The 72,089-nt window shown below is 37.3% G+C and overlaps 1 protein-coding gene across 1 annotated transcript; it reads left to right on the top strand.

Moving 5' to 3' along the window:
- Positions 1-52,445: 52,445 nt before the first annotated feature.
- On the top strand, positions 52,446-64,920 carry LOC108675699. The gene is made up of 2 exons (XM_018163728.2): positions 52,446-52,736; positions 61,568-64,920. Exon 2 carries the CDS (start codon positions 61,638-61,640, stop codon positions 64,401-64,403), a length of 2,766 nt encoding a protein of 921 aa, XP_018019217.1. The 5' UTR covers positions 52,446-52,736; positions 61,568-61,637; the 3' UTR covers positions 64,404-64,920.
- Positions 64,921-72,089: the final 7,169 nt, after the last annotated feature.

Genomic DNA, 72,089 nt, shown 5'->3' with positions numbered 1-72,089 from the left:
GACTTCCTTCTTCACAAACACATTCCTCTTCACAGTCAACAAATGAAATTTCATAACAAATTGTTTAACCGTTTCAGTTCGGGCTGTCTTAAGATCAAGCACAGCCCGCAACATAAAATGCGGTGGCGATTATCTAATTTTCTGTTTTGATTCTGGTTGTTTCGCGTTCCCTTAGCAGCCGTTCGTTTTGGTTATGGTTGTCTTAAGATCCTTTACGAGCAGCTCGTCTTATATTGCATTTAATTAACTCTTGACCTCGGATAATCAACCTTGACCTTGAGTGTGTGTAAATCAGGATGGGGTTCATTAGCCGCGGTTACAGTCGCAGCGGGGGACAAATCGCCTCAAACATACACTCAAAAAAATTAGTGAGGTTTACAATATCGATGCAATTTAGGCTCTTGTGTGGGTCATTCGGATTCAGTTTGACTAGGCTCATCAGTGTTACACGCAGATGGAGAATCTCGATCTTTTTGGACAAAAACACAATTCATTTTTCTCAGTGTAGCAATATTTTTCATTATTAAAACCGTCGTCGGATTATCACTAAGAATTATCTTTCATTTCTTTATATATATCAGATTGTTGATAATGATAGTTTATTTATGTCATATTACCGACTTAATTAAGTATCTTTCATAGGGGACGTAAAATGACAATAAAGTTATAATATTAGGCATATCAGTAGTTTTTCCATTATTTCATTTTAAATGTTTTACAGCGTCACTTTAATCGTTCGTTACTTCTGGAATGTTGTTAATGTGGTATGTTACTCGAGCAATGATAAAGGGTAGACCCGAACAATAAATAAAGGGTAGACCAGCACAATGATAAATGGTAGACCCGAGCAATGATAAAGGGTAGGTCCGAGCAATGATAAAGGAAACACCCGTGCAATGATAAAGGGCAGACCTAAGCAATGATAAAGGGTTGACCCGGACAATGATAAAGGGTAGACCCGAACAATGATAAAGGGTAGACCTGAACAATGATAAAGGGTAGACCCGAACAATGATAAAGGGTTGACCCGAACAATGATAATGGGTAGACCCGAACAATGATAAAGGGTAGACCCGAACAATGATAAAGGGTGGAACCGAACAATGATAGAGGCTAGACCCGAGCAATGACGAAGGGTAGACCCGAACAATGATTATGAGTAGACCTGAACAATGTTAAAGGGTAGACCAAATCAATGATAAAGGATTTTCCCGAGCAATGGTGAAGGCCAGACCCGAGCAATGATAAAGGGTAGACCAGAGTAATGACGAAGGGTAGACCCGAACAATGATTATGAGTAGACCTGAGCAATGATAAAAGCTAGACCCATGCAATGATAAAGGATATTACGGAACAATGATAAAGGCTAGACAATGATAGGGGTATTTTTAGAGTCCTGTTCCCTGGCCAGCGTCAGGAATCTTAGAACAAAAGCTCCTTCTTCCTCGAGTGTTTGGGAGCAGAAAAAAAAAATTAGCCGTGACGTCCCAGCCATTGTCATGGCTGGACTCTTGTAGACTTGGATAATCGGCGAGCTGGGGGACTTAAAACTCTGGTTAATTCGTACTAAATTTGGCTGGGGGACTTGGAACTCTAGTTAATTCGTACGAAATTTGGCTGGGGGACTTGGAACTCTAGTTATTTCGTACGAACTTCGAACTTGGGCTGGGGGACTTGAAACTCTGGTTAATTCGTACGAAATTTGACTGGGGGACTTGAAACTCTAGTTAATTCGTACGAAATTTGGCTGTGGGACTTGAAACTCTAGTTATTTCGTACGAACTTAGGCTGGGGGACTTGACGCTTCATTTACTTTGCTTGAGCCTGAGCAGGAAGACTTGAAGCTCTCTTTAATTTGCACGAATTCGAGCTGGAGGACTTGAAGCTCTCTTTTATTGCCACAAACATGAGCTGGGGGACTTAGGGACGAATTAATCGAATATTATAGCTAGGCACGGATGGCCGACCTTTGTTTTCGCTGACTGCCGATTTTACCCCATTTTTCTCTAATGATTTTGCGTGTATCATTGAATAGTTCTGTTCGCTTAACTCACATTAATAGTCTGCTTAAATTTCCAGTTTATCTAGAATGTGTACTAAAAACGTCGCCAAGAATATTCATTATATAATGATTGAAAAAGCTTCGGAGACCAGCTCCTACGTCAGTTTAAAATTTAAAAGAAAACAAGCGTATTCAAATGTTTCAAAATAATTATTTCGCAGGATAACTTCTATATAATTTTTTAGCGGGGAAATATTTCCAGATTTTTTTCGATAAATTTACTTCTCTGAAAATATTTTTAATGAGTATTTCTCAGAATATTGGCCCCGCATATGATGTAGCACGCAAAAATATTGAATGATACCTGATTTTTACAACGAGAATAAATTGTATTTTCTTGTACTATTTAGATTTTTTAATTCGAAAAATGTTCAGATCAGAATCGCAAATTAATTTGAATTTTTTTTTTGTGAATAAAGTCGACTGAAAAATTCATACATATGAATTATATGCGTACGAGTTTTATTCAAACATAGCGACACACAAGGCAATAAAATGATCGCGATTTTAATGCAATGAAAGAGTATAAAAAAGGAATACAGAATAATAACACTTATTATTGAAAGTATGTCAAAAACACCCATTAATTAACTTAAACACGCAGCAGCAAAGCTTAAAAATAGTAATAAAAAATACACAAAGAATGCGTCATACACGATGTCGCGTTGGCATCTCATCCGCCCTCGCCTGGCATCCACAAACATCCTACTCCTGCAAGTCATCCTTCGCCGCCACCTCCTCCTCTCCTTCAAAGCTCATTAAGATTTTTTGCTGACCGCATCTAATTTCTTCTTTCTTTATTTCCCTTTATTTCTTGCTGCACCTAACGATCGTGCTCGAGAAGCAGGTACTTCGAGGTAATGGTTCTGCCGCTCATCTAACAAAATCGATGAATCATTCTCGATGATTTTCTCAATGATGCTCTCATAAATGATTTTTAAATTCTCGAAGATGGTCTCATGGATGGTTTACCTTGTCTGTCATTTGGTCTCATGGATGGTTTTCAGGTATAAGAGATGGTCTCATGGATGGTTTTCAGGTATCAGATATGGTCTCATGGATGGTTTTCAGGTATCAGAGATGGTCTCATGGATGGTTTTCAGGTATCAGTGATGGTCTCATGGGCCTCATGGATGGTTTTCAGGTATAAGAGATGGTCTCATGGATGGTTTTCAGGTATCAGAGATGGTCTCATGGATGGTTTTCCGGTATCAGAGATGGTCTCATAGATGGTTTTCATGTAACACAGATGGTCTCATGGTTGGTTTTCAGGTATCAGTGATGGTCTCATGAGCCTCATGGATGGTTTTCAGATATCAGAGATGGTCTCATAGATAGTTTTAAAATTCTCATAGATGGGTCGTTTTCTTATACGTCTTTCCGGGGCACTTGATTTCGTTTCGTCGGAGCACCTGGAACTTGCAAACAAACTCGAGAAATCTGTTACTTATACACTTGCGTGATGACTATAATAATTTCAGCTAAGCGGGTTTATCTTTGTTTCAATTAGTCAATAATTATCACAATTAAAGCTTGGTCTCCACAAATCTCGAGAAGTGTGTAGCTTGGTAGCAACTCAATAATTATTATTTAGGTTCATTCAACTCATGAAATGTGTCATTAGACGAAAGCGAAAACGTCTAAACACAAATTCCTAATAATGAAGATATTGTTTAGTAGCAATTAATTATAATTAATGAAGATAATAAACTTGAATGTGCATTGATAGGCCAATAATGACTCGCAGGAAATCACCTGTCGAGGGCACTTCGGGTTCAGCTTGTATGACGTTAGATAGAGGAAACTAATTAAAGGCCCTCACCTCCCTCACTACCCTCACCTCCCTCACTACCCGCATCTCCCTCACTACCCTCACCTCCCTCACTACACTCACCTCCCTCACTACCCTCACCTCCCTCACTACCCTCACCTCCCTCACTACCCTCACCTCCCTCACTACCTTCACCTCCCTCACTACCTCTCCCTCACTACCCTCACCTCCCTCACTCCCCTCACTCCCCTCACTCCCCTCACTCCCCTCACTCCCCTCATTCCCCTCACTCCCCTCACTCCCCTCATTGTCTTCATGGATGAAGTTATCACCAAATTCAGCCTGAGGATGACACTTGATCGTTGCTAGGAGGCCGCTAAGTTCCATGCATTTCTGAGGCCTTAATTGCCATTGAAGCTCAGCGTCATGGCGGCTAATTCGCGAAGTGCTTGACGCGTGGCATCTGTGAATAAATAAAAATAAAAATCAATGCAAAATTTTAGTTTAGGCATGGTCATATCTTCAGCTTTTCATGAATATTGTCAATGAATATATTACCACCAATTAAAATGGACTTTTTTTAAACTTTTGTCGTTGCAGAGTATACCTAAAATAAGTTAATTACATGCGTCTTTCCTTTACGGACACTTATTGAACACGAGAAATGTGTGAATATCGAACATATGTGAATATACTATTTTTATATGATGTGAATTTAGAAACTCTCCATTTGATTAATTAAAGGTCAAGGTAAAGGTTATTTTCATATAAACGGTTTCATGAGGTTGATATACGGTGTTAATTTTATTATTTTATTTCTCAATAGATGCTGAAAAAAGCCAGGAAAACGGGAGCTGGCGAAGCATCAGCAATTCATGCATCCCTTGGGAATTAAATGGTTTTATTGCAATAACTTCATTATTTTAACATTCCATTTAATTTTAATATTTCCTAGTCATTATGTTCAACATTCATACAGGAATAATTCTCTTAAATTCATTTACATTTTTATCTTACTTAATTCCTTCCTCAAATTAGCTGGAATTCAAGGGGAATCGAATAATTATTCCTTCACACTTGTCGTTCAATTTTTTTATCGATGTTCATCATTTAGATATTCTGTTCTTTATTCTATCATCCAATTCGGCATCAAAATGAGCGACAGACCATTAATGAATAAAAATCAGTCTGTTGAATTAATAGAATGTGCTATGCTCTTCAATACAGGGTTTGCATATACATAAAAGAATATCAATATTCGGTCCCTGAATTAATTTAGGTTCATTTTCCCAGTTAGTGAAGAGTTGAAAGTGTTACCAAGATAGCTTTAAGATTACAATCTTTGTGTTTATAATTGTGACTGTTGTAGTTATGATTGTAATCACTCCTCTCTCGAATATCCACGAACATTTTCCTTAGCACCATCTTTTTCAATAATATTGCCGAATATTTTCCTCAGCACTATCTCTGTTAATAATTTCGACGAATATTTTCCTTAGCACCATCTCTGTCAATAATATTGACGAATATTTTCCTTAGCACCATCTCTGTCAATAATATTGACGAATATTTACATTAACACCATCTCTCAATAATATCTACGATATTTTCCTTAGCGCCATCTCCGTGAATAATATCCACGAATATTTTTCTTCATTGAAAGACGTCCAATTAACATTGTTCCCTGAAACTTCATGCATCATAATTGGAACTTGTCAACAAAGTTGTCAACGTGTGTTTGCTGAAGCTGAAGTTGGACGATTGCCTCTGAAGTCGAAATTACTTCATACCATCCACCCAGAGAAATTCGTGAGGCTTTGTCCAACTAGCGATGCATCTTTTGCCCTTGTGTGTCACGCTGACCCAGTTTGGCTTAGAAAAAAGGCGCTTCTGTACTTCATGCAGGGAGTGTGTCACTATTTGGATATGATCCGTTTACTTTTATGAGTGATAGTAGAGCAAGAAAAGCGGATTGCAACCAAGATTTACATTGTATCACCTTTTGTGTTATCTATAAGCGGTTCTCATACGCATATAGTTTCGTACTATGATGAGATTATTGCTACGAATACTCATGTTTCTCCGTACAAGCTTCATAGAGTGACGTGTATAACAAGAAGTCAAGGCAGATATGAAATTCACACTAACATATTTATAATTGTTTTAATATTTCGATGCATTTCCGGTACACTTGATCTGAAACTCGTGAGTAAACGCTCTGTCTGATTTACTGGATGACAATTTGTAAATGCAGGTTATTCATGTATAAATATCCTAATGATATATGAATTTTGTGATAGTTCACGCATTTTATAATTGCTAATGTTAATACTGAATACGTATTTAAAAGGAACGTTGTTAAGCTTACATATATGAAGCTTTTTGCTCGTTTATGACTGGGACGTTGGAATGATTTAGCAATGACTTTACAGATGTTTTATATAACATAGACGGTGACCAATTTTGACTTGAAATTGTGCCAGAATTTGGCAAAGACGTCTCAAAATTTCGGCGAAGTCGTGTCGCTGTCTTGACAGAAGCGTTGAGACAGGTGTTGGTAGTAGCTGCTTCTAGACAGCCACTTGATCGACTGTCTAAACTTTCTCTTGAGAAAACGAACTTTGCGAAAAACTTTAGATGAAGAAAGCATGAAAATGGTGAAAGCAGAGGCTGAAAGGACAAAAAAAAGGTATTGAAGACGGAAGAGGCATGGGAAATGCATAAGAAATATGCAGAGAAAAAGAGTGAAGCTGGAATGCTGGGACGAAAAAAGCATAGCAGAAAGAGGGAGGTGAGAGAGGGAAGAAGAGTAACTGAGGGGAGTGAGTCATTGAAGAGTGTTAAAAATGAAGCGTCAGAGTGAGCGAAGGTGAGTGAAAAGAGTGAGCATGAGTGAGGAGAGTTAGAATGAGCGAGACAGAATGAGGGATAATGGGATAACAGGGAGAAAGAATTAGGCACACTAAATGAGGAAGAGTGAGACACACAGGTCGAGTGAGGTAGATTGAGACACACAGAGTGAGACGCACAGAGTGAGACACACAGAGTGAGACACACAGAGTGAGACACACAGAGTGAGACACACAGAGTGAGACACATATACATTTACTGTTAGAAATATGAAAGTCAATTGTCATTATAATGTGTTCACTGTATAATAAAATACGTTGACATCATCTTCTTCGTTCATGTTCACTGGAGAGGAATTGCCGCAGCTGGTACCCTACACTCACCACAGGCCGCAGAACACTTTCATCTTCCTGCATGTGCATCTTCGTGAGCTGCAGTCACTTTCACAGTTTCAATGAACAACCTACAGCAGTGCCTGTATTGCTGGTGGTAGGTCTGTTATTGTGGGGTTCAGTCGACCCTCTACTAGACTCCATCCCCACTGGTTTGGATATAGTGCAGGCTGACCTATCCAATCCTGTACCTGGTAATAGACTCTCATGCAGTGATACATAGCATCTGCAGCAGTGGGTGGGAGAGTGTGTACCTGGACTGGAGAAGTACTTGTTGACACCTTCTCACAGTACTTGTGGTATCGCAGCTTGTCAAGACCTTCGTTAGGTTACCCTCCATACAAACATACAAGTGCTTCTTCACCTGCGTTTTGTACCTCATCGTTGGTTGCAACTTCAGAAAATACATTAGCTTGCTTCCTAAATATCTGTTCAGACTTTAACTTTCGAAGTGGAACGCCCTTGCCAATACCAAACAGAGGAGATGTAGTGTCACAACCAGCAATGGCATGTACAAATGGCAGTAGCTAGGTACACATTTCTGGCCCTACGGACATCTGGAACCAGTGAATGTCCCAGACTCGGAACTTCTTTCTCTTCTTCTTGTCAGACTGCAGATAGAGTGCCTCCGATTCTGGATTAGTACTAAAGATGAAAAGAATTAACAGGTCGGTGTCTTCTCCTATAACTGTGGTGGAACATTCATTTGCACACTCCATTGCTGTTGTGGCAATGAGAACATCAGCATCACCTTCTGCTTGTTGAACATGACAGCCAGCAGACACCAGTTTCTGGGAAAGCATGTTCACATACTCCTGTTTGTTGGATGCATTCGTCAAGAACTGTTCCTTCTTGGTGGTGAAAAGGGTATAGTGATTAGGGTATAGTTGTTGAAAACTGCTATCATTCATTTCATTTCATTTTAAGCAAGGAGTGATCACAATGTTCCCCATGTCTAAATTTAAATTCATTTTCCGACGGCATTATCTCCTTTACGTGTTTACTTGCACCCACTTAATTTCGCCATATCGAGGTTAATCCGCAGCCTCGAGATTTTCAGCCCGGGCAGCCATTCCAAGCCAGTTCAGCACCAACTATCACCGCATGACAACCTCCTCTACACACTACTGCAACGCGTGTACGGATCGCTCCGTACCTGTGTATTTTGAACTTCGCGTAAGGATGGAGAGCGGCTAGTCCTTCTTCGGTCAACTCCGTCAGCGAGGTGGCACTCCGTGGAGACGCTAGCACCCGACGGCGCGCAGGAGGCCGACTACTTCGCCTGCTGACTCGTCTGTGGACTCTATGAAAGCCTACTGTGGTAGAGGTGGGTCGCAGTGCACGGATTGGAGTGACATGCCGGTCGGCCTTCTACCTTCAGTTTCTTTAGTTGATACACATTGTGATCACTAATGCTTTTTCCACTCGTGCACTCTTTAAAGGTGAATGCCCTACGTTATAGTTATAACCCTCAAATTATTGAACTATATATAGCTTCCAGAACTATGTTCTTGGCATTATTCTTAATTATATAGATTCATCCCAATTTGCTAAAATCTATCATCATAATTTTTAGGCATTCACCCATGTCAACCGCGTGTTGTGCAGCGGCGGCACTCCAGCAATCTCGACGCTGTCGGGAAGTTTGCCGCTGCTTCGGGGTGCGATTGAGGCGACGCAGCTCGAAACCATTACGATCAATATAATTGACTTTAGTTCGTTGTCGTGCGTTTCTTTCAAACCCCCCACTCGTTTGCGTTTTCAAGAATAGTATACCTTTAGGGTATAGTTAACCTTTACTCCAGCTGCACCACGAGACCGTCGTGAGTGTGTTATGTCTTTTGTAGATGGTCCTGCCATGTAGCCATCAAACATAATAGTAGGCGGTTGAAATTCTCATCGTCATTCTCTTCTAGATACACAGCTACTTTCAAGAATGCACTCTCTCGTAAGTTGTCTACTGGTCGACCTTTCAGCTCAGATTTCCCATCAGTGCCAGACTGGTATTGTACAGGAATCTGCTTCCCGGTCCTGAAGTTTATGCTACAGACTTGATGGTAAACAGCATCTGATGCATGCATTTTGGGCATATTCCATTCTGTCTTGAACACTTTGAGCCCAGTCATCTTTGCGCTTTTTACAAACACTCTACACAGTCTCTTTAAAGTTCCCAGTTCTCACTGGAAAGCTTAACACAGTTCTATCATCGTGTGATCTTTTTTTACCTGGACATACCACTGGCTGAGTACAAAACAAGCAGTGTTCTTGAAAGCTGAAGGAAGTACCTTGTGAGCGCAACTGCCGGCTTCGTGTAGATGAGGTACTGGGATTTTCTTTTTCTCTCAGGTATTTGCTGATGTGATGTTTATTGCAGTATTTTTGGCAACGTTCAATATGAACTGACTGTCCAGAGAGTGTTTCAATGTTGTCACCACGTTGTTCACTTGCCAGATTAATGCTAGTACTGCCTTTTTGGCGAAGAGTCACTGTAGGCTGACCAAGCTTTCGCTTACGACATTCAATTTATGCGTGTGCCTCGATCACTTCTGTTTGCATAGTTTTGAAATTAAACTGCACGAATTATTATTGAATTTGTACAAAAGTACACGAACAATTGAGATTATTTTCTACAATTATTTCGAAAATCTTTATGGTTTTAAATTCGTAAGGAAATTATAACCTACTCATTTACGATGCTTTTAACTGCTATAACGGCTGATAAGTACATATTTCTTAATTTTAACGTGAACGAATAAAAAATCCAGTGAAGTGATCGCAATTATGAATTGATTCATCTTAATGTTAAACGCTATCAAATTAATTTCTTAAGCGTTGTGCATTGAACAAAAGTTCCACATTTATATTCAGAGAGTTGCACGGTTGAGTGCACAGGGTGTACTAAGAGCAGATGTACTCTTTGTAATTCCCTGCCTGCCTGAGGTTGCCTGCAGGTATAGCGCTTTTTGCCTTCAGGCAAATCCAAACCCTTTGGTGTGTCCGTTTCCGCGTACAGTCTGTCAATATACAGGAAGGCTAGATATGTACAGTCACAAGGTTTAAATGAAGCCTGAAGATGTACAGTCACAAGGTTTGAAAGGAAGACTCAAGATGTACAGTCACAAAGTTTAAAAGGATGACTGAAGATGTACAGTTGCGAGGTTCGACGAGAGCGTAGAAATGCACACTACAGTCATGAGGTTTAAATGAAGCATTGAAATGAAGAGTCAATAGGTAAGCCTGGAGATGTACAGACGCAAAATATAAAAGAAGGTTAGGGACGTACAGCCGTAGCAAAGGCTGCCTATAAAGAGGTACAGTTTCAAGAGTTACTCATAGGTGAACATATTGAAGCTATTTATAGGCATATATGTAGTTCGTTTTTCGCAGACGACTGTAGCATTGAGCGATAGTTACTTTTAGCCTTTAAAGGAGAGATAGGTGTCGATGTATTGTCTCAAATTGTCGGTATTTATATTATTGTTGTATCCGTGTTACAGTGCACATGTTTGGAAACTTTCCCGTACCTATTACGTTGCGAATGTTCAGAAAATGCTTCACTCCGTACGAGGTACATAGCGATTGTTTTGTAAAATTTCTTATCGCGTTGTATTACTAATGTTTCTAAAAGACTTCGTCTCTCTACGGTACATTACGAACGTTTGTAAAAGACTTCTTCCCTCAAAGGTACATTGTGAATGTCGGTAAAGACTTTTGATTTGGTTGTACGTGGAGGGCACAGAGGGCGTGTCAAATTACTTGTTATGAACCCTTCAATGGGAAAGAAACTCCAGCAATAGCAGGGCAGCATGGATATCAAATCCCCGTAGCCATTGTGCTCTTGAGGAACCCGCTCTTGAACACACATAAAGGATTGGTGAGCGTTGCACGCGAGGTTTTCATTGGACAGATTTGGCATTTCGGGAGACGATTTTCTAAGTTCATAAGAACATTTTCAAGCTATTGATACTTCATAGCGATAAATGAAAGAGTTTACAGAGAGTTCATAGAGAAAGAAACCTTGAAAGGAAACCTTGCTGTTCTATTACCTTGCATTACATTAAGAAAACCTTGCTTCTATTATAGGCGTTGAATCTATATGAAGGTTTGCTTTAACATTATGGCCTCAGAGATTAAAAAATAAATATAACTGGTGATTCTTCCTGATGATGCGTGCATTCTCAATATTAATTCATATGCATACAATCATCTATCTTGTATTCATTGTAGCTATCGTAAAAAACTGATATTTCAGAGAACACTAAAATAATCCGGATTGACTAAAAAATTAGTTAACACACATCTAAACAACGCAACGCTAAACAATCTGAACATTAACCCGGTTAACGAAAGATCCTTAATTATTATTTCGATGAATTTCATCAAGTAATATGCATAATGAAGCGATAAAACTATTTCAGGAAAACATAGATCCAATTATCTGATTAGCAAATGGCTCGCTACTATTACTCTGATTATTGGCATTAATTAACATACAAAAATATAGAAGTATATCATAAAAATGCATTATCAGGTTCAACAATTGACGATATGACGACAATGATCATTTAAAATGATAATGCTTTTTTATTTGCGAGGTTCATCGTTGTTTTCATACATATTAATGCAATTAGTCATAATAATAACTGAACATCGTTAGCATTTGACCGACTATCCCACTAAATGACTGGCAGAAAATTAAGTGAGGCTTTGTCCAAATAGCGATAAAATCTTTGCCCTTACATGGGTCATCCTGACTAACTTTGGATCAGCAAAAGATCTTATCTTTACTACTCGCAAAAAGTGCGACAATATTTGGACAATATGATCCATTCGTTTCCTTGAGTGCGACAATATCGGAACATTTCTCAATTAGGCCTGCGGCTCTATTTCCCTACCGCGGCGTTCGCTATGCAAATACAGCAGCCCTAGATCCACTCCCGCCCCCGTCCTCCATCTTAAATCCAGCCATTAAATCCATTAAATATCGACTGCTTATTGGCTTCGTCAACCATGTCGTCAGGACTGCAAGGTAATTTAGTGAATGGGCAACTCTACAGCAACTCAATAGCATTAACTCAATACCTATTGCTTACTTGCAATACTTTGCTACTTTGCCAAATACATTCCGAGGGAAGCGCGATATGTTGACGAAGAAGTGCATTTTGATGCAAAGGGCAGTGCTTTGATATGAATTGCAGTGATAAGCAGTGCAATGAAATGCAGTGCAGTGGTATGCGGTGCAGTATTGTGCAGTGCAGTGATATGCAGCGCAGTGATATGCAGTACAGTGATATGCAGTGCAGTGATATACAGTGCAATGGAATGCAGTGCAGTGGTATGCGGTGCGGTAGTGTGCAGTGCAGAGGTAAGCAGTGTAGCAATGTGCAGTGCAATGAAATGCAGTCCAGTGGTATGCGATGCGGTTTTGCGCAGTGCAGTGATATGCAGTGCAGTGGTAAGCAGTGAAATGGTATGCAGTGACATAGTATGCAGAGCAGTGCTGTAAAGTGATCTGCAGTGATATACGGCGCAATAATATGCAGTGTATTGCAGTTATATGCAGGTTTGTGATATATAGTGCAGTGGTATGCAATGCTGTGGTTTTCAGTGCAGTGATATGCAGTATACTGATATGCAATGCAGTGGTTTGAAATAGAGTGGTATGCAATGCAGTAGTTTTCAGTGCAGTGGTATGCAGTGCAGTGCTGCGATCCTGTTACAGCTTTAAATCATGTTACGACGCTGGAAATTTAGCATTTTAGTAATATGCAAAAAAAAACTTATTTGTTACTGAGACATAGCAAAAAGTCTCTATTCGATTATTTTACAGAAAAATCCTCTACTACTATTATATATTTTTTGAAAACTCTCAGTCGAACAAAATTCTGGGAATGCCAAATCTAATCACATCTGCGAAAACCTAATCTCATAAATATTTGTAAACTTTGTATTTTTTATTTTTTATTGAGTTTTTATTCGTTCAATAAATTTTCTTGAACTCTTAAATCTAATAACCTGTAACCTGTCATAATCTGCATATTCAGTAAAATGTTGATCTACGAGTAACAACTTTTTTGGAACTTCCCCTTTAATACATTTTTATTGTAAATCTCAATCTAATACAGGGTGACCCAAAAAAACAGTTGGTAAAAGTAAAGGCTTATAACTCGAAAAATATTAAACGCAGACAATGAAATAAAAACCGCATGAAAGAGTAAAACTTCAAGTTTTATTTGGTATCCATGTTACCAGAGTTCTCTATATATTTCATAATTCAAACTCATTATTTTTTAAGATCAAGATTCCCCCTACAATGCAGCTAAATTCTGAGCAACGAGTTTTCATTGTCGAACAATTTTACCTGAAAACTTTACCAATCAAAATAAAAAGAGGTTATTTCTCCAAATACAGACAAAAAGTTAGTCTCAACACAATCAAGAAGTATGGGCCACTGCACACACTTCGGTAATTGCTAGAGATTGGTTAAATTCGCGATTTGGAAACAAAGTTATTTCGCATCTTACAGACTTCCCATAGCCACCTAGGTCCCCTGACCTTTCGCCTTTGGATTTCTTCCTATGGAGTTATGTGAAGGAAAAAGTATTCAGTAGAAGACCAAGCAGCATTGACAATCTGAAGATAGCAATTCGTGTAGCTCTCGCAATTATTGAACAGGATACCTTGTCTGCAGTGACCGCAAATTTTGAAAAAACGTATTGAGCTGTGTACTAAACAGCGGGGAGGTCATTTTGAACATTTATTGTAATCTGAATAAAACTTGAAGTTATCTTCTTTCATGTTGTTTTTGTTTCATCTTTCTACTTCTAATACTTTTCGAGTTATAAGCCTTTACTTTTACCAACTTTTTTTGTCACCCTGTACATTTTAACCACTCAGTATACACTGGTTTAAAGCCAGCTTAATTCGTATGAAATTCAGTGTATGAAATTCATTTAAATGAAGCGAGAAGGTTTATCGACAGAGCGTCAATTGATACGGCATCGCATTGACAGCGTCAGGTCTGGCCGCTATGGATCTCCCCGCTTGCCCATCTGCTGCTTAATTTGAATCGCTAATGAGATAGAAATCCACCCTCTGCGGGATATAGCGATATCCGCAGGCATGACCACGCGGCGAGGGGAGATTTCCTTGGGCAATCGTCTGCGATGTGGGGAAGAAACTTTGAGAAGTAAATAAGGGGAATTTGAAGTTTCGAAAATATGCACTCAGAATAATGATTGAAAGATTGTACGAATAGTGACTGACGTTTTTGGATATATGTGGGCACTCCAACAGTGGATCGTTATTTGGATAACATGACAAATTAATTTTTCTGAGTGTGAGCCTATTTAATGGTAATGTCGCTGGAATATGAGAGAATTTACAATGAGAGTGAGTACTTCAATTAGAGTGAGTACTTTAATTTCCTATGAAATTGTTTAGCTAACCTAGTAAAATTTGTTACACAGTGCAATAAATTTCGCAATAAATAAATTTAGGAATATTTCATGTCAGGCAAATTTTAATTGCGAAACAATGATCAATTGAAACGTTTTTCAAACACGTTTTACCTAATTAAATTTAATATTTGCCAATTTTAACACTTAATAACGCGCATATTTCAGCACCCTTCATACTTTTTTTACACTTTTTTATTTAACGCTCCATTTTCCACAATGGAGCATTGTACGGCAAACCACCTGTTCTGAGTATCACTTTACAGGCGCCATCTTGAGCTTCAATGGCCTCGAAAATCAATACCTCTTCGTAAAGAAATTGAAGAAAATGCTATTTTTCGAATTGGGTTTTCTAACAAACTGCTTTTCTTTTAAATTAAAAAACTATCAAAATTGTTAATCTTGCATTTTCACTGCGTTGATAATGTACTGAAAGCTTCATACAATTAAATTAACGTAGATTTAAAACCGCACATCAATTAAAAATGGTTGGCATTTAATGCGTTGTCGAATTTAGTAATTGGTATGAAAATCCATTGATCTTTTGGGGGGGAGATCATTTCCACGGGCGTTTACCGCCCACTTTATTTCATCGAACGTTTACTGAAAACTTTACTACATCGAACGTTTACCGACAACTCTAATCCACCAAGCATTTACCGACCACTTTAATCCATCGTGTATTAACCGACCACTCTAATCCACCAAGCATTTACCGACCACTCTAATCCATCGTATATTAACCGACCACTCTAATCCTCCAAGCATTTACCGACCACTCTAATCCACCAAGCATGTGCAGATCACCTCAATATCCATACTGCAAAGACCTTCAGTTGGTAACCACAATACTACCAGCATCGCGCCCCGCTCTATTGTGCAGTTCCCAAAAGCTGCTCAGGTTGCAGTTTTGTAATGAGACTCCGATAGCTCAGAAGCACAATGCCAGGCAGGTTCGCTGGAGCTGGGCATAACTGCGGCCTCTTGCCATTGTTCGGCGATGTCGTCAAGTTTGCACGAGGTGAATTCGATCAGGCATAAATTTTGCGAATATTTAAAAGCAAATAAACGCCCAGTAAATTATGCATTTTTTCATCGAAAATGTTCTGCATTTCAGGTCTATCATGAGATAAAAATTTTAAGGAATGATAGTGCATTCAACAGGGAAAATTTAAATCTAGTTTGCGTTTTCTTAGCTTTTAAATTATCGGTGAACCTGCGATATAAGCAGACTAATGAAATATGTACTTGAATGCGAAAATTTAGGCAGGGCTAACTTCTCGATGAATATTATAAGTGAATTCGGGGATACTAACGATGAACTTAATGGCTTGTCGTGGATAAGAAAGAAGCTTGTTAATGCAATCAGAATTAAAGTTTGCGTTTAACATGGAAAAAGTGGTTAAATATAGAACAAAGTCTGTCATCCCATTCAATCGAGGCTTCTGTGAGTTAGCGAATGGTGACGTGTGATACCCGTAGACAAAATATTAAACTGATAATGAATAAAATCAATCGAATATACATATAATGAATAGATAAAATCAAATAATGTAATTAATATAACATTCTTGTAATGTGTTTTCTAAATTTTTACTCTAGTTCAAAAAAATCATTCTCAGGCACAAAAATTTTAATTAATGAAGGAAATTTTTAACCACCTTAATAATGTCAAAATTATTTAGCCTCATACAGAGTTTTACTAGCAAACGCTGCAATGCAACACTCAGGGAAGGTAACTACATTAGTCGCTGCTAACATTAAGTGAAATATAACATCACACTCACCCGAGACATGTAATCTAGGCCCACATATAGTCAGCAATGCATTCCACATCAAATGACTGACTTATAACAGAGCTGTTCCACACCATCACCATCATGCTGTGCATAGCTCATGCTGTGCATAGCTCATGCTGCGCATAGCTCATGCTGTGCATAGCTCATGCTGTGCATAGCTCATGCTGTGCATAGCTCATGCTGTGCTCATACGCAGTTCACCAGTTATCGACCGTCTTCCAGTGGTGATCGACTCGTATACCGTCTTCCTCGCGATGACATCGATCAATCAATGGTGCACTATGGGAAACTCCAAGAAACTTCCAGGGTTTATGGCCCAAAAGTCGCCCTAATGACCGGGAGTGGCATTCTTCTCAGGAATCGTTTGTTCCTTGAGCTCTGCGAAGTATCAGGTCGAGAGAAAGACTTATTCCGACGGGATAAAGCCTTGTATGCTCGTTAAAGGTTCAAGATGCTGGTCGATGAATGCTTTTTGTAGGTAATTAACAGTGGTACATATATGACCGTACTGAAATGCATTAGGAGAGGTTAAAACGAAGAATGATATTTTGAGAAATACAGGAAACTGATTATTGAACGGATATTGTGATTACTGAAGGACGGAGTCACGCATGAAATGGAATGTTGTAGGGATAATATTTAATAAATAAAATTCAATTAATGATTTCATACGTGATGTGCAAAAATATGATGTTATATTTGATGTAATAGACTTTAATTCGAATAATGTGTGTGATTTCAATACAAAACCGATGTAACAGGATTGATCAATTCAAGAAAGCCTGTGATGGAAAAGGATAAAGGCTAGGTCTGAGTAAATAGAACGAAAACGTTCTATGCCTCCTAAGGAAAAACAAACACTTCGGGCCAAAGGCTGAGTGTGAAACGAACGGAAAAAATACATCGCAAAAAGTAACAGATCTGATTCACAAACTAAATGAAATCATAGACTTTATAATTATCGTCAATTTTCTTACTCCGGTTTTCTTTTAAAAGATCAAGTTTGTAATAGATAACTTTTCGTCCATGCATACCGTATATATACTGCGGGACCTTAGATTGTTCACCTGATAAATTTTCTGTAAACTTTTAATTATAAATTCTTGATCAAATAACGTTTAATAACAGATTCAGATATATTCAAAGGTCTAAAAATAAATTTGTCAACCCCTAATCAGAAAATATATTGAAAATATTTTGTAATTTCAAAAAAATTGAAATTTGGTCTTTCGCTTTCATTAATTTTGAACTTTGTACGTTTTTGCTTGCTTCAACTCAACAAAAAATTTTTGCCTAATTCATAATATATAATGTAATATAATACACATTATATAATAGTTGGCATTACTGAAAAAATTATGCCTTAATTTTCTGACAAACCTTTGGCTAACGCGTGCCTCAATATTTTCCGTCTCAATTAACTTTTATTGAATTTGATATCTTATATATTCTATATCTATTTTATTATAAAAGCGTCACCCTATATTGCTATCAGAAAAATAAATGGGTCTCATTGCTCAATTAGTGAGGCATTTTCGTTGCCACCGCTCGAGCAGAAAGCGGACGTAGCGCTGCGGTGGCCCAAGCTGCGTCAGAGTGACCCACAAAAATTCATTACTGCTTGAACAGACCCACTCATTTCTCTGAGTGATAGGCGAGGAACAAATCGTTCCATTTCTTCCTCTTTTTCGAAAATTCTTTTAATTCAGAATTGTTTGCAGCCTTGCGACAGTAATGCTTCGAAGAATCGATGAGCCAGCGAAATATCGCGCCTAATTTTCGCCGTAAAATTGTATTAATTTTCACCCTCGAATTTCCCTCTCGAGTCGAGAAGTGGAAACTGTGACGCTTAACTCGACTGAGAGAAAAAATATTGAATTAGGGAAGGCAAACTAGGATGAATGAATGATTCGAAAGATCCAAGGAATCCTTTTTCCCAATAAATACGAAATAAGTTAAGTACAAATTGACAAAATGCATACATTTCTACACTCAATAACTAAAAGACGTGAAAACCACGCACAATTCCGAAAGAATTGTGTAATTTATGTACAAAATTGTCTTACAATTGAGTTTTCGCCAATAATTCAGCCCATGATTTAACTAAATCGAAGTAAAGGTTCTGTATTAACAGCGTATTGCATCCACGCTATGTATAAAATCAAAGTGTAAATTACAGCTTAAATAAGCTTAATAATATTCGAATTATTGCCGTGGAATAGCGATAATTGTCCGAAAATCCAATGAAAATTTCACTGCTAAAATCCATCTTTATTCAGCTGGTGTGCTTTGAATGAATATTATTCAGCAATTCAATTCAATTGTTGACTGCGGGCATGAATATATTAAATAATGTTATAAATCTTACGATGAATTTGCAGTCACTTATTCACGTTCATCACGTCTGCTGACGCGAGCATTTCCAGCGCCTGCAACGAGGCTTGAATGTGGGTCGTTTGGACCCATTTGATGGCGGTGATGTAGGGCATGATGATGGCCCGTTTGATGGCGGTGATGTAGGGCATGATGATGGCCCGTTCGATGGCGGTGATGTAGGGCATGATGGGCATGATGATGGCCCGTTTGATGGCGGTGATGTGGGGCATGATGATGGCCCGTTTGATGGCGCTTTTATATTCTATTTTGCTTCTTACATTTTATAATTATTGAAAATGAGTGTCAAATGAGATATATTACCCTAAATCTATTGTATTAATATATTATATATTTTGTGGGACAGATGGCTTTTTGGATTGACGAAGACCTTAAATTTCCTAATTAATTAAAGAACTAGTACGATAAAAAAAACTATCATTTTATCGTTAGAGTTTTTTGTTATCTCCGAAAAAGTACAATGTTCTATTGTTTACTTTTTTAATATTTATGTATATGTTTTAAACATATTTTTCTAACCTATATTTAAAACTTTAAATTTTGCTTAGCTTTAAAGGCCTTTTTCCTTTCAGAAGCCCATTATATCATAGAGGAACATTTGGCTTCTGCATAAGTTTTTGTTCTCGGTTAACATTTTTTATCTCGACATGATTGACCAACCGACACACAGAAAAATGATGGGCCACATTTTCCTCTATCTGCACGCAACACTGATTACCAGGTCAAAGCGGACAAAGATGACCCACAAAAGTGCAAAAATTGCATCGCTATTTGGACAAAGTCTCGCTAATTAGTCTGATTATATATTAACTTTCAAAATAAATGCATGCTTTCTGAATATTCTCATACTTGTATTCTTCATATCAAATCCAGTGTCACTCAAGGTTCTTTGCATCGTAAAATGGCAAATTAAATATTCATGTATAAAGTAACATCTAATATTAAATATATATCTCATTAAGTATGTATGCAAATTTTCCGTGTATTCTTAAAACTTGTATTCCTTCGCGTTAATGCATTGTCTTTCGAGATTCTTTTGCTTTTTAAAACTTGAAGTCATATCTTCTTGCCGGTTTTTGGTCACGGCAGCTGAACTCGACCGTGCAGCTAGCGGCTCAATTCTCTCCGGTCTCTTACAAGAAATTCGTTTCAGGGAACATTGTTGCTGAGAGTTCACTGTAGAAATTCAGCAAAAAGATCAACTCTCGACTAAAAGCAAGACCGTGTATAGGCTTCTATGCCCCATGAACAGTCAACTTAATTGCTGAACTCGTCCCGCCCCACCCGTTCAAACTCCTGCATTGTTTATGACCCGGAAAAACTGCTGCTTTAAAAAAGATTGTAAAGAATGAAAATTATTGACCATAATGAATCGAAATATAGAATGTGCATGAGACTTGTCTTTCATACAATAAACAATAATCGTTTAGGGTATTTTATGTATGTTTAGGGTATTTTTTCTACATGTTAGTTTTTAGAAATTGTATGAAAATGTCATGAGGGTCTTCAAGATTTGAAATAAGTAAAACTTGAGCTGCATTATCATATTAAATAACCCTCTATTAAACCCTTTACTTCTTCATTTATAAACAGATTACGGGTGGCCAGCCTATGGCCGATGATAAGCAATCAACGATGTTATCACTAACAACTTTTGAAACTTGCGATTAATATCTAATTACTTAGGAAAAACATTATATGCGTAATCTCATCTTAGGCTATAAAGGATTAATAAAGTTACGGCACCCGGGAAATGGATTAAAATGCTCTGATTTTCTTCATTATTCAGATAATTAAAAAAAGTGTTTTAGTTAGTCTAGTTCTAATCAATGCCGAACTTTGCTCATAACTGCGAGCGAACGCTGGATTTGAACGATAAAAGTACCTCTGCGAAAAGCTCTGTCTTCGGTCACTTAACTTCTCACCAGCAAAAGTAGAAAAGTTAGTTTCTCTCCTAAACTTCAGTGGACGCATGAACTTGAAAGGACGATTTTCATTCTTTAATCCGAGCGCAAAAGGAAATGTTTAATGGCTTCAAAAGTTCTACAGGAATTCTTAGGATTCGCGTGCTCGATGGAAGATCAAGAAGAGATCAATCCACTGAAGAGAGTGGAAGATCAAGGAGAACTGAACTTGTAACATGACTGTGATGTACATCTATGTACATGTATGATGGACATCTTTGTTCATGTGTGATGTACATCTTTGTTCATGTGAAATGTGCGTTTTGAATAATCTTTGATGAACAATATTGTCCTGCGGCGATGTAAATCTTTGTATACATGGTATAATTGCACATGTGTGATGTACAATTTCGCACTGGTGTGCTCTGCACATCTGTGTGCGTCTGCAATGTAGGCGGTGTCTTTGTAAATCTGCGATGCACCAACTTTTTTTCAAAGATATTATTCATAATAGAAATAAACATGAAAATATACAGTAAATATATGTACATTCTGGAAAAAAACATGTTAAGTTACCCTTCTTGGTTCCCTTCCAGTCTTCGCAGTTGAAGGCAAACGAAGAGTTATCCCATTGATTTAAAAACCCCCTTGGTTTTTAAATCACGTTTTGAATATAAATTTAGGATTAAATTGATAATTCCGGCTTATTCTATTTCCGCTTGAACTTGATATTATAATAATGATTGTTATAGTCTACCCTGGCATCAATGCATTTAAAATCTTTTCTAAAACTCTTTTAATTCCGCCGTCCTGTAAAATATTTTTCTCCTAAATATTTCACACCTCTTTAAAACTACCATCTTTCCCACGGCCATCAAACTTGCGGGTGCGGTTAGATCCCCCAATCCATCTCCCCCCCCCCCAACCAAGCCCAATCCAGCCTCCCCACCCAATCTCATTAAAGTCACCAACCACGAATAAAATGAAACCAAATTGGTCCGAATTTTCTGCAGTCGTTTTTTGGAACACTGAATTTGATTTTTTGTGCGGCTAATGACTTTTTTATACATATTGTTGCAACCATTGGTACAAGCGTTAAAATATATTTAATCAAGGCACTTTAATTAAGTAAATTCTCCAAGATGAGCTCAAGTTAATTAACTTTATTAAAAATATAAAATTAGTTACGGTATAGTATTTTTAAATAAATATGTGGGCGAGTGTTCCTAGGAACCACGAGAAAATGATTATTAAAAGTCGCAAAAAATCAACAGAAAGGAATCTTCAGATGCTGCACACTGAGACAAATGAATGGATCATACTGTCCAAATAGTGACTCACTATCTGCAGGTAGCACTGATACGCTCTTTTGCAGGGCCAAAAGAGGTCAGGATGGCCCTAACGAGGGCAAAAAGTGCATGGCTATAATTTGGACAAAACCTCACCCATTTCTCTGAGTGTAGCGGCTCGGACATCCGGCAACAATGGCTGAATGGCTGAAGCCATGGCAATAGTGTGCAATTTACCGCAATGACCTGCACTCTGACTCATTGGAAATATTGCAAGGTTTGTCAGTGGCCACTGACCGGCCGCTGATAAATCGGCCATGATATTTAACATGGGTTTCGGCTTTTGCCGCGGATACTTGCATCGGAAACTAACAAATTCCTGACATGAGCCTGGCATCGGTATCGGAGGCAAGGCTTTCCACATCCAACGCGATCGGCAATAAACTTTATTGAACGTAGAGGTCAGCCTTATTTATTGGCGCACTTTCTTGTAACAATAGAAGAATTTTTATTGATATAACCAGCCTGACCTAAGCAATTGTACTCGTATGGTTTATCTGTATAGGTTCGTGTTGTGTTGTGTGTGATCCGTCTGTTGCGATGCGACCGAAATTCGTCCTTTATTGATATTCGATTGCAATTAATCTTCAATATTGCTTGTGGTGTCGAACTTATAATCGGGTAAACGTCTGGTTGTGAAAAATGTCTTAGATTAATATATTATAGTGTAAATCCAGAACTGTGTGCATCATTGCGAGCAGTTTACAATAATTATTAACTGAAATTATCTCAATTTGATTAGAGACACTAAGAGGGAAATTTTGTAAGGTACAAGAATGTGGAATCCTGTATCTATTGATTTGCGCTATACGCATTAATGATTATTTATTTTAAGAGATAATTGGAAACGTTACTAATGCGCCATCTCATACAGAATAGAAGTTCAATTCAAAACATTGTTTTATCATGAATACTAATCGGAAATTTACCTGATTTAAAATAGCTCTATCACATAATTGATTGGAAACGATGAATCCCTGGCAATGCACAATTGAGAAAGTTTTTTTATTAAGTCTCTCGCCATTTTTAAACATGTTTCTATTAATAAAAAATTTGATTCTAGCATGAAATTTGTACAAATTTACCATCGGCAAAAAATCAGCCCGCCTTCCATGAATGCACAGACTTTGACAAAGATTACGTGCGTATAACTGGAAAAAAGTGATTAAGTGTTGAATTAGTAACCTTCGAAATTTAGCTTCACAAATGTCGCATTAACCTTCGGCACTTAGCTTCATGAATGTCGCATTAACCTTCAACACTTAGCTTCATGAATGTCGCATTAACCTTCAACACTTAGCTTCATGAATGTCGCATTAACCTTCAACACTTAGCTTCATGAATGTCGCATTAACTTTCAACACTTAGCTTCATGAATGTCGCATTAACTTTCGACAATTAGCTTCATGAATGTCGCATTAACTTTCGACACTTAGCTTCATGAATGTCGCATTAACCTTTGACTCTTGTAACACAAGAAACTTTGAACCTTTGAACCGTCTGGTTATGAGCCTCGACATCGTGCTGATCAATACCCACAAACTTGGGCTCGTTGACGGCGCCTCACCGATGGAACGCTGCGAATTCTTCCAACTCGATTTGCTACGGTGCGCTTCAATGACGCCTTGTGCATGAACAGGCGCATGGATATTTGAACATGCGTTCAAAGGCGCACGGTCGAAAACTAATCCAAAATTCTGAAGTGTTGCTCTTTTCCGGCATTCTTTTCTGTTATTTTTTTAGAGTTCTGAATTCCTTACGAGATTTTCTTCGTTTGGAAAAATCTTTCCACGAGTCTGTAAATTCTGAATCGGTGCATCGCTGTGAATGCAATTAATATAATTGCTGAATCAGATTTCGCAAATTGTATTATTGTGTAAAGAAAGAACATTGAGTCAAAGCTTCGCTTATTTTATAAAAGGTAGACACTTCGTTGCTATAATTTTTATCATTTTTCTTGAAGCGAAGATGGATCGAAGATATTTTCAACGAATCACCTTTAATATTAACTTTCGCATTTAAAAGAATTAATTTACATGTCATCATGACGATATTACCTTCTGAGATTTAATTTAATCACATAATCTCAGCTCCTCATACAACTCCTACCATCAAACAGATTATTGTATCATTCACCACTCAGAGGACCGAATTTAATCATCTTTAGAGGCCCCACGCACACAACACAGGCAAATCAAATCGCACTTCCCCGTCAAAAACTCCTATGGTCGATTGTGACTCGGTCGCGGATTGTCGCTTTCGAAAATAAATCTCAAAATTTCAAAAGGAAATCTCAGAATTTCGAGAAGAAATCTCAAAATAGAAGCCATGCTCGCACCAGAGGTGCTAGGGATCACGAGAGCGTCCATTGTGTGGAGTCTCCAGTCCGCGTGTCAAAGGACTTTGGTGCTACAGTCCTGCAGCCTTTGCGGGATCAAAGCCCACGTCGTAGCACGTCAAAGGATCTGGGCATCACGTCACCATACACCGTTACAGCACGTCACCAATAGTTACGGGACAGCTGTGGAATTATTCGTGCGTGAAGAGAATATGGTAAATAGGAACGAACAATTTACATTATTAGAGATATTTATTATTTGAGGAACGACCACTGGAAGAGTGAAGGAAAATAGATGCTAGAGTGGCAGAAATTAAAATACAAAAAGCAGTGGGAGCAGAAAGGTGGTGAATGGGTTATGCAATGAAGCAGTGGAGAGACATGCTGTGTCTGCAGGTCTGCAGTGGAGAGACATGATGTGTCTGCAGGTCTGCAGTGGCGAGACATGATGTGTCTGCAGGTCTGAAGTGGAGAGACATGCTGTGTCTGCAGGTCTGCAGCGAAGAGACATGCTGTGTCTGCAGGTCTGCAGTGGCGTGATGGAGGCTGCGCTGGAATATTGATGTTCTGGAGGCACGGCAGCGACCAGGAAAGTCTGAAGCTTCACCAGAGCGCCAGACCGAAAGACTGGAAATTGATGTACTGAGCCGTGGCTGTACAGTCTCTGCACTCTACACTGTACAGTAACAGTACAGTTGGTGCGTAGCGGTACAGTCACTGCAGTGTACACTGTACAGTAGCAGTAACTGTTGGTGGATAGCGGTACAGTCACTGCACTGCACGTATACTGCATAATGAAAAATTTTCATTCTACATTGCATAAACACACGTTGTTCATTCCGAGTGCAATTTAAAAGGCTCAAAGGGAACGGAAAAAGTAATAAAATTCGTTAAGTTCCCACTTTAAAGTGTACTAAACTTAGGTGCACTGTTCAAAGTAGGAATTCCTTTATTATCTTACGCAAGAAGAAACTTTACATACTTTATATTATTAACTGCAAAAGGAAAAACTGCTTTTGACTGCTTTTTTTAAAAAATGTAGTCCCATTTAAAAAAAAAAGAAAAGCGATGCCTGGCAACTGTACAAGTCATCTGCTCTGCATGAATGGTTTGTTATGCGGTGCATTCACACACCATATGTTGGGCATCATGTCGTTCCCATGTTGGGCATCATGTTCTTCCCAAGTTAAGAATGCATTGTGGTGTCTATTTTGCCAGAAATGCGACTCCCAGTGATGTGCCGCATTTTTCTAAATATGCCACTACTATGCATATATGCTATCGTTGCTATTTCCGGAATTATTCATTCAATTATTCCTGTATTAAGAATAATGTTAATCCCATTTATGGAATCATGTTATTCCCATGTTAGGTATCTTGCTATTCTTGTATTGGGAATGCCCAAATTTAAACGAAAAAATATCATTTATTTTATCTCTAACGATTGGTGATTCATTAGTTTGTTGTCAGTTTTGAATCAAACGGTCCTATTTCTTCTAAAATTCTTTCATATTTTCGTGTTTTTAAGGCTTCGAAATACTTTAGTAATCATTGAAAGTAAAGGTATATGACAATTAATAGAAGACAGGTTATTAGTTATTGTCTGCCCAGGTTCTAATTTCTAAAAACTTGATACGTTGGATCTCATCATTAACGTGAATAAAATAAATCAAGAGTCATTAATCCCTTTCATAGCGGAACGATCTTTATAACAATCTTAAAGCGTTCTCCATATTTTATATTGAGCAATTTCTTTACTTTCAAATTTCTGGTTAATTTGTAAATTTCAATAAACTAATTATCTACATTTTTAAGAAAAGTTTCCCTAACCATTGTAATAATCATGTTAAACTGAAATCATTTAAAATTTATTCGTGTCATATTTGAGGATATCAAATATTTTATTTTACACGGTTTGCAAGGTTCTCAGACGCTTGGTATTTTGTACTTCAAAAACGTGAGTCGCTTTCACTTTTCCAAGGATTCCACAAAATTTTCAGCGCTGTATTCTTTTTCGACATCAGATTCTGTCAAAATTCAATGTTCAAAATTTCCTAAATGCTAATCAAAATCTCACTCAATGCATATCGAAACTTCGGTAAACTTTTTACTGTGTTGAGAAACTAAACTTAACTAAGGAGGCACTTAACTGAAACTTATTGAAACTGAAACTTATATTTGGTGCACGGCAACCTTTTTCCACCACAGAAACATCGTAGTGGGTTTTGCCAGCTTCCAGAAAACGTGGATTCTTAGCCGGATTAGGGAAGGTCTCCGTGAAGAAAGGCTCTCAAACGGACACCTTTGAACAAAAGCATTTTTCAGGACGCGCTTCGACCATTATTTACGCTGAGGATTTATAACCAATCACCTCAGGGATTCGAAATCCTGGGATGCATTCGGAAAAATAAATGGGTTATGTTGTCCAAATAGTAGCACGCCCTCTGCATGTAGCACTATTCATCTTTGAATCAGGCAAAGCTGGATCAGGATTTAAGTAATAAAATCACTCACCTGTTTGCTTGAATCGCAAGTTAACCAGGAATTTAAAAGCAAAGAAAATACCACAAAAATTCACCACATCTTTATAAGAGAAAACGTTTCGGAGTCCAGCTCCATCGTCAGTTCATGACACAAAATTCTGTTCAGAAAAAGTTCAGTCCTAGAAACACAAATAAATCAATTAGTAAAGTTAAATTAAAGTGTTTTGTTTTTGTGAGTGGAGATAATCATTCGTATTTCACTATTTGAATGTATATTCTAATTTTTCAAAAGGCATCCAGAAAACAATCGCTGGCAATCATATCCAGATGTCCAAAATAAATTTCCACTCACATCAACATATTCTTTTATAAAATACATTCCATATTCACGTTTTATACGTGTTATTTACAGGATGAAATAAATTAAGATTCGAAATTTAGGACGTGTTTCAATAATGAATTGAAAAGAAATATTGAATTAGAAAAATTAATGACGTATAAATCCCCATTTGCGATTACATAAAAATCTTCACGTCTGCCAAAATTCCAACTTCCTCATCCGTTCTTCATTGTTCATTTAAATTTAAATGTCTTTAGCTGCTGTAAAATCCCATACAATTAAGTGAAATTTTTCTGCAGGGCTCCGGGGAGCTTAAAAGCCAGCATTCGTGCAGCTCCAAGATAACGTCTTCTCGGATTCCTGCTTTTCGAATTCCCATTACGGACAAGAATTCGGAATAAGAATGAATCAAGAATGTAAACGGTTTCTCGTACGGCATTCCAAGTCTGATAAAAAAAGCTCTAGTATGTCATGCTCGATACTGCACTCAGAAAAAGGAACAGGTTATATTGTCAAAATAGTGACACTTTATGATGACACGCTCATTTGGGGGGCCAAGCTAGGTCCGGATGACCTGCAAAAATGTAAAAAAGTGCATCGCTGTTATGACAAATCGTGCTGCGTGCAATGCATAAACCCGGATTGCTTAATTTAAAACATCGTAACTCTGACTGCTAATTAATAAAAATTAATTGCACGTGTTTATACGTTCAATGTTTTTCACAATAATTGGTATAATTGCAATGAAAAATTATTGTGTTTAATAATTCCGTTTAATTCCGTTTAATTTTAATTTAATTTTCATGTTGTCGTGCTTTTAGTCTGCTTAACAATAAAAATTTTTAATTCCATCAGAAATTTCAATTCTGAGTTCCCATTATATATTTCAATGCAAATATCGCCTTCATTTTAAATCTATGAAGAGCCGATTCTATAACTTTAAATTTATCATCAACAAATTTTTCCCGTAAATACAAACGCAAATACGCCCCTGTTGATGTTTAGAGTGAAGTCACGCTATAATTTATCTAGTTAAAAGGTAGGCTGGAAGCTCATTAAGCCGTAATTAGGCGGAGAGTTTAGAGTCTTCAAGTAAGTCTCTCAAATGCCGGGAAGTTTGTCAGCAAAGTTACCCTGGATTTGTGCTGAAATGAATTACCCTAGAAAAAGAGAAGCGTTTTGTTCAAGAGACGAAGTGGAAGTTGACACGCTACCTGACAATGAATGAAACTGAACACTTCACTCACCTTTTTTTTCTTTAAAATGTAGGAAAACCATCACGGTTTTCATGCTAAAGTTTTTATAACCAGAACTATCTGGGATTCGCGCATGATGAGTAAAAGATGATGAAATTAAAACAAGTAAAGTGTTTATACTATGAAAGTATCAGTCGTTATTAGTGTGAATGTATAGACAAAACATTGTAAATGAACTCCGGGCACATTATCAATCCACTTCACTTCGTTATGAAAATTTATAATATTCTATGTTATATGTCGGTTGATAAATTCAATTTTACCTTAAGTAAATCAAATGATTTCTTTTTATCAAATTCCCAATCAAAATTAATGAGGCAATTCATCAAATAATTTAATTATTCCAATCTACTTAAGACGAACACATTTCTTACTCACGCTGGGCGAAACAGCCACTAAATAAAATTATTTATTCAAGTTAATCACAGTCGTCTATTGCAACCCGACGCAAACGACGTTTATCACTCAGAGGAAGGAGTGAGACTTTGTCCAAATAACGATGCTCTTTTTACTACAGCGTGGGTCTTCCTGACCAAGTCTTGCCTTGTAAAATAGCGCCTTTATTGTTACGTCCGTTCTCTGCTTGCTCTGTTTGTAAGAAAATGTGTCAATATTTTAACATAATTACTCACTGATTTTCGTGAATATTGAGTGAAGGCACGACTGTTCCTCAGGTTACAAGAAGGCAGCTCGCATGTTTGTTTATGTATCAAGGAAATCTCGACCAAAGAAACGGAAGTGAAGCTACGGGAGATTCCGGCGTTTTGGAGGAACTCGAAACTGAAACCTTGTCACTCTAACGACTTCACTTGAAAGCGCAGCTCTGTGGCCCCGGCCATTATACTTCATTAGCAGCGTAAACACTGCACCTTGTGACGCCTACACTGAGAAAAATAAGTAATACTTTGTCCTAATAGCGATGCAATCTTTACCCCGTGCGATCGTCATCTTGGCCCATTTTGGCTGGGCATAAATAAAAGGTACAAATGCTGCATGAAGAAAATTTGGACAATATGACCGGTCCATTCTTGTGAGTGTATGCCTTTCTCCCACTTATTGTATGCAGGCTATTAAGGCTTCTATGCCTTCAGTTCGTTAATTGCCTTGTGCGTCTTTCACCGTCGACGTGAAGGCCTTCAGTTATAGCTTCTGTATTAACCCTCATAATGTCTTCTCACTTGACTCGGCTCTCAGATACATTCCTGGATTATATTGTTCAAATCATGACACACTTTCGGCACGTGGCACTGATATGACTTATTGCTGACTCAAACTGGGTCAGGATGACTCATTTGGGTAGAATTTCTATTATGAAGCGTCTACATAGTACAGCATAGTCAGTGCTCATGCCGTACGACAATGACTTACAGTTGCTAGCGGGGAAAGTCCCGTTCAAAAATCCCGTTCAAGAGTCCCGTTCAAAAGTCCTGTTCAAAAGTCCAATTCGAAAGTTCCGTTCAAAAGTCCCGTTCAAAAGTGCCGTTCAAAAATCCCGTTCAAAAGTCCTGTTCAAAAGTTCTGTTTCGACTACCGTTTTTAACGGGGGGATATCACTGGTAAAGATTCGATGGCACAACGTAAGATTTTGAGTAAATTTTTAAAAACATCTTTGGCAGTAACTGATAGAATTTATAGCGAAAATAATTATATAAAATCTTCTTTTTATATATAAAATTTTCTTTTTGCGTGTTAAAATTAATTGATATTGAAAATTATACCAAGTTTGTAAAAAAGATGGCTATTGAATCGAAATTTTTACCGCAATGCTCAACAGCTTAAGCAATAAAACGCACAAAAATTAAATTATTTAATTTTACGTACATCAGCAATACATATGAATAACTCCTGGGAAAGAACATGCACAGATCGAGCAAAAGGAATGTTTTGAAGGAGATCTGGGCGCAAATATCAAACATGTTTTTAGTGGCCTGGTCGTGAGTGGAGATGTTTTTGGAGGATCCAATCCTTTAATCCAGATCACTGCCTATCCTTTAATCCTGCTCACTGCATCGCCGGCAGGGGAGATGGATCGAACCCCAGTTCCAGCTTATATTCCTTGAAAACACATTTAATTATTTGACGTTGTATTGCGTGATTTTAAGTGACGGTGAAATGAAATTAATGGATGCGTGAGCCATATGTTATTTGTGTGTCACATGGTAAATGATCAGCCTCATTAAGAAAAATATTCTTCAATGGTAAGAAATTTGTTTGAGGAAATTACCTAACTCTCTCTATTATATTGGATAAATTTGAATATTAGGTAAATACCATGTGTGTCTAATACTCTTTCATTCAAATATTGATACCACTGCAGAAATGATATTCTCTTTCAGTTTACAATTTCACTTGAGGAACAATTTCGGTCCCTTACATTCTACCATATTATTATGCCTACCAAAATATTAATTTATAGCTCCCTTTTCATAATGATAAAGTTTATCATGAACTTTTCCTATTTTAGGCCCATAGTTCCTATAAATATTTAATTTCATATTTCTCAAATCCTTAATATGTGGGGAATTTGAATGAACCACTCCTCGTTCGGCATAGAAATATCGATCAAGGTCCTATAAAAGATCGATGGAATTAATAAGCTTGAAGTTTGTTCAGTCCTACAGCTGTTCGAAGAACACTCCAGCTGAGCCTGTTATATGGAACACGAACTTGTTCTTCTATTTTGTTATTGCAGCTGTTTGTGCTCCTTACATGGATCATGAAAGCTGTTTTTATTTAAGGTTTCGATCCTCAGTTTATTTTCTTTTGAGTGTACGATTCCTGTTGCTTTAATAGGATTAATTTGGAAAATTTCGGCAATTTAGAAAGAAGGCACCTTATATATTTTCAAAATATTCAGAATAAAATAAATTTTATATGATAGGATAGCGTTTATTTTTAGGCAAGAAATTTCACCTTTATTTGAGAACATCTTTCTTTATTTTGAGAAAAAATTATTCCTCTGTTTGTCATGCAAAGAGTTTTCGTTCGATGGAAAAACATAATTTAAGTATAAAACTTTCGTTCATGACAATATTTTAGCCTCGGAAATTTAATAGGATTGCTTTTTTAATTGATGTGCCCTTAGAAAAATTCATTTTACAGTTAATCAGGTGACATTAATATGTGCAACATAATGAATATTGCGAGTATCGACGAGGTCTGTATCTCCAACAAATTAATATTACGAGTACCGAGGTCTGTATCTCCATCATAATTAATATTACGAGTACCGAGGTCTGTATCTCCATCATAATTAATATTACGAGTAGTAGGACCTGTCTCTTATACACATCTAGATGTGTATAAGAGACAGAGAGTGAGACACACAGAGTGAGACACACAGAGTGAGACACACACAGAGTGAGACACGCAGAGTGAGGTAGAGTGAGACACGCAGAGTGAGGAAGAGTGAGACACACAGAGTGAGGTAGAGCGAGGCACACAGAGTAAGGTAGAGTGAGACACACAGAGTAAGGTAGAGTGAGACACACAGAGTGAGGTAGAGTGAGACACACAGAGTAAGGTATAGAGTGAGACACACAGAGTAAGGTATAGAGTGAGACACACAGAGTAAGGTATAGAGTGAGACACACAGAGTAAGGTATAGAGTGAGACACGCAGAGTGAGACGGAACATTGCTCTAGCTCGGTCTCTTCAAGGCTCGAGCTCAGTGAATATTCCAGCGACGTTCAGAAGTTTGTACGGCAAGTCAGACCGGCAGTCGAAGCTTATAAAAAATTGACGACTGTAGAGTCGATCTTAGCGGCAGGATAACTCTTATAATTTTCTATTTTGTCTCGTATATTAGCAGCTGTGTTTTGATATATTGTAGCGTTCACATTTACATAGTACATGTGATGGTATAGTTTATACCATCCCAAGAACTTATACCATATAGTTTATACACCAGAAGTACAGGGTCCTTCAAAAAAAATCCCTGATTTCAATAGGCTTTTGCAAAAATCATACGACTCATACAGAACAATTAATTTTATTTGTGAATAGCTTATTTGATGCCATTTTATATCAAATAGTACACTTTACTTGGTTTTGAAAATTATGTTTGACAAATGATGTCCCCCATTGTTATGACATTCACGAAGTCTTTCCCTGAAGTTGCCTATAGCTCTTCGTGTAACTTCCTTTGTAATGGCTGCCACTTCCTGCCTAATGGCATGTTATAGTTCTTGCAGATTTCTGGGACGATATTTGTACACTTCAGCCCTTATAGTCCAGTCATTCTGTGTATAGACCTAGAAAAAATTGAAACAGAATTTCTTTTTGTGGGGATATTATCCACACATAATGTAGTACTTACACCAAAAAATGTAAAAAAATCTAAGTGGGGGAAGAGTCTAAAAAATAAATTAATATTTTGGGTATTTATTTTATAACTTTTTCCAAATATAATGCACCTACTGTTGTACTAAAGTGTATCATTTTTAATTTTCCTATAAATAAATCATCAAATATATGTTCACACAGTTTAATGAGATTTGAATACATTAGATGTCTTGAAATTAGATATGGTTTATATATTATATGTAAGTGTAAATAGTCCACTGTAAGAAATTCATAACATGACATAATATCGCTTGACCAGTTTGCCAATAGAATACAAATTGCTGAAGTAATATAATAGGAATACATTTACTGTTAGAAATATGAAAGTCAATTGTCATTATAATGTGTTCACTGTATAATAAAATACGTTGACATCATCTTCTTCGTTCATGTTCACTGGAGAGGAATTGCCGCAGCTGGTACCCTACACTCACCACAGGCCGCAGAACACTTTCATCTTCCTGCATGTGCATCTTCGTGAGCTGCAGTCACTTTCACAGTTTCAATGAACAACCTACAGCAGTGCCTGTATTGCTGGTGGTAGGTCTGTTATTGTGGGGTTCAGTCGACCCTCTACTAGACTCCATCCCCACTGGTTTGGATATAGTGCAGGCTGACCTATCCAATCCTGTACCTGGTAATAGACTCTCATGCAGTGATACATAGCATCTGCAGCAGTGGGTGGGAGAGTGTGTACCTGGACTGGAGAAGTACTTGTTGACACCTTCTCACAGTACTTGTGGTATCGCAGCTTGTCAAGACCTTCGTTAGGTTACCCTCCATACAAACATACAAGTGCTTCTTCACCTGCGTTTTGTACCTCATCGTTGGTTGCAACTTCAGAAAATACATTAGCTTGCTTCCTAAATATCTGTTCAGACTTTAACTTTCGAAGTGGAACGCCCTTGCCAATACCAAACAGAGGAGATGTAGTGTCACAACCAGCAATGGCATGTACAAATGGCAGTAGCTAGGTACACATTTCTGGCCCTACGGACATCTGGAACCAGTGAATGTCCCAGACTCGGAACTTCTTTCTCTTCTTCTTGTCAGACTGCAGATAGAGTGCCTCCGATTCTGGATTAGTACTAAAGATGAAAAGAATTAACAGGTCGGTGTCTTCTCCTATAACTGTGGTGGAACATTCATTTGCACACTCCATTGCTGTTGTGGCAATGAGAACATCAGCATCACCTTCTGCTTGTTGAACATGACAGCCAGCAGACACCAGTTTCTGGGAAAGCATGTTCACATACTCCTGTTTGTTGGATGCATTCGTCAAGAACTGTTCCTTCTTGGTGGTGAAAAGGGTATAGTGATTAGGGTATAGTTGTTGAAAACTGCTATCATTCATTTCATTTCATTTTAAGCAAGGAGTGATCACAATGTTCCCCATGTCTAAATTTAAATTCATTTTCCGACGGCATTATCTCCTTTACGTGTTTACTTGCACCCACTTAATTTCGCCATATCGAGGTTAATCCGCAGCCTCGAGATTTTCAGCCCGGGCAGCCATTCCAAGCCAGTTCAGCACCAACTATCACCGCATGACAACCTCCTCTACACACTACTGCAACGCGTGTACGGATCGCTCCGTACCTGTGTATTTTGAACTTCGCGTAAGGATGGAGAGCGGCTAGTCCTTCTTCGGTCAACTCCGTCAGCGAGGTGGCACTCCGTGGAGACGCTAGCACCCGACGGCGCGCAGGAGGCCGACTACTTCGCCTGCTGACTCGTCTGTGGACTCTATGAAAGCCTACTGTGGTAGAGGTGGGTCGCAGTGCACGGATTGGAGTGACATGCCGGTCGGCCTTCTACCTTCAGTTTCTTTAGTTGATACACATTGTGATCACTAATGCTTTTTCCACTCGTGCACTCTTTAAAGGTGAATGCCCTACGTTATAGTTATAACCCTCAAATTATTGAACTATATATAGCTTCCAGAACTATGTTCTTGGCATTATTCTTAATTATATAGATTCATCCCAATTTGCTAAAATCTATCATCATAATTTTTAGGCATTCACCCATGTCAACCGCGTGTTGTGCAGCGGCGGCACTCCAGCAATCTCGACGCTGTCGGGAAGTTTGCCGCTGCTTCGGGGTGCGATTGAGGCGACGCAGCTCGAAACCATTACGATCAATATAATTTCGTGGTGCTTGTGCCACGATATAGTCTGTACGGCGTGGTGCTTGTGCCAAGAAATAGTCTGTATGACGTGGTGCTTGTGCTATTGCGTGGGAGAGTTTCAATTAAATTTCGGTTTCTTTAAATTGATGTGTTAATTAGCCCACTTACACGGTTAACACGTCTGTGTGTGTAACCGTACAACTCCATTACCTCACCGTCGACCTTCACTCCATTCATAAGAGGGAGAAGCTCGATGAAAGAAGCTTTCTATGAGCCTTTTATAGCTTTAAACTTTCGTTAATTTCCCTTCCGGTGTCATTAGTAAACATTTTACGCCACGTTCATAAATCTTCCGGTACACTTGATTGTAAGCCATTAAAGAAGTTAAGCTAAGCCTTTCAGGGTCGCACAAATGAAGGCAAGTGCACACAAAGAAAAATGTTTAATCCTAGTCACATACGATGATTGCCAGTGATGATACGATGATTGTCAGTGATGATACGATGATTGTCAGTGATGATACGATGATTGTCAGTGATGATACGATGATTGTCAGTGATGATACGATAATTGTCGGTGATGATACGATGATTGTCAGTGATGAGAAGAAAAACAAGAAATTATAACATTTTATCACTTGAATTTCAACGTATTGTGCATGATAGCTCAGACTCCGACTTCAACATCGGGATCGTTCTCCATCCGACGCGGTAAATATATATCGTTTTAAATCTTTGGATAATTCTAGCATTAACACTAGGGTGATTTTTACAATAGTTTAGAATCCAAGGGTAATTTCGTGATTACTAAAGTAACTTTTTCGATCAAACAGAGTGGAGGCAGAAAATACAAGCGATTGTGCTTGAGAATAGAGGGTTAATTTCCACGTACTGGGCGAAACCTTGACGCATCGCATTGATAAATGATCGAAATTAAAGTTGAAGGGATGAGCTGGAGTAAGAATTCTGCATGCAACGGTTTAATCATAAAGCGCTAAGAATCAGCAACAAAAGTTGAATGAAAAAAATTAATTGCATTTAAATTAACTGAATTAAAGATCCCAGGGCTGTAACTCATCGTTAAATAGAGAAGCTAGCAAGGATGCAGAGGCGCGAGTATGAAGATCATCTTTCTTGTCAGGGACGAAAGATTAACAGGAATGGAATAATTTTATTAAAATTATATTTAAAATATGAATATATATATTTCAAATATAATTCAATATAGAATAAATATTAAGTGCTGGACTAATGCATTCGAAGAAAAGAGTTGATAATATAACCTGTTCATAAATGATTATCGTAAATTTATTTGATTGTAAGTCAGTTAATAGAATTAGGTAATATAGTCAGCCTGAATGGAATTGAATTTTTGAGATGCTAAATAATAATTTAAATTTCATTGATGAGGAAAATATGTGGAAAAATATTTGAGAGAAACGGGTCTTAATTTTGAACGTCAATGCCTGCCGAACAACACAAATATAACTTGAAAAATTTACAGCCATTGCCGTGAATTAATTGCATTTTTTAATTTATTGTACTTTTATTTGGAATAAAAATATGATTTCTATGAATTACTCAAGACGAGTCTCAAATTTCAAATTATAATGACTATTATGAATTATTAATTATCTCACCACATAACTTAATCGGTTTTCATTATACAGCTTCTGAAGTGCTGGCGTTATCTCTGTAGTTGCTGCCCCGACCGATAAGTGCTGAGTCACGCTGCGTATTCCAAGTGACGCTTCATCGTTCTCAAATACAATTAATCATTATAATCGAGTTGAAAATCATTCCATTATCGGTAAAATCATCATTACCTAAATGAAACAAAATCGAATTTATTTTACATACTATGGTTACGTGGTACTCGCATTGTGGTGTTGAAATTTCTCATCTGTTTTGAAACGATCTTTGAACAATCGGTCAAACAATTCTCAGATAAGAACAAGTTTTAGATTACAAAAAATACAAATGATAAATTCCTTATATGTCAACAAACCTTTGATAAAACCGATACTAACTTAACGCGAGATATCATTAGTTAACAACAATACTAGAAAAAAAATTATCAATAGATAAGAATAATCCTTAGATAACTAAATTAGATAACAACAATCTTCAGATAACAACCATCCCGAGACAGCAACAAAACTCATTAAACAGAAATCCATAGATAACATCTATCCTTTCATATCAGCAATCTTAATATCGATATAAGCAATCATTTATAAGGGCAGTTCTTTTGTAACAGTAATCCCTATGTAGATAACAGCAATTCTTTTGCAACAGAAATTTTTAGATAGCAAAAAAATCCTTTTATAACAGCAATCTTTAGATAACAAAAATCTTTTCATCACAGTAACCCTATAATATATATTCGATCGTAAACAATCGGGCCGTCCTTGATGAAGCTTGTCCTAATTTATGAGACGGACCGTTTCAGGGCCGCGGCCCGACAAGCAGCAGTCGCGCCAGATCGGTCCCGCCGGGACGTCATCTTGCTGGCGGGACAATATATTTTTTATCTGCTCTTAATTCCTTCACTCGAGGATGCCGGGACCAGCGAGGCCTAGCCACATCATGCCGCTCGCGCGCCATCTGATGGCTCCTGGTTTTTATGTTCTTTGGCATGTTAAGATGTTTTTTATTAATAATTTCATCATTTCAATATTCTTCGTCGACATGTTGAGATGTTTTTTGTAAATAATTTTATCATTTCAATATTCTTCGTTGGCCTGTTGTTTTTGCTTTGGCATAATTTATGAGATCAGCATATGGAATGGATGTCTTTTGGATTCATCATGTCAAGCCCGGTGATGCGATTCTTTTTACGCATTATGAGCGATTCTTTTTACGCACTTTAATTCAATATCTCATTTTCACCGAATTTCTCAAACCAGATGAAGAAAAGCAGTATTCATATGGCAGCGAAAATTATTCATATACTTGGTGTTTCAATTGTTGAAAATTTTCACAAATATAGTACATTGACCTTGGCTTCACCTCTTCGATCAAGTTCACTTTTATCAAATTATCAAATGCACTATAAATCCCTTCGCCTGCTTTACCTTACAATTTATTTATACACAAATGGATCATAATCTAACAGCTTAAGTGTCTATAATCAACGCTCTATTGGCGGCTGGAGAAGTAAGCTGACTCCTAACTACGGCTTTTAATGCCATTAAATAAGACACATAACCGGACGTTGTACAAGACAAAATATTTTCCCACGTTACTGAGCTATTAGTGAAGACAGAAAGCAAGTAACATTACTCTCGTAACCAGGTTACTCCAGCAGGTAAACTAGATAACGTTACCAGATTAACCGGGTTATTTCTGCAAGCAAAGTAGGGAACGACACCCGCGTATCCAGGTAACTCCTGAGGGCAAAAGTAGGTAACGTCACTCGGTTAACCGGGTCATACCAGCAGGCAAAGTAGGTAACGTCACCAAGTTAACCGCGTAACTTGTGCAGGCAATAGTAGGTAACTTCACCCGGATAACCAGGTTACTCCAGCAGGCAAAGTAGGTAACGTCAAACACGTAACCGGGTTTCCATGCCTCCAATTATTGCAGACAAAAAGCGAGCGGCGCAACACATGCCAAGCGGTAGACCACAGACGCTCCAGCAACCTTCTGTTGCTACTCAATGACGCAGCGATCATGTATGCTACGCTCTTCAAAAGATATAAATCCAGCAAGGCATATGGCGTTTAATCAATATTGAATTAAACGTTTTTTCAGCCTCATTTTCCTGGTGGAATAAGTTCAATGCTTCATCACCTATAGAGCAGCGATCATGTATGCTACGCTCTTCAAAAGATATAAATTCCAGCAAGGCATATGGCGTTTAATCAATATTGAATTAAATGTTTTTTCAACCTTATTTTCCCGGTGGTAAGTTCCATGTTTCATCAGCAATGGCGCTGTGATCATGTATGCTACGCTCTTCGTAAGATATAATTTCTACGAATCCTCACTCATTTCAATGCATGAGAAAATGTGTTTACTTTTCGCTGAGCAAACTAATGATGATTTTCAAAGAAGCAACGGGACATTCCTTTTCGTAATTTTTAATTCGAAAATGAATTTAGAACTAAATTAACGAAGCGAATGAATCATTCAATTTGTATATCAGGTGACATATATTTTGATTGTCAACTGGAATTGCGTCATTCTTTTTAAAAATTATGACGCTCGCCAAATGAGGTCCACGCATCAATTTATTAAATAGCAGCAACCAGGGCTAAATTTCCAGTTTGAAAATAGTAAAAAACTTGAATTTCAACCCCAAAAAATATCGGAGGCTTCATTCACTCATTGCATTCAATCTCAGATTGACATACTTAAAAGCTCTCTCATCTGTTTCCGATTGACGCAGTAAAACGGTAACAGAAGTAAAATTAGTTCTCTCATTGTAAAGTTGTTCGCTTTCATGTGTTTCCGTTTCACGCAGTATTGTACAATAGTTCTCTTTCATGTCATCACGTTAGACGCAGTATTATTAAGCATAGTTCTCTTCCATGTGTTCCCGTTCGACACAGTTTTGTTAAGTAGTTCTCTTTCATGTGTTCCCGTTTGACTGTACCTTTCAAGTCGACTAAAAACTTCCCTCTTTATAGATCAAATAAATCATGAGGAGATCAAAGGGGAATGCAAGAACAGAAAAACCTCCCCAGATTGCTTTGTATATGTTAGACTTCCTCAAGGCGCGAGTGAAGTGAACCTGCCAAATTCAGGAACAAAAATGCTTTGTACTTTTTTGCTTCGATTTGGTCTTGCAACAAACCACTTGCCGTGACGTGGATGTCGGGTGAGCATTAGGTGTAGAAATCTTCTACTTTGAAGCTGTTAATATTGAGACTGACATGTAATGAGAGAAGAAAAATTAGGTGGAAGACGTTGAACAGAAAAACGGAAGGAGCTCTTAAGCTTTTAATTATTTATAATGATTCGAAAGTATTATTCACTCATTTCCTTGGCGAACGAAGAACGTCCTTTTATGAATGACCGGTATGCATGCTTACATGTGTTCCCGTTGTGTGTACATGCTTCCATGCAAACAGTTTAAACAAAATATTAACGTTTCGTATAGCAGCTCAAATCTCAATTTTTTTTAAACTGATTTTTATGCTTCGCGGTTGGTTCCGTTGTTATTTATTTTTCAATTTACCTCCATTTAATCATTTTCTTCAAAACACATTTTCTCATGCATTGAAACAAGTGAGGATTCATTGAAATATACCATTTAATCATTTTCATGTACGTTCGGTATCAGGCATTTTTTCTACCTATTAGATCAAGTTTTCTATACCCATTGAAGTTTTTACCGCATTTCGGCACGAACAAAGTAAAGGAAGTTACTATTAATCTCTTCGACAGTTTCCATTTACTTAAAATGGTTTCGCCGTCAACTAAGCAAGCTCGTTATTTCAACTCCTAGTTCTTAAACGCAGTGAATATTCCCAGGTTTTATCAATGGTTCTATATAGGCACCACAGCAGCCGGGGCCAGTCAAGGTCTTGCTCGCCAGCCTGCCAACTGCCGCGCCTTACGCGCACCGCTGGGCGGACTCCAGCTGACGGTCGCCCCAGGGCATCCGATCTGCCCGCGGCCGCTTGCACGGCCGGATGCTGGCAACGATGCACTGAATTGATGCTCGGATGCTGTTAATGTTGCAATTAAATGATGCTCGGATGCTGTGAATGATGCACTGAAATGATGCTCGGATGATGGGAACGATGCACTGAAATGGTGTTTGGGTGATGGGAACGATGCACTGAAATGATGTTTGGATGATGGGAACGATGCACTGAAATTATGCTCGGATGATGGGAACGATGCATTAAAATTATGTATGGATGATGGGAACGATGCATTGAAATTATGTTTGGATGAGGGGAATAATGCACTGAAATGAGCTCTGTTACTGTGAAAAACTGTTTGATGTTCTGGGTGATATACCGAAATGATTTTCAAGTGTTGTGAACAATGTACCGAAATGAAGCTCGAGTGCTTGAAGCGATGCACCAATATGATTTTTAGCTGCTGGGAATGATACCCACAAATGATGCTGCGAAATTAGCGCATACATGTGGTCGAGAAGTAAATGTTGTGTGCATATTTTTTCTGATCTCGCAACCGGATGCTACGCTTTTGTAAACGATGCGCTAGTGAAAATGAAGCCGTGATCTAAATTCCAAGCTCTGAAAATGATGCCTGCATGCTACTCTGACATGCTCGCCGGAGCTACAGGATGCTATAAATTAGGCAGCACTGAAAATTATGCAACGACCCTAGCTGCCCAAGCTGGAGTGAATGATAAGTGCATGTTTTTCTAAAGCGGCAGACGGACGTTGTAATGATTTCATACACATAATGGGACTTAGATCTGAGATTTCGTTCTAAAATGGATGTACAAAAGTAAATTTAATTTTTTCTATGAATTTCATTGCCGAGTGACGTGGTAATGGCATCACGAGGCGATGTGAATTGTTTGTAGGAGCCGTGCATTGAATGCCGCTGTAATTTCTTTTGGTCAGGCAGAAAGCTGCTTCATAAATCACCAGAGATAATAAATTTATGAAGCCGAATATTTAATTGGAATGAATGATAAAATTATACATGGCTATTACATTATATATGAGGTACAAGTTTAAGTGAACGTGGCTGCTGACTGACACAACATAATTAAGATGTCTCTTGATCACATTGATCTATACAAGCTAATTATTCGTTCATATTAGGCTTTATAAAACCTTTCGACTAGAAAATCTTAGATTTACAGATTTTTTCGCTCTTTTCAAGGCGTCTTTTCTGGGCTTTTCATTGCTTTCGTCGGTGGACTTTATTCTTTATTTGTTGGCCACTTAAATTTAGGAAAAAAATTCGGGCTTTTACAATTAAAAACGTATAATAGGAAACGCAGATTATATTCACCTTGTATAAAATAAAATCAAAAACAAATAATACTGAAAATCAACAATCATACCAGGACCTTTCCGGTTCCCAGCCATTAATTCCCTCAAATTTTTGTGATGACGGATTTATCGATAGAATTCGCATTAAATTTACGGTGACACTTATTCTACTCGTCGGATATTGGACTTGAGGCGGTAAATTCCAATGCTGTGTTTCAATTCAATGCACTTCAGTCGCTTAATTTATTATAATTCACAAGTATTTATATTTTTCATATTAATCATTTGATTTATTTATTACTCTACCAACGACAGAACTGCTCAACAACTGTGTGATTTCCGTCAACAAATCTTCAAACAGATCAAGAAATTTGGCGCTTCATTTTCAAAAGTACCTTTTTCGGTTCATTTGCATATCCTGTCCATGGTATTGAGTTCAAAATAATTCATATATCTCAAAAATTTTCTTCAATTTCTAAGGAAATATGATTGCGCATGCTGTTGCTGATACGAATTGAAAAGTTGGTTTTCAATCACTCTACTATAATGCCGGTGGTGCTATTCCGAGTTCGTTATTCTATCCATGATAAAACAGCATTTAAAGGACTAGTTTTGAAATTCAAGAAAGAACTAAATGAATGTTTTGACAGTATTCTCGCACGTAAAGCATTTCCAGCAAAGTAGACATTTCTTGGCGATCCAAAGTACAGGGCCATTTTTCATTTCAAAAAACAAAAACCAACTAACCAAACTGGACATCCTCGGTCGTGTTGTTGGCGCTACCGACATTTTCTCGTCCTCCCCCAGGCCGGAAAAGTTTTGTTGCTCGAACGGTCAGAAACTTGGTTGTTGCAGCCAGTATGGCCCCTCCAGGACGACCAACACTCAAGTTAATTCGGGCAATCAAACTTTGTCGTGAGGCGAGATGTGCGCGCGGGTGTGGAACTTGCCCCGTGAGGGATTGATGGCTGCAGTTCAGACCGCGCTTGGCATGCCAGGTTTATTTCAAACTGCAATAATTTTTAACACATCCTGATATAGTTGTATTTTCTGAGCGATTTTCTCGTTTCTCTGGGTAGCAGATAAAAGTTGTTTTAGCACTTATAAAAAGGCTATTCATAAAACGTTTATATAGTTTTTCTCACGCTAAATAATTTTCTAATTGCAGCGTTTATTCAAAGATTATCTGAAGTGTGAATTTACAATATCATCCGTAAATTAAAAGCTATTTACTCTATATTTTTAGCGCATTTTCTCATTATAGAAAAAATGCACTATTGTGCTCGCCATGTTCGTCTGTCTGTCTGTCTGTCCGTCCGTCTGTCCGTCCGTCCGTGACCTCAAGTTTTCGTCGACGAGAAAATGCGCTCTCTGTCACTCACTGCTGTGAGTACTGAGTTATGTTTTTTTAATTGTTCTGTGATATATCCATTAGCTTTAATTTACACGAAAAAAAATAAAAACTAGTATAGCTATTTCTCTATTTTTATCATCATGATTAGTTACTTTTGATTTTTTTAAGTGATAACAAAAAGGCTATTTTGTGAGCCAGAAACGATACCAGCGTCTCGAAACGAAAAATTTTATTGTTGATGTCTCTCAAAATGCTAATAAGATTAAACGATAAATCACGAATTTTATTGTAAGTACTACTAACGAAAATAATTTTTAATTGAGCATTGCAATTCTTGCCAGAAATATTAACATAGCTAAAATAATAAAGTTTAAATAATAAAGTATAAAGAATAAAGTTTCATACCACTGCAAAGATAAGATGTGAAGCGGGTGATGATAGTGACGGAGATCCGTGTTTATATTAGCATTGTAATTCTTGGTAGTAACGGAAATTATTGCCTAGAAAATATATAAATAATAAAATTACCTACTATATATCCCAGCCTAGATAATATGTAGGCTGGACGAGGAGAGTGACTGAGGTCCGTGTTTATATTAGCAATGTAAATCTTTGTAGTAACGGATATTATTGCCTAAAACAGGAAAGAAAATATTAAAGTTATCCACTAAATATCCCAGCCTAGATAATATAAAGGCTGGACGAGGAGAGTGACTGGGGTCCGTGTTTATATTAGCAATGTAAATCTTTGTAGTAACGGATATTATTACCTAAAATATAAAAGAAAATATTAAAGTTACCCACTAAATATCCCAGCCTAGATAATATGAAGGCTGGACGAGGAGAGTGACTGGGGGTCCGTGTTTATATTAATAATGATAATGCAGCAGCGCTGGCCCGAGTCTCGCTTCTAATAAGACGGACGTAGGGCGCTTATAGCGTCGGATTATTGGCCAAGAGCGTGTCGCGAACGACCCTGTGGGCACTCAGAGAAATGTGTGACACTTTGGCCATATTGCGATGCAATTTTTGTCCTTGTGTGGCCCTTTTGACCAGGTTTATCCCGGAAAAAAGACAGCGTTACCTCGGCTCACTGCTGGTGCTGTGTGTGAGAAAGTGTGTCATCATTTGGACATTTGGTGCATTCATTTTTCTGCGCGTGTTTTACTCTTTACGGGTTTACTGAGTGCGTGTACACATTTCTGAACTCGTGAATGTTTGGTCAGGAAACTTTTGGGTGGGATCTTTGGGGAATTTTAGATGTACTCGGTGCTGAATGCAACCCTGCGTATTTCTAATGCTCATTCCTGTTCGAGCATTTCTACCGGCATTATTTCCCACTCCTATTGTAAGGATTCCTCTGTCTTCGTGGCATCATTTTCCTCCTCACGTGGAAGGAATTCCCTACTTTCGAGGCATTATTTCCCTTCCCTCGTTGCTAGATTCTCCTCCCCTCGTTGCTGGATTTCCCTCCCCTCGTAGCATCATTTCTCTCCCCTCGTTGCTGGATTTCCCTCCCCTCGTTGCTGGATTTCCCTCTCTTCGGTGCTGGATTTCCCTCTCTTCGTACTATCTTTTCACTCCCGTCGTTGCAGGATTTCTGTCTTCCTAGTCACGATTTCTTTTCATCACCTGGTATTATTTCCATCCCCATATGAAAATATTTCCCTCCCCTCTTGGCAGGATTTCCCTCCCCTCTTGGCAGGATTCCCCCCCCCTCTTGGCAGGATTTCCCTCACTATTTCCGCCATGTGTGTCGCCCGTGTAATGTGATGAGCTGCCACGGGGCACGCGAGCTTTGCTCAAGGGGCACATGCGTGCAAAAAACTTAGAAAAATAACAACAGGCATTTGAAAAGAATTTATTTCTACATCTTTATTTTTTAGAGTTCTAGTCATAAAACTTTAAATAAACTTTATTAATGTCACAAAAAAGTATAATTGGCTCTAAAGAGAGTAATTATTTACATTTTGTCTGCTTAAGTAATGAATAATGAATCGCTATATAACGTCTAAGAAACTTAGTTATTATAAACCAATAATAAAATTTATCACAACCAAAAAAAAGTTTACCAAATCAACAATAAAAATAGTTTTAGGACATTTTAAGTAAGGCGATTAGTGCATCTGAAGACAAAAGGTTTAATCAAAACAAGGAATTCCATTTTTGCCTACGTGAGACAAATTTAAGACTAAAACGAGATCATAATATGTCGAATAAAGCGATTGTAAAAATGTTGTTTTTTTCAAATATTTTCTAAAAAATCTGCTGAGTTTGTATTGAATTTCATTTTCCTGTTCAGAAATAAACGCGTTTATTTGTTACAACAGAAGTCTTGGTTGTCGTTATTGGCTACCTATAACTAACGAAAAACCAATTTCGAAGAGAAAAATGCTCTTAAATTTCTTTTTACTGCCTCACCATCATTCATTGCTGCGTGATAATACAGATAATGACATCAACTTCTGCGCCAACTGTTCTTATTGTTTTATCACGCGACCAAATTTTACAGCTAAATACAACTAACAATTAATTAACAGCAATTCAATAGAAACGATCTGTTTCATAAACCTGTCTGAACACTAACTTTATAACTAAAACGAAACCATTTAATAGTTACGAGTATATTGAGGTAATTTACTCCTACAAATCAAATTTGTGATCATCATCATTATTATTATTGACGAGTGGCGATTTGAGTATCATACACTCTTGTGTCATTGAGGACAATAAGTAAACTGTGCGCGGTTCGTGAACACAGCACAGTCACTGTTGAGTTAGTCACCGTGACTAATGGTCTCTACCTGACCAAGGGAAACAAGTGCAAAAAACAAGCACTTTTTGGCTGAACGTTGATCGCCTTTTCTTGTACGTAAGCGGGACAGCATAGCTTGGTTGCCATGGTAACTGCCGGCAGAAAATTGTGAAAATTGTGTTGGTGAAAATGCGGTGCAGTTCACTATCAGCTTCTTGTTTGTGTTAATTTTGGTCTGCAAATGTGGTTAATATTACTTTTTTTGGTTATTTTAGTTGTGGTGTAAAACGTTAGTTAATATTTCGCCTTAAAAATTACTGCCAGTAAAAGTAAATTTTCATAGGTGCAAGTTTTATACCTAGCGTTTATTGAGTTTATGTATATACCAAACATTACTAATATTTGAGAAAAACATCTAAAAATAACTTTATTTTTGAAATATAAAAAAAGAATTATTGTTTTGATAACGATGATATAAAAATTTAAATAATATTATTATTTATTATCAAAAATTCAACCGGCTTTCGCGAAACATTTTACGACCGCATTACAGATGAAAAGTTTTATATTTTCTATTGGTTAAAAATACTGGAATTAAATTAATGTCAAAGTTTTACTCATAAGAATAAACTGGATAGAGAAGTTTTACCATCGACAGAATAATAGAAAGGTAAATAGTTGGAAGGAAAAGGATGTTAAAAAATGCAGAGCGGGGAATGCTGATTGAGGAAGGATGGTGTTACGTTACCTCCCGACGCTGCCATTTCCCCTTGTGTTGGGGGTGACTAGGATGCATAAATAACCTTCATCTAAACTGCAACTCAACACCAGACTGCAAAGTGGTCAATGATTTCGAGAACGGCTCTTGATTTGCCATTAAATTACCGCTGGACAATAAGTCACAAATTTCAAATTAATTTTACATTGAAGAAATATCAAATTACACAGATCCTAATCCCAAAATTCCCTCCAGATTTCTCAATTTCATAATTTTGATTCTTTTTAGAATTAATTTGAGTACAATTTTGTTGGGGAAGAAGGTCACTTCAATTCAAAAATTATTTTCTTTAAAATTTCACCGATATTTTTAAGAAAATAAATGTTATTTTTGCAAAAAAAAAAAACACTTCAAATAAAAAATACTTAAAAAGAAAGGAATTTTAAACCCTACTTCCCCCGTGAGAATTAACTAAAGAACGCCCAGAAGCCATGGAGATATTTTCCCTGCGACTTTTTCGATTCAAGCGGATTTTCTCAAGGCGAAAAAATGAAATTAATTTAGGATTGTTTTGACGTGAACGGATTTAAGCCTAGAATCTTTCGCCAGCCCGCCCCGCATGGCACGGCAGTTGACAGGAGTCTTCTGAAGGAGGGAAAACAATCAGAAAAACAAAAGAGTTCATTTGTGTACACAAGAGCAAGCTTTTACACCGCCTCATAACCCCATCATAACAAAGCCGAGGTGATGGCCACCGAAACAAAGTTAACTCCTTAGGGAGAAGTTATTGTAGGTACCTTATTTGAGTCTTGATAAAAAATCTAAGGCGGCATGACTTTATTTAGCCCAGAATTTTTTTCCTAAGTGTTAGCCTATGTATGAAAATAAAATCTCGGGACAGCTTCGTTAATTAAAATGTCTAGCCTTAATTCTAAGCATTTGCCATTCGGTGATAGCAAAAATTAGGATGACTTATTCAGACTTATTGCTATTTATTTAAGACTTATTTTATGCATATAAATCAATTTGAATATCTATATATAAGTCAATATTAATATCCATATATAAATCAATATGAATAAATATAATAATATAAATAAATCAGTATTTATTTATATGGTCATCGCTAATTTTTAGATTTTCATTTGGGTGTGCAAAACCTGCGATGACGATAGGATGTGTATAGGATGCATAGGATAGGATGACGTACCGTTCAGAAGCTGACCCAAAACCCACACATCTGACTCCACATTTTAGCTTCCGTAACAGAACTCTGGACCCTGCGGTGAACCAAGGACCACAAAGTGGTCCATACATGTGGCTAAACTAACTTTGACTTGAACATAATTATTTCCAACGCAAATGAGATAAACGGTAAACGACAGCAAATATTATTTTTGCTTATCTTAGTTAAAATAATTAAATTTGTATCCAAAAATCATTGAATGTGCGGTTTGTTTCTTAGATTTTTCCTTGATTATTGATAAATTTATTGTGTATTTTAAGCTTATGAAGTATAAAGAAAAAATGGTTCCGAACAACAATGGAAAATTGTTCTGAACCTTCCTCGAAGATAGTTCCGAACCACTTGCTATTCTGCCGACACGAATACCATTTTTTCGCACGCTATTTCTCCACAATCTTTATCATCACATCATAAACAACATGATGATTATCAAAGTCCGGAAACGATACAAATGTACTAACGGTACAAATGTACGGTACCATCGCTATGGTAGTACCATATATGGCAACGTCGTTATGGTAGTAGCACACATGGAAAAATCACGACCAGTCAAACCTTGAATTTGTAATGAACATCGAAGTATCTGAACATGCCACAAACATCGCAGTATCTGGACATGCCACAAACATCGAAGTATCTGGACATGCCACAAACATCGCAGAATCTGAACATGCCACAAACATCGAAGTATCTGGACATGCCACAAACATCGCAGTATCTGGACATGCCACAAACATCGCAGTATCTGAACATGCCACAAACATCGAAGTATCTGGACATGCCGCAAACATCGCAGTATCTGGACATGCCACAAACATCGCAGTATCTGGACATGCCACAAACATCGTCATCGAAGTATCTGGACATGCCACAAACATCGCAGTATCTGGACATGCCACAAACATCGCAGTATCTGGACATGCCACAAACATCGCAGTATCTGAACATGCCACAAACGTCTCGTAATGAGTGAGGATGGTCTGCTAAGAGGGGCTAATGGGGTCTGACATGGTGGCAGACCAAGGGGAAGTCGAGGTCTAGTAATGGGGCCTGAACGGTTGGGGAATGACGAGGTGTAGCTGGTGCGGCGTGGGAGGAATTCCTCACAAGAAGGGGAATTAGGAGAAAGTAGTACTGTGTACTCAAATGAGTTTCAAAATATAATAGTAAATAAATTGGTAAATTTGTTATGAATGAAGTGTATATCTGCATAAACATAAAAAAATCTTCAGATTAGATATATGCGAATGAGGTTCAATATAATATTCTTTTTAATGTTGATATCAACATGAACTCAAAAGTAAAATTATCCATTTTTATTACGAAAAAATTATTATTAAATATGTCGCGAACCATACGCGAAGCAGCAGAAGTAAATCAATGCTTAGAACTGAGATATTCTAGCAGAAAAATAACAACAAAACCTAAAATGTTGTCAGATTCGTATTATGAAAATTCTGAAAATGACTTAATTTATATGATTCTTTACATACCAAGTGCATATTTTTGAAAGAAAAAAAAAGTCAAAACAAAGCTAGTTTATAAGTCTAGAATCGATAGCCTATAAATATACAGAAGTCTAGACTGCATAGTCTATAAATATATAGAAGGCTAGAATACATAGCCAAGAAATGTATAGAAGGCTAGACTACATGGCCTATAAACACATATAAGTCTAGACTACATAGCCTATTATTACATAGAAGTTTATAATACATAGCCTATAAATACGTAGAAGTCTACAATACATTGTCTATGAATATATAAAAGTCAAGCGCACTTGTAAGTAATCGAAGCGTTAATCATAGCAGACATCTTGAGATAAAGTCGATGAAGGCACGCTAAGGCACCAGCGGCCGGTAGCGTGAGAGTGAGCATGCCTCGGCACCAGCGGCCGGTAGCGTGAGAGTGAGCTAGCATGCCTCGGCACCAGAAGCAGGTAGCGTGAGAGTGAGCATGCCTCAGCACCAGCAGCAGTTAGCATGAGAGTGAGCATGCCTCGGCACCAGTGGCAGGTAGCGTGAGGGTGAGCATGCCTCGGCACCAGTGGCAGGTAGCGTGAGGGTGAGCATGCCTCGGCACCAGCAGCAGGTAGCGTGAGAGTGAGCATGCCTCGGCGCGAATTCCTAGCGTGACTGTGGTCCCTAATCCTTGGGAAAATCGCTGCCCTGCTAATGAGTTGCTTCTCCTTAAGCATCCTTAATGCCCGTTCTCTTCACTACGTACGAGTAGGAAAGTTACTGCGTAACGTTACTGCTTGAACGCATGCAGTTACTACGTACGTGGAGCATGATGAAGCATGTCCCATTTGATGTACATGATTACTTGCCTTTAAATACATATTATATAATTACATATTTATTTATAAATGGAAAACTACTTGTTCGAGTAAAGGAATGAAGGAATGATGCATAGAAAAAATTTATATATCAGAAAATAACCCAGAAAATAATACATTGTTCATAAGAAAACTTTTTGTACATTTTTACGTTCCTCATGCCAAAATTAGCAGGTTTTATTCGGTTAGAATTATTCTATGTTACTTAAGACAAATTTTTGGAATGTGAGTTTTGAATCTCCGACTATAAGATCATGATTAAATCTCTTTAACAATTATAATACTACTAATAATAATTGCCACACTGGAGATTGTATGTATATTGTTATTGTATCTTATATGTTTTTTAAGGTAATTTCCGTAAGAATAGTAAACACGATGTAAAAAATTAAAATAATAAAAAATTCATCACAAGATATGTTTCGTTAACCAGAAATTTGAAAGTAAAGAATATATCACAAAAATTCAATATATCTTTACAGAAAAAGTTTTAGAATCCAGCTATTTTTTTTTTTTTTTTTGTAAAGGTTAGATTCATATGTAATCGAATTACGTAAAAAAGGGTGACCCCAAAAAAAGTTGATAAAAGTAAAAGTTTATAATTTGTAAAGTATTAAACGTAGAAACATGAAATAAAAATCACACGAAAGAGTATGTTTCATTAATAATGTATGACAATTCATGTTTCATTATACAAGCCGCGTTTACTCCCACAGTTGTAAACAGTAGCCGCAATTAAAAAAAAATTTTCTGGCTACTGGTTAGGTAAGCTCATTTGTTGACGAATTTCTTTGTGAAAAGGCGTCATGGAATCCATCTTAGTTGACCTCAAGCACTCGGAAGCTCGTTACCATTTAGCATTAACCCCAGAAGTAATTAAAAGATAAATGAAATACCGGGGCTCTCTATAACTCTTTTGTGTCTCTAAAAATGACTTTTTTGCTGATGGGTCTCACACATGACTCATCACTTTCTGAGATCATAGTTCCATTAGAAAACGACTTTGTAAATTAGGATATCGAGCCAAAATAAGATATGGTATATTTATGGAAATGTATAGTGGCAGTTTTTCAGCATCAGTAAGGTGAACAATATACAGGGCATTAAAAAAAACTGCACAGAATTATCAAGTAATAATAAGATAAAAAAAGTATGGTGTCTAAATCTAAATAAATTAAAAAAGGGTATGGCCAGTCATAGAAAATGTTCATTCTTTAATGTTGCAAGTTTCTTTATTTTACTCAATTTGTTGAGATGTAATTTACCCCAAAAATGGCAGTTTTTTCATTAAAATTAATACAGGAGCGATGAATACAAGATTAAAATTGCTCGAGAAAGGCAAATCATATTGAAGTTTGTCTCCAAATGAACAATGTTTTCTCACTTAAATTCCACATTATAAACATAAACAATTTATTTTCTGTGCCTAGCTGGCATCGATATAATCTATAAACTACGGTACTAAAATTGAGCTCGTAATAACTTCACACAGAGATTAACCGCAGAATGTCACTTCGTTTAGTCCGATAATTATCTTCTAAATCCTTCATAAATTAACAAGAATCTTCCACAGAAATTCGTAAACAAACGCAGTCAAGTAAATACCTGTTTCTTGTAGCTGCTTCTTTCGAAGCCATACTTCGTACCACATTGTGAATTTTGTCCGAATTATCGGCGGCCGTTGCATGGCTGGATGTAAATAAATCTAAGATTTTAGTATGATACTCAAATGAGCAAAACTCGTCATGGATTACCAGGATTTCCAGGCATTTAGGGATAATTCGAGACGGTATCGGGAGAGCTGGAGAGCCCACCCAGCCACCGTACCCAAGTCGTGCTAAGGTGCAGGTCAAGTCTAACATGCTCTTCTATACCTATTCTTCTAAATTAACTTTTGTTGACCGTTAAATAAATTATTCTTGTCTCAATTGATTTAGCTTTCTATGTATGAGAAAACATTTTGTTTATAAATCACTCTATGTGTTTATGTTCATGGTATAATAATAATAATTTTTTTTTAATGATGAAAGTCTTATTCGAATTATTTTACTCAATTATATATAATTACAATTATTTATTGTAATAGAGATATATGTTCAAAATTGAGGTAACACTCGAATTGTGTTCGGAAATCTCAGCAGATCGTTAGTATGACAGCTTGGTGAGATTTTCAGGTCTGGCGACAGAGATAAATAGGAGTGCGGGGCAGCGAGTTGCCAGTCACATTCTGAAGCTCGGCGAGCGAGGGTGTCACGCTCGCTGCTCCTGAACCTCCACTGACGCGGTGTTGTTCCACAAGAACTTTACGGCTTCGTCGAGTGAACTTACCTGCAAAAACAAGGCTCAACTTTGATTTGTTGAATCAATTACTTGTTTATTGAAAGAGCGTCGAGACATAACTGTTGAATTCTTAGTTGAAATATAAAGAGAAGACTTTCTCTAACTGGTGATTTGGAAACAGATTTGTGCTAGGAAATTGCAGTTGTTACTGAAGATCGTCCGTCAAAAAAAAAACTTATTGAAGGTAAGTTCATTTATGATTAAATCTCCTTGCATCTCTCAAATATTAAATTTCATATTCTGCATTAAATTCTGTGCATTTAAGACGGTTGATTGGGCATAATTACCTAATTTAAATTTTGATCACTTCTAATTTTTTATGGAGATCATTCTCAGTGCACCGAAGCTTGAATTATTCACCTTGTAAAAGTGAACTATTTACACTATCAGCTGCTCCTGTATTCTATAAGCTAATAATAATAAGCATTACAATTTCCGCCTTAAATAGTCTGCATAGAACTGCGATCATATCTATTTATTGCGGAGGTCTGCGGCGATATTTATTGATGCCTTCACAACACGAATATTTTTTAGTATAATTCTGATATATCGTACCAGCAGTTTAACTGCATGAAATAAACATGCTTTGTTACCTTTCGAGAAATCATATTAATGAATATGAATCATGAATTTTTATCTTTGACAGAAATAAATAAGAAAACAGAATAACTTTATTTGATATAATAAAATCTTCTATAAGGGGCTTAGGCAGAAGAATTTTCACATGAACATGAAGGCAAGTCTCTGTCTGCCAATTGATGTCATAAAATGTACCATAAACTGACATCGGCCATAACAAATTCTTCATAAATCAATTGGCTGCACTTAGGGTAAATCCATTGCTGAAGCCAGACAACAAAAAAAATATAAGAAAAGATCTCTCTGTTTAATTAACTAATTTAATAATTTAAACGTTTTTCGAGTCTTCACTATACATGTCGCTTTGAAATTTTGTCCCGTCAGTTGACTTCTAATTAAAGCTCTTTAATTTTTGTAACTTCTTCAACAATTTTTTCATGTTTTTTACGTCAACAAAACAGTACACAAAGTGCACTTACTTTTATTTTACTCGTTCATAAGTTAAAAAAATCTTGAATTTCTAAAATTCGGGATAGTGAAGTTGAAGCGAAACCTCGTATTTTCACCTCCGCATGCTGCTTGAGAAACGATTACGTTAAATTGGTCACAGTCGTGTGGTGGCGTTCTCCCTGGTCGTTTTCCCATCACTGGAGTAAGTGGAGTTTATCAACAGCGGCATATCATAACGAAAAAGTGCCATGCCGCTTGTTAATTTCTTACTGAATGCTATAGCAGTCAAAAATTTTTAGGAAAAGGAAAAATTTATATGAACGCTATTTTCTACCCTTTTCGCAATTCTGGGCAGTAAGAAAGTTTAAATTTAGAATTTCCTAAACCTAAGTTTAAAATATAATCAACTTGAACCATAGAAACTCAATTAACAAATTGCGAATAAAATATTTTTCTTAAAATATAATTCAAATATATGTGCAGTTGTCACGAACACGTTAAATGTAAAACGCTCTATCCCATTAACATCAATGTCATCCATTCAGATCATTAATAATTAGTTCTTTTTCTACATTGCTAATATTTGATATGATTTCTTATAAATATAATTGATTGCCCGCACAAACTTTCATTTTCTACTGAGAGTATATAATCTTTTATGCAGCGCTTTATCCTATAGACCAGCCTACACAGAAAGAAATTTAAATAATAATATATATGAATATTACCACCTACTTACATACGGTGCAACCTTAATTAAAGTCAATAAAACTTCAATTGAAACAAGTGCGAATCTTTTGTTAATTGACGCATTATTCTGAAGAAGGCGTCGGAAAGAAATACATAAAATATTTAAATTATTGTTGAGGAAATGTTATTTTTTATCATTTATCTTCTACAGAATTATATACGGAGAACTTTCTAATGAACTGATCGTTTCGGTGCCACCTTGATGGTGAATGCGAAATAACGAAGTCATAATTGAAAAAGTCGATAAATTTACCGTCAATCGCATTAACTGCAAGCCACTTGCTAATTAAATTCTAATCTCAATGCCGTCGTGGATGAGAACATAAATTCCCGGATTTTCAATGAAAAAAGTTGGCATAGTTTATCGTGCTAGTATCGGGGAAAAAAGTGTAGACTTTTTTTTTCATATAATGAATGTCAATATTTACATACTAGTAGACATACGCTGGACAACTTTCTATCTTAAATTGTAATAGGCTGAATAAAATTCTGTTCGTAAGTAGAATTTTTATTTTTTCAAGTACAACTTGAACTTGATAAGTGATTAATATCTTTAAATATACAGATTTTCTATTTCTTTCGACTGAGAAGACTTTTCTCACTTTTCTTCGGGTCTTTATGCCCATCATATGTCGTTTTTGACATATTCCATTTTCTTAATTTTTAAGTGATGACAGGAAGTTCCATCATTTTCAAGCTCTTTTCAATGAATTTCACTAAGTCCTAAATAGATCAAAGTACAACAGATTGGTGCCGGTCTCGATGATCTCACTATATTCTTAGGTGCGCGTGAGCTAAGAAGACTCGTTCATTGTTATCTAGAGACATTTTCAATTAATTTTGAATTGCGTCAAGTTTGGAACTGTTCTCCGCACTGTGCTCTTCTTGACCATCTATTTCTCCCGATTGTTTACCGCTCTTAAACTGTCACCGAAAACCATCACTAAAATGTTATAAACACTCGTCGTGACCGTCAATCTTCTCCGATTGATGCCAGGCTCTAAAATCGTCCGGAAAAACCATTACTGAAACGTTACTAACAAGATCCCATTCATGGGAGTCTGTGGATGACAAAAGCTTCAGTTTCTTTGTTGACATTTGACCGCGGAACGTGACTAAACGTGCCTTGGCGTGCTTATATCGAGCGATCTTTACGCGCAGGCAGGCGCATCTTGAGGCATTGAAACCTAATCCGCATTTATTGCTCACTAATATGTATTTATAAGCACATAATCCTGCCTAAGCTGTCTCGATTAAGACGGACGGAAGGAGCGACATGGCCTGCCGCGACTGATCATCCTTGAGCGTGATAGCCATCTAGATGACTTATTGAACTAAATGAAAAAAAATACACCTCAAGATATTTTTTAAAGAAGAGTATCACTGGGAACTGTAGGGACCTCCAAACTCAAATAATGAAAGGTCATTCAGTGTAATGATGAAAGGCCATTCAGTGTAATGATGAAAGGCCATTCAGTGTAATGATGAAAGGTCATTCAGTGTAACGATGAAAGGTCATAAAGTGTAATGATGAAAGGTCATTCAGTGTAATGATGAAAGGCCATTCAGTGTAACGTGTAATTAATTCCTTCGATGATCTCAGGACTTTGATCGTATACTGAATTTTAAAGATATTGGGTATTATATAAAGCCATTTACTGCACCGTATCCCATTTCTTGCCAGGTTTTGGTCAATAAATCACCACCTACCCAGCGGCATCTTATACGATTAAATTAAAGCATATTCAGAGGAAAGACTTTATTTTGAGATATTGATTATGAAAGTTCAATAAAAAATAATACTCACAGAAATATTGCGCATTATTGCTAAGAAGTCTAAGATATTTTTGAGTATGCGGAGTACAACAGAAAATATATTTATTTAAAACTAATATCAACACCGCAATTGCCGCTTTGATATTCATATGAATCTTTCAATCTTCAAATATTCGACTTAATTAAAAGCTTTGAAATTTATCAGCTTGTGCACACTGAAAAAAATAACTAATGCTCTCTTCAAATAATGATGCACTTTTTGCGTTTGTACGAGTCATTTTGATCTTACTCACTGCTATTTGGTTAAAGCCTCACTCATTTCTGTGAGTGATGTGACTTTTGAAGCAATCTTTGAAATGCCGAGTCTTGACGATGTACCCTGGAGGGGGCACCGCCCCCCACAGCGGGGGGGCGGTGCCCCCCACGGCAGGGCCCCCCACGGCGGGATAGTTAGAGCGACGCAGGGGGCCGTGGACGGTTAACAGCTACAATGTTAACCTGGATCAGTGGCCGTAGTCCCAGCACTCGGACAAACTGATGGATCATATTGTCCAAATAGTGAGCCAAATTCCTCACGTAGCACTGATACACCCCTTTCACCGCGCCAAAAGTGGGATAACGTGGGATAACCACATAAAGCAAAAGGTGCATCGCTATTTGGCCATAGTTTCTCTCAGTTTTCTGAGCGAGAAATCACCAGAATATCGCGAGACAATCCAAGCTGCAAGAAATCGACGGCAAGAATATTGCCAATCGCGGAAATAGAATCAGAATTAAAAAATCCCGCAGAACTTTCGGTTATCAAAGTACCTGGTCTGTCTCTCTGGTATCCTGGTCAGGGGTCTGTCTCCCTGGTACCCTGGTCAGGGGTCTGTGTCTCTGGTATCCTGGTCAGGGGTCTGTGTCTCTGGTATCCTTGTATCCTGGTCAGGGGTCTGTCTCTCTGGTATCCTGGTCAGGGGTCTGTCTCTCTGGTATCCTGGTCAGGGGTCTGTCTCTCTGGTATCCTGGTCGTCATTTGAACGCGACTCCTAAACCGCACGTGGGAATCTCTGACGTCTCTCCACATTCATAAAAATAAGTGTGTCATATAGGCCAATAATGACCCACTTTCTTACGCACGGCACGAGCAAAGAGGTAGGACAGAATTGGTCTGGCTCTCTTGCCTGCCCAAACCGTGCCTATAGGACCAGCACATGGGCCCAAAGTGCTTCACCACTTCAATAAAGTCCCACTTATTTTTCTGAGTGTGCGGGCACCACAACACGACGATATACGACACTCGCGGTGTGGGAGACTGGGGACGGGCTCACTCAACTCGGTAGATTCAGTTTCTTTTATTTGCGTTATATTTTCATAATAAAATATAAACTACACCAGGTAGAAATAAGTTAGTTATTTTGAGTCTCTGGATCTTAAAATATCAGATAATTAACGGAAAAATTAGGGATATTTGTTGCTGGAAGCTTGCCTGATAAATTGTTATTTGTTAAGATGGTATAGAACTAGAAAAGTTTAACGAACATACATCCTATCAAAAAATGTTGCTAATGTAAATCAATTGTATTCGCGTTATCCAAAACTTCTTCCGTACAAATAATGCATTTCACATCGAGAAAAGCATCGCACTAATTTAATATGAATGACAAAAGCCCATTTATTGATTTTTAGTTTGTTCGACAATATAAAAATGAATGACCGTTGTAAAATCAGGACTTAATTTAACGCGCGATTTAATGCGCTTTACTGACGCTTTAATGCTACTTCTACGTTATTGTTAACGTTAGAAGTGCAGACTGAGAGAATTCCATTCATACTCTGTGGTACAGACGCGCGACCGCGAGAGCTGCCATGTAACCTCGGCCTCCAAACCGACTTTTTTTCATTGAATAATAATGAACGAATGTAGTGGAGAATTGTGAGAACGAGAGAAAAGTGAGCACGGTGAATAACGATAATTATATAGACTGAGACTTAGTACGCATGATGATATATGATTTGAAAAATAACGATAATACAGACTGGACAGAGTGCGCATATTGATGTATGATAATGATTGGAGAAATAATGCGTATTAAAAAGGTAAAAACAGAGTGCTCATGGTGATGCATGTTTGAAGAAATAACGGTGATATAGTGATATACATAGTACCGCGTAGTATGAATTATCTGACTAATAACAATAATAGGGGCTTGTATAGAGTGCTAATAGTGATGCATAATATGAGAAATTATGAATATAAGCGTTTAGAAACTGTGAGCATAGTGATGAATGTTCGATATAATGTTTAAAGCTTTACTTGTATGTTTAAATGAATGCGCAATGACTCAGTGATTAATAGAAAATCATTTTCATAATATATTCTCAGCCTTCCTTACCATCAGATATTTCTGATTTTTTAGCTCACTAAAAGCTTTCACTGTAACGCCGTATCCTGGCTCAGTTCAACGGTTGATAACTTATCACGCGGGCGGAATTGTATTGACGTAAAAACCATTAAAGTTCTCAAACGAGAATTTCAAGGAAGTTTAGAGACTTTTTAAGCGATGTAAAATGAGTCCTAAATTTGGAATATGAATCTCTAAAAGATCTAAGGAAAAGTTATAAATTTGAATCTGAGAGGGCGAAAAGTTTACCAAAGCTGCAGCTACATAGTCTGAAAAAGAACCATTTGCGAGCGATTTAAATTTAAAAAATAGCAGGGGGAGGTTATTTTACGATCAATGTCACGCTGAATGCGAACTTAAGATTAAACGACCACTTAGTTAATTTCAAGTATCATAAAATATTGTTATGAAATTGAAAAACAATGGACGGATATTTTCCAATTTGCTGGGATACGTTTACAGTTTTAAAGTACCATATAGAAAAAGTCAATTTCAAGCATCATGAAACCTTGATATAAATATTACAAGTTACCGATGGATATTTGTTAATAGAGAGGTTTCCGATCACAGTTTGAAAGGACAATAATGATAAATGAAAATTGGTCTGACGAACGAGCTCCCTAAAGAGGGAAGGACGAGGGTGTGGTGGGGACCCAGAACAATTCTTACGTTCAGAGCCTCATTAATCTTTCTCTACATTTAGAGAAATGTTAGTGGGAGCGCGTTGAGCTTTTTGCGGTTCTCCAACAGAGCCGCGAGCTTTAGTATCCAGAATCCCACACTCAGGTAAATAAGTGGAACTTTGTCCAGATAACGATGCATATTTTGCACGTGGGTGGGTTATATTAACCCAGTTTAGACCGGGATAGAGGCGTATCAGTGCTACGTCCACTCGCTACTTGTGCCGAAAGTAAGAAGTTGTGTCACTATTCATGACTTATGATCCAATTATTTTTTTGAGTGCGTGGAAATATATTACAGGGGGTAGGTATTAGGCTGGCTGGTCATACGAGTTCAGGATTATTTAACACTGTGAATTATTATCATTATAAATTGTGTGGAGCGAAGTGTTTGGACATTTGAACAACGTTAAAAATATTTATATTGAAATCTGAGAATAGTTTTAAATTAAAAAAATTAAGAGCAAATTATATGACCTGATCTTCATTCCCACAAAATTATTCGGTTATGTTAAAATATTACATTGAATTATGGTGCGAAACTAACATATTAAATCTTAGGGTATTTCCGAAAGTAGAATCGTATTTCGAAGCCTTTCAATAATCTAATATACCGGAGAAACTTTCATACTGAAAAAGATATAGCGAAATACTTGAGCGTGTTTCACCTCATTTTGAGTCTCACACCTCCAGTTCACAATATTCCATCTGGCACATCGGCGGCATTTCGGCGGCCAAACTTACCACGGCCATAATTTTTATTCTTCACATGATTAATGAATGCGGTTTCCAGATCGCTTCCCTAATGCATTCTCTGAAGCCACAGAATATCCCCGACAAATTATTACGAGGAGTTACCTGAACTATTTTATTCTGTACATAATATGGTGGAATCGTGTAACGTTCAATCATTTCGCGGAATTATATACAAAAAATGTAAAAAATTAACATTTTCCTATTTAAATGAGGAAATAAATGAGATTCGCTCTGCGCGTTTCTTATAGCTCCACTATAGAGATTTAAATAAATTTCACTACATTTTAAATCAAGTACTCATTTTTTCAACGTTTAGACGAAAATATTATAGATATTTGATAATTTTGTTGGCTGAATAATTGTTAATCATGAAAATCTAAAAATTTAATGAAAATAAATTGTAAGATACACTGCGTGAATTTTTATGATGAAAATAGTGTTTAACTAACTCTTTGAAATATATGATCATTTGGAGGGAATTATTTGTTTAGTCTTTGCATTTTATCGCTGGCAAAAAAAAAAACACCTTCGAGTCATCACAGAAACAACACAGCTTCTCGACTGAATTCTCGTCATCTATAGCAAGAAAAAATGCAGTAATTCTATTGCCGTCAAATCATCTATAGAGGGGAAAAACGATCTCCGTAACGGCCGCTCATTTGTGCGATTAAAGCTGCGCTCACAGCAATTGAGTTCACGAGGTGTTGGTGTGAGCTCGGCAGCAATTAATGTTTCTCACTCTAGAATTAATGTTACACGCCAGGCTCCTTGCTCATCTTTTTGCCGATTGAAGCCACAGTTTCGCTCCAAAATAAATGATAAACACGGCAGGTCTCCCATAACTTCTCCCAACTTTCTAATTACTGAGCAAAATTAATTAAACTTTCGATGAATTTTGCCGAGGAGCCTCCAGATTCACGACGCAACTTACCCGACCACCTTTGGAACTTGCCAACACTCGCGCTTCGGCGCTGCAAACTTAGTCCCAGAATTACGATCGCTACGTTACGACAGCAAATTGTACCTGATTGTTTATGGGTCGTGAGGCTGAGTCAATGGAGAGAAAAATCTCATTTTACAACCCCTTTCATGCGCCGGGAACGGCGCCCTCTTTCCATAACTTGAAAATGCAAACTCGCTCAACGCTTTGCCTTCCCGGAGACTGAGGTGATGAAGAGACGTATCAGTGATACGGCGTGTGTATGCGTTCGCCTTGAAGAATTTTTTTTACGGAAAAATGGACTTGGGGACTTTAAGTTTTAACTCGGATTTATTCTGAAAATTTCGTCCCTGATGACCGAGATAAGCTCCAAAACGGCACGATGTCTCCGAATTTAGGAGGCACGAATTTTTATGCATGCGGTGGTTTTTATGATGTCTGGGTGCTGGAAATATAGAGTCGTATTCAGTTTTACGGTCTGTTTAATTTCTTGAAAATAAAATTTAAATTCACAATATCTGACTGTATCTCACGGGCTGGATCATAATTTTCAGCCATAAGTATTTCAGAATACGATAAGTTGTTCTATCGTATTTAACAAAATACGTATCAGAATTTTTAAACTGAATATCGTCCCCAATTATTCTTATTTTCTATATGCATTGTGCTTAATTAACTCCTTTTCATTTTCTTGCAGATTTTTCGAGTCGGTCTGAAGGAAGCCGAGAACGAAGACGAATCCTTCTTTGGGATCATCCATCAAGAAAATGGCATCGAGTGCTCGTGTTTTTTCTTGTCTGTCAATACTCCTGCTGCTAGCCTCATCAACATCACAGCAATATTCAATAGACGCAGCAGACAGGATCTATAAATTCTATGATGATTCATCAATCAAAATGAATTCTGATCGCAATCTCATATCAATGGGAAGAAGTTACGGATCCACTCTCGGCGAATTTCAAAAAGTTTCCCGAAGAAATGTAAGAGAGAAAGACATCGCGGCAATTTTTAGAGGTGTTGCTTACGGAATTACTGAATCTTCAGTCATATCTAAACTCCCTGAGACCACCACGGCTACAACCACAACCACCTCTACCACGACTTCCACGGTAGTACCAGTTTACAAGACGTCTACCAGGCTGCAAATGATAGAAAAGTTACATGAAAATGAAAATTCAGTAGAAGCTTTTGAATCATCGTTGCCACTACCTGAAGAGGTGGATGGTACATATGGAGATCCTGCAAGAAACGGAATTCTCAACTACTTCATGGAGACCGACAGGAGGAATGAACATGAAGCCCATAATGGTCGCCGCGAATATTACCCATCCGTCATTTCAAGCATCTCTCCTATATCACAAAACGCTCCAACCAAACCAGACAGCTACATCCTATCGAAGACAAACATAGGACAAACAATGCACGTTCACATTTATATGACAGGAATTTTGATGGGACTCATTGTTTTGATTTCACTTGTAAGTTTATGCCGCATTCACACGTGCACTCATCTTATCCCACGTGGCCACTACGTCACGTTACAATTGCTTATTTTACTCGCTGGCTCTTTGCGTTGTATTATTCTCCTTCATGATCCATATGGACTGGAAGGAAAGTTACCCAGAGCTCTCATCTCATTACTTATGAACTCAGTTTCTCCTATTCTCTCGACTGCGTTCGCCCTCATGCTCTTGATCTTGCTGAGAGCTTCCAGGTTCTCTCTGCTTCCGGCTAAATTTCAGTCGCCTCTTGTTCTGGCCGTTGTTACTGGAATACACATAGGAACCAGCGTGCTCATCGATATATCCAACGGAGTCTTGCATTATCCTGATTCTGCTCGTAAACTTGTCACTGGAATCCAGTGTTTCACCATTGGATGGAATATGGTTCTCATTGTTGGATATGTTTGTCTTCTTTATCAATCTTTCATTCGAGTGTCGAAACGAAGGGTGGTGCTACCTCAATACACTTGTGCTGTGATGTGCTTGGCTGTTCTGCTGCAGGCCATTCTCATCGTTTTTTCATTTCATCACATTTTCAGTCGGGAATTTCAAATGAACCAACAAGGAGGCCTCAAAACCTGGTCATGGTGGGTCTTGGTCAGTTTTGAGCGTCTTATCGAAATATTTTTGTGCGCATCGTTGCTTGCCGCGGCAGCAACTCTTACGATCAAACAATCGAATTCCCACACAAATGAGCAGAAAATATTCTCTGTCGGAACTTCATATGAACCATCCAGCAAGTGCAACAAGCTTAATGGTGAGAGTCCAACGCGCGGGAAAAAATTCATAGCATCTAATTATGCACTGGCTTCAACAATGCAGAAGAAAGCGAACACAATGAACGGAAATTTTGTCCATAATTTCAAAGCAACAAATGAAAATACTTACGAGTCGACTGGCGATTTTACCATCCGTTGGAACTTGCCAAAACCGGACGTGTGCTCCCGAGATCAGGAGGGTCCGGTCGATGGCTATTCTCCGAACCTGGCCGAGCAAGAACGTCGTCTGCCTGACCACTCGTCGGCCCACCAAGCCATGCAAGTTAATTCTTCTTCTCTCAACAGCCGGACCCTTCCCCGGCCCCGATACTATTGTGCCCCTGTACCGATAATAGAGACAGATATCCCGGTCGTCAGTCGGGTGGCTACTTATACTCTGAGACCTCAGAAAACTCACAATATTTATTGCGAGATCGAAGACCCAAGTTACGATGTAACTCCGTACTACACTAAATCCATTCCCTCAACTTCCAGTGAGATTTACAGCAGCCCTCATATTTTAGCCTCAAATTATATGCAAGATCAAATCCCCGACCCCCTTTATGAGCTGCCTCAAGTCCACAACTCGGCTGGCATTAATCAAAACTCTGCAACCTTCAAAGATTTTGACAGCAGACAAGCACATGGAGGGCACGCCAGTAACTCTAATGCATCCCATCATTTAATTAATAAAATATCAGGAAATTTGATGCTACCACTCCACAATTCACATAGCAGAGTTTCAAACTGCAATCATTCCCAGAGAAACAGTGCTCTGGATACGTCTCCGGATTCTGCAATCGTTTTAGATTACTCATCTCACTCAGAACTTGAAGAACAAAATGGCTGCATGTCTCGACATTACGTCCAGAAGCAACCTGCTGAACATCAGGCAAATTTGAACAATAGAATAGATTATATGAAAATGAGCACACATTCTTTGAACGATGTTTTCAAGCACAATAGTGGACTCTTGAGTAAACTCGTAGGCAGCAGCAATGCTAATACTGGCTATCAGCCTCTTAATGTAGATGATTCCCAACTCTCTTCTACTGATATCTTGGATGATCTCTATGAACCAGATGATGGAGAGTCCCCTCTTTCTGCTGCAGTTGAATCCCATAAATCAGCTGAGACAGAAGTTACTTCTCCGAGAAAAGCGGCACAGAAGTCCTCAAAAGAGACTGCCAAGGCTTTAAAAGTCTCTGGCGACCCGAGCTCATCGTGCGATGCCGTGGCCATCTCTTGTTCAAGTCCAGTCACGTCTCTGTGAATTTCATCCCTCGCCTAGATTTATAGTATCGAGTTTTGCTGGCGCTTTCAAAAGCTTATCTTTATGATGTCTGTCGTGCGTCCAGTTTGCTTTATTTCAAGCGAGGAGCGGGTAAAGACCACTCACCAGGTAAAAATGTCGTTAGCTTAGGTTTCAGTTAGGGTTTGAGTTACGGAAACTAGATTGTTTCGGCGATAGCAGAGGTGAGAGCGGCTCAGGCTAGTGAACTTGACTGAATTGTGCCAATTTACTAAAATTGTCGAGGGTTTCGGAATTTTTTTAAGGTAAAGTTTCAGAAGATTCTATTGTGTCCAATGTTTACTTTGGTGTCACGAGCAACGTGGTGCTTTTATCGTTCACTTTAGCGATGCTGCAAGACTCATGTTGGAATATTTTTGAAAAATTGACTCCGAAACATGAGTTGGCTTTCGTTAAACCTGCCATAGTTGAATTTTAGTATCACATTCTATATCATGAAAAAATTGACGATGATTCTTTCAAGCTTCATTAAAAATTTAAAAAAATTCATTTTTCATCGATTTAAATTTCAATTAGTATGATGAATACTCTATCAAATGTTTTAGCGAGAAGTATAAATAAAAACCTTAGTCCAGTTAACTCTAGTAATTTCTTAAATCAAAATTAATTATTGAGTACCCATCGATTTGACGAATTTAAAATAACTTCGACTTTTTCAAAAAATATTTTTATGATGGAGCTTATATAAGGATATATATATGAGCTTATATGAGGGATATAATTATAATTCATATACTCATTAGAGGAACTGAACGGTTCAATGCACAGTTCATTATTATTATTAGGATTATTATTTCAATATTATTATTTTGTCAAGACAGGTAATCTTGATTCCCTGTCACAGCCTTGAATTAAATTACGAGTTCTGAATTATTCTCGTTAGCCCAGAATTAATTCCTTAGATAATTTGTGGCGTGGTTGAAAAATATAATATTTCGATGTTCTCGATCGACTAAATTTGAAGAGTAGTGCCTGTGATAACATTTATTGTAATATTTTGTGTATATAAAAGATATGATGTAATAGATTTAGAAAAGAGACTAGGAATATCTTCAGCAACTAGAAATAATGTAGAGACACAATCATTGCAGCACGCTTGGAGCATCAATAACTATGGTTGTTCGATTCTTGTTACCGTCTTTCTACCGATTGTTCTTGAGACGCAAGAACCTGTTTGTTATGATGCAAATATTAATGGACTCGCTTATTAATTAAATGAGTATTGTTATGATGTTTAATGTTATCTACACTGTAGGTTGTGATTGCTCGACCAATTCGTGGATCTTGTTCCTAGATATTTTTGTGAACGCTGGTGGTAAACTTTTAATTGCACTGTTGAGCTCAAAATTTCTGCTGTATTAGGTCAAATGGAAGGCATTTCGGTATTATCGTTTAAAATTATTTATTAAGAATTCATTAACACATCGATTCACTGTTCGGGGATCCCAATTAATAACGATCCAGAAATTATTGCAATCTTTCACAATAATATTAGAAAAAATGTGTGTCTATAGATCAACATCCAAATTGGATCAGTGAACTAAATAAATTGCGCTAATATTTAGCTTTATACATCACGTGTGTAGAAGGATATTGTGTACAGTAGAGGTTTGGTAGAATAATAGATTGTTTTATATATTTGAGACGACTGCTCTGAATATCTAGTCGCTTTCTTGAATAAAAAAGTTAAAAATAAATCTTTTTCATGAGTTTAATTCCCCAGCTGAATTTAGAACATGTAAACTGGCGACTCAGTCAGTCGCGTTGCACTAAGAAAGATGAATGGTCACATTGTCCGAATAGTAACACACTTATTTACCCAAAGCGCGAGCAGGGACGGACTTAACACAGAAGTCTTTTTACCGGGCCAAACTGGGTCAGAAATTCCTTTTGCTGAGCCAAAATGGGTCAGGAGGATCAAAACAAGGGCAAAAATTGCATCGTTATTAAGGCGAAGCCCCACTCATTTCTCTGAGTTAGCTAACGATATTTACCTCAATTAACCAATTAGCATATTTTCTACGGATTATAGATAAAAGAATGCCTCTAATGAATTTTTGCGTGACAGCCAAAACCTTAGAAACATGACGCTATAAAAGCGATGGAAAATATCGCGGTAACTGAGTTCAGGACAATTGTTCAATTCAGTGTATCATCAGGTTAAAAAAATATTCAGTGGCCATCGACTAAAAATTAATTACAAAATCGGAAAATGGACATCTAATCACAATCAGAGTTTGAATCTGAAACCTAAAGCAATCCTCGGATATTGAACAATTGGACTCACTAGCGCAAAATAGTTTCTGAATGTATAGAAACAGGAAAATCTGTGCCGGACACTAAGTTGATCATGTATTCACGAGTTTCAGCATTTTATCCAGTTATGATTCATTCTATTTTTGCTAATAGTCACAATTTGCTTAAGTGACAATGAAATTCACTTGAAAATATCGTCTTCTTCGGAATATTTTGTGATTAATTGAGTATACGTTATATGAGTTTCCGCCTGATTTTTTTCTTCGATCAGAAAACTTTAATTGTTCATTAAGAGCTCATTCAGGTCTATGCTCAGAAAAATGAGAGACTCAAACAGTTCAAATAAAATAGTGACACACTTCCCAGCACTTAGCACTGGTACACCGTAATGCCCGGCCAAAACTGCTCAAGATGACACACACTGCCACACAGGAGCAAAAAGTGCATAGGTATGATAGTTCTTATGGACAAATGATCTCACATTTCTCTGAGTGTACGGAAACTTGGGTTAAATCAACTCATCTAACCACGAACACGAGTCGGAAGTAAGAAGTGTTCATTAGGACAGTCGGTCCCATTTTAGGTAGGACACACTCGATACAGGAAATAAAAGTAGCTCATTCGTAAAAAGTTTATTATATATGTTTGAGATTTCCGTATTTTATATATTAATACAGCTAGAATATATATAACTTAGGTTTCCTATTAATGCAGCTTGTAATTTGTATCATTATCTTAATTATTTTAATATTATTTGTTATTCATGACACCATGTATACATTTGTAAAAAATTTATTTCAGTTTGCGCAGTAAGAATAATTTCTTGAACATTTTCTACTAATCTTTTTGGACGTTTTCTAAGATCTATCTCCATAGGTAAACTATTTTATTCACTCATTCTATGATTTTGGCATCATTTGAAAAGTTTCTTCAATAACTGTAGCCACCATACTACCTTGCCAGTGCAAAATGCTACATTGCATCCATACCACATTGCATTCATACAACATTGCATTCATACCACATTGCATCCATACCACATTGCAACCATACCACATTGCAATTTGCATTCATACCACATTGCATTCAAACCACATTGCATCCATACCACATTGCATCCAAACCACATTGCATCCAAACCACATTGCAACCATACCACATTGCAACCATACCACATTGCAACCATACCACATTGCAACCATACCACATTGCAACCATACCACATTGCAACCATACCACATTGCATTCAAACCACATTGCAATCATACCACATTGCATCCAAACCACATTGCATCCATACCACATTGCATCCATACCATATATATTGCAACCATACCACATTGCATCCATACCACATTGCAACCATACCACATTGCATCCCGACCACATTGCATCCATACCACATTGCATCCATACCACATTGCATCCATTCCATATTGCATCCATACCACATTGCATCCATACCACATTGCATCCATACCACATTGCATCCATACCACATTGCATCCATTCCACATTGCATCCATACCACATTGCATCCATTCCACATTGCCTCCATACCACATTACTGCTATTTATTCATTGAAATATGCCTGCCAGGCGACAAAAACTTTCAGTCTGGCATAGCGCAGCCTGAAATTAAAACCATCATATTCATCCAATTGGACAAATGAGCTTCAAATGTAAACAAAACTCGCCCTTAGTGAAGGAGAGTAATATGTGCAGCTAGACGAGTCAACAAATATTAAACATTTATTATTTACGGTTTACTTAAAAAATTACAGGCGGCCAGTAGATGATATCAAGTTTTCTTTAGATTTAGATTCGATTAAGCGATTCTGAGAATTTGATGTATTTAGAGACAAGAAAAAATTGTTTGGGTTTAATTTAGAAATGTTTTAGACTAATTTTTTTCGCTGGAAGAGAATGAAATCTTTAAAATACTCCTCACCATGTGTAAAACTGTTTTTTTTTTTGTCCCGACAGTAATCCAATCAATTCCGACAATAAATATTCAAAATTCTTTTCGTTCATTTATTTTTGTATTACTTGTTGTAATTCACAATAGTCAGTAGAGGGCCAGAAGTGCATTAAGCAGTATTTTTAAACTACGCAAAGCAAAACAATAAAAACGGAAATAAATATTAATTTGGCTTGCGTTATGCTTCATCTTTTCCATAAGTTAAGCAGCAAAATGGTTGTGCTATGGAAGTCTTGAGTCTTTTTGGCTTCAGAAATGCTCTTAAGAAGTTTGAAGTTCGGGAAAATCGTTAAGTCGTCATGATTGTTGAATCATTCTCAAAAAGTTTACCGAATACAACATTTCCGGCTGTCCAGTCTTATTTTTGTTCTGCAAAAGAGTGCAAACAAGTAACATTCTAGTTCCTAGAATTTTATGCAATGCATCTCTCAATTTCCTCGCCTTCAAATAAATCTTTCCTTTTCGCAAAACCTGAATTTAATTTAAACTACATGACTTTTTTCGAATGTCAAATATCAGCACGGTGCTCTTCAAATTAAGAACACTCGAGATTTTCTGTCAAAAAGTTAGTGAGTCATCGAACTTTTGTTTCAGGTGTCTTAGAGGTCATTAGTGTTTAAACTTTCGTCAACTTGTTAAGTTTTTTATGCACTGGAGTTCGTTTCTAACTTGTATTTTATAGTTGTTTTTTATCGTCTTAACGATTTGTGAACGATTTAATCTGACGTTGTCAAGTAATCGCATTGTTCTCTTATTTTTCAGTCAGTAATCTAATCAAATTCTTAAATGAATGTCAAATAGCGTCATGGAAACTGTTATTAGACATAAATATTCAAGAATTACATTTAAATACATTTGAGAAATCATTTTTCGAAGGTAATAAATATTGTTCAAAAAATAAAAAATGTTATTTCAAATTACGCTTGAAACGAAAGTTTCCAGAGATAATATTTCATCGATACTATTATGGCGTATCATTGCGTATTATAATGACGTATTAATTCGCTTGCCATTATTTATGTATAATTTCTGATTGAAAAATGTCAAATCATGATATATCAAGATATTATCATATCGTTCAAGATTCGTGAGAAGAATATTGGTTCGATGCATTTTCCATGATAATTCTAAAAGTTTTACGTTTTACGGATAAATAATTCTGATAGTCTGCGAATCAATGCAATAGATAGATACGTGGACAATTGTAAAGATTGCTGATTGATTGAGTAATCAAAGATTGATAACAGCTATTTATAATAAATATTCCTTCAGTCGAGCATTTTCTAATAAATAGACACATAAAAGATGTATAGATTACATTTTTACTTGTCCTTCAGCCATGAATTTGCGCAGCAAATACATATATGCGAAAAAGGTATAATTTTCCCCCTTGCATATTCCTTCAATCAAACATTCATCAATTCAGACCGATAAAAAATTGGATAAATTGCACTCTACCTCTGCCATACATTTTTCAAAGATTTTATATATAAGTAACGGCTGAAACGCACGTTTACTGTTCCTTCAAACTTTTTTAACTCATATAACTCATAAAAAAATACGTAAATTGCATTTTAACTATTCCTTCTGGTCAAACATCGAATGATTAGACACGCGTGACAAAACGTTTCGACTGCACTTATGTTATTACTTCAAACTTTTTCATTGATTTGACACTTATTCACTTATTCAATTATATTGCTTTTCGACAATTTCTTCAGTTAAATATCTTGCATTGAATGACACGTGAAACAATGTAATGATTGCAACGACCTTCGTTCGCTAAAATTCACAAAGAGCGGCCATGGCTCGACTTCTCGTTAAAACTAATGCCGCTCGAAACGTTCATAATTCATTCAATAATTTGTATGATTTATTTAGGTTTTATCTCTAGCATTATTTATTTTATATCCATATTTTCTATTGTTGTTTTCCGATGTGTTCCGCTGGTGCACTTATATAGGCAGTGCAAGAATAATTATGGTAAGAAATACAGTACATATTTTTCGACGTGGAATATATTTCGATATAAATTTCCATAACAAGCATAATTGCGAGAGGAAAAAAGCCAGAGTAATTGGAAATAAAATTGTTGTAATTATCATTCCTTCCGGGGGTAGTTAATAGGTAATACATAATTATCTTAAATCAGATTGCGAAAATATTGCGTTATAAATATAATCTATATTTAATTATAAATTTGAAAAAGAATCATTATTACCATGTGCAGCGGAAAGCGTTTCATCAAAACATGAGCAGACATCGCGGAGATTCGGGTGCAATATCATTTCCATTTGATGCATTTATATTACTGTTCAGAGATTTAATTTAGCTATGCAGTGTACATATGTAAGATTAATTAAAATAATGCCTTCTTCATTACGACCTCCGGCATCAAGGCCTCCCGTATTTACAACAGCAAATTGAGAGGCTGGGCGCTGTTCTCAAAATTTCCGTAATACATGACTTCTCTGGACGATATTATTGACCGGTTTAAATATTATAAACCTACCTAGATTCTATAAGCCTACTTAGATATTGTAGACCTACCTAGATATCATAGGCCTACCTAGATATTTCAGGCCTACTAAGATATTATAGGCCTACCTAGATATTATAAGCCTACCTTGATATCACAGGCCTACCTGGATATAACAGGCCTACATATAGTTATTATGATCTACGTAGATATTACAGGGCTACTCAGATAATATAAGCCTACCTAGATATTACAGGCCTACTTAGATATTATAGGCCTACCTTAACGAATGACGAACACAACAGAGAGGAGAGCAGGAAATGAAGGCCGCGTTATCGGCGGCCAGCGGACGCCTTTCCATCGTTCCTGAAACTATTGACTTAGAGCAATATAATAAATATTTAGACGGCTCTATAAAACTTTGTACAACTCTTGATGAACAATTTTAGTTTAGGAATAGTAACGTCCAAATAAACACCCATAAGAGATAAAAAGTAATGTTGACAATGTCACTATGCTATATTATTTTTTATTTATCGTTACTATTACACGTATATATATCACTTCCCCCGTCGTTCCTCTTTGGATGTAAATGGACTGATTCTACACTCCGAAAAGTTCGCGGAATAGCGGTACACTTTCACTGTAATATGGGTCATCTTGACCCAGTTTGGCCCGGAAAAAGGACGTATCAATTCAACACTCGGCAAGTGCATGCCTATTTCGACAATATGATACCTACATTTTTATGAGTGGTATCAATATGGTATCGGCAATATCGGCAAATCAGAACCGGCCGACTCTCAGCCGCCAAAAGGCCACCATAAAACAGCCGTTAATTTTCAATAGGGGGCTGCTTCTAGTTATGGTTTGTTGTTTACTGATGGCAATCCGGCTCCCAGCCTGCCGCCCGCCTGCCAAACGCCTGCCG

This window comes from Hyalella azteca, unplaced genomic scaffold (assembly GCF_000764305.2).
Source record: "Hyalella azteca isolate HAZT.00-mixed unplaced genomic scaffold, Hazt_2.0.2 contig11585, whole genome shotgun sequence".
NCBI lineage: Eukaryota > Metazoa > Arthropoda > Malacostraca > Amphipoda > Hyalellidae > Hyalella > Hyalella azteca.
This window is presented reverse-complemented; position numbering and strand designations above follow the sequence as displayed.

Bases quoted from the DNA above. Each gene is read 5' to 3' on its own strand.
- LOC108675699 (XM_018163728.2), top strand. From the start codon at position 61,638: ATGGCATCGAGTGCTCGTGTTTTTTCTTGTCTGTCAATACTCCTGCTG.